This window comes from Impatiens glandulifera, chromosome 1 (assembly GCF_907164915.1).
Source record: "Impatiens glandulifera chromosome 1, dImpGla2.1, whole genome shotgun sequence".
NCBI classification, from domain to species: domain Eukaryota; kingdom Viridiplantae; phylum Streptophyta; class Magnoliopsida; order Ericales; family Balsaminaceae; genus Impatiens; species Impatiens glandulifera.
In genome coordinates this window covers 59,798,703-59,870,791 of record NC_061862.1, presented here as the reverse complement: position 1 = coordinate 59,870,791, position 72,089 = coordinate 59,798,703, and the positions used below count along the sequence as shown (strand labels likewise).

Genomic DNA, 72,089 nt, shown 5'->3' with positions numbered 1-72,089 from the left:
TAAATTCTGAGAGGTGTGTAAAACCTTCGGTGTTATGAGTTTTCACCGAAAGTTTTTCAGAAACCCTCGGGTTTGACTCTCCCAAAAAACATAAAATAATTATAAGTGTTGTTATGAGGGTAATTGCAAAGGTTATTCAATAAACTTTCGGTTTTGACTCTTCCCAAAAAAACAAAAAATAATTTTAAGTGTTGGGGAGAGAGTACTTGCGAAGGTTATTCAAAAACCCTCGGTTTTGACTCTCCCCAAAAAGTAATTGTGAAGGTTTTTCAATAAATCTTCGATTTTGACTCTTCTAAAAAAAACATAAAATAATTATAAGTGTTACGAAGGGTAATTGCGAAGGTTTTTCAATAAACCTTCGATTTCGACTCTTCCCCAAAAAAACATAAAATAATTCTAAGTGTTTTGAAGGGGTAATTGCGAAAGGTTTTCAATAAACTTTCGGTTTTGACTATTCCCCAAAAAACATAAAATAATTCTAAGTGTTGGGAAGGGGTAATGCGAAGATTTTCAATAAACATTTGGTTTTGACTCTTCCCATAAAAACATAAAATAATTTTAAGTGTTGAGAAGGGGTAATTGTGAAGTTTTTAAATAAACCTTCGGTTTTAACTCTTCCCCCAATACAGAAAATAATTCTAAGTATTGGGAAGGGTTAATTGCGAAGGTTTTTCAATAAACATTCGATTTTGACTCTTCCAAAAAAGTATAAAATAATTATAAGTGTTGGGAAGGGGTAATTGAGAAGGTTTTTCAATAAACCTTCAGTTTTGAATCTCCCAAAAAAATAGAAAATAATTATAAGTGTTGGGAAGGGTATAATTGCGAAGGTTATTCAAAAAACTGTCGGTTTTGACTCTTAAAAAAATAAAATAATTCTAAGTGTTGGGGAAAGGGTAATTGCGAAGATTTTTCGATAAACTTTCGGTTTTGACTCTTCTCAAAAAAACAAAAAATAATTCTAAGTGTTGGGAAAGGTAATTGCGAAAGTTTTTTTAATAAATTGGGAAGAGTAATTGCAAAGGATTTTCAATAAATCTTCGGTTTCGACCCTTGAAAAAACATAAAATAATTCAAAGTATTGGGAATGGGTAATTGCGAAGGTTTTTCAATAAAATTTCGATTTTGACTCTTCCCCAAAAAACATAAAATAATTCTAAGTGTTGTGAGGGGTAATTGCGAAGGTTTTTTAAATAAATCTTCGGTTTTGACTCTACCCAAAAAACATAAAATAATTTTAAGTGTTGCGAAGGGTAATTGCGAAGGTTTTTCATTAAACCTTCGGTTTTGACTCTTTCTAATAAACATAAAATAATTCTAAGTGTTAGAAAGGGGTAATTATGAAGGTTTTTCAATAAACCTTCAGTTTTGACTCTTCCCAAAAAAACAGAAAATAATTATAAGTGTTGGGAAGGATAATTATGAAGGTTTTCCAATAAATCTTCGGTTTTCCAATAAATCTTCGGTTTTGACTCTTCCCAAAAAAAATATAAAATAATTTTAAGTGTTGGAAGGGGTAATTACCCAAAAGTTTTTCAATAAACCTTCGGTTTTAACTCTTCCCCCAAAACAATCTATTAAAGGTTAGTACCGAAAAATATTTGAAAATCTCTCGGTTTTGAATGTAGGTACTAAAAGTTAATTGATTTGCTTTCGGTATTCACCCCCTCTTTTATTTGATTTTTCACTTTTTAGTTTGTCTAAACTCCTAAGCACATCAAGTGTGTGTTATTTTTTAATCATAAAGATTGTGTTTAATTTTATAAATGTATATGATTGTGTTTGATTCTATAAAGAAGTGTATATGTATGTTTGTGTTTGATGATAATAATGATGTGTTTAAAGTTTGATTATAAAGATGTGTTGGTTTGTATAATGTTTTAAGGGTATCAAATATGTTAAATTAATGTTGTTCAAGGTTATTAGAAAATGAAACACCAATTAAATTAACAAATTTTGAAGTGGTAATACCTAGAGATATACCATTAACTTTTTGTATTTTTGTATTATGCTTTTATACTGAAAGATGTTTATAAATCTTTCGGTATTACCACTTCATAATTTGCTAATTTAATTGGTGTTTCACTTTCTAATCTAAACTCTTAATTAAGCTAATCAAGTGTGTGTTATTTTTTAAATAGAGGGATTATGTTTAATTTTATAAGTGTATATGATTGTGTTTTATTATATAAAGAAGTGTATGTGTATGTTTGTGTTTGATGATAATAAGGATGTGTGTAAAGTTTGATTATAAGGATGTTTTGGGATTTTGTAATGTTTTAAGGATATCAAATGTGTTAAATTAATGATGTTCAAGGTTATTAGAAGGTGAAACACCAATTAAATTAAAAATTATGAAGTGATAATACCAAGAGATTTAAGTATATCATTCAGTAATAGTCTTTAAAACCGAGAGGTATACAAAAATCTCTTGGTTTTCTCTTTTTAAAATTAATTATGTCATTTGCCAAAACCGAGAGATTTAGACATATCTCTCGGAATTTAGAAAATGTTCAAAATCGAGAGATATGTCTAAATCTCTTGGAATTAAGGAATTGATCAAAACCGAGAGTTTTTATATAATTCTCGATAATTACATGTTTAAAGAAAAAAAGTCCTTTCTTTCTTCCTCATTACTTCCGCCTCCGCTTTCACTCTTCTCTCTCCCCGATAGATCCGCCTGCGCCGCCCGCCACCGATTGAAGACGACGCCACCACCGGATTGAAGACTGAAGTCGTTCCTCTCACCGTCGGATTAAGGACTGAAGTCGCCGCTTGAACCTCTTGTCGTCGCCATGCCTCCGCCTGCATTTCAAGGTTAATTACATGAATATAATTAGTTTAAGTTATTATTATGTTAATATATATGTTAGATTTATGGTTAATATGTTAGATATTGGGTTTGATTTAGGTTATATTAGGTTTGATTTAGGTTATAATTATGTAATCAATATGTTAGATATATGTTAACATGTTAGATATTTGGTTTGATTTATGTTTGATTACGTTTGATTTATGTTTGATTTATATTAGATTTAGTTTGATTTATGTTAGATTTGGTTTGATTTATGTTAGATTTGGTTTAATTAATGTTAGATTTGGTTTGATTTAGGTTATAAGGATGTAATTAATATGTTAGATATATGTTAATATGTTTGATATTTGGTTTGATTTATGTTAGATTTGGTTTTATTTATGTTATATTAGGTTTGATTAATGTTAGATTTAGGTTATAAGGATGTAATTAATATGTTAGATATTTGGTTTGATTTATGTTAGATTAGGTTTGAATTAGGTTTGATTTAGGTTAGAATTATGTAAGAGAAATGTAAGCCTAATTTAGATCATGTTAAGTAAATAATAATGCGGGTTGTTTTCCATCTTATTATAAAGATGGAAGTATCTGATAAAACATGGATGACCTTACGTCAAGATCATCCAGATTACAAGGAAGGGGTTGATAAATTCCTCGAGTTTGTAGTGAGTAGTACAAGAAGACAAACATTTAAATGTCCTTGCGTGAAATGCTTGAACACGACGTCTATGGAAATAGTCAACGTGAAGACTCACCTCATCATTTATGGAATTAATCTTCATTATAAATTTTGATATTTTCATGGAGAACGGAGACTTACTACTAACGTGGTTAATGATGATGATGATATTGCCGATGACTTGGATGATGATGATGTTCAATCGGAGGATGGTGTGCCGGAATTCAACGATCCTAGAACGGAGATGAATAATACAATCAATGAAGAGGTTAATGAATAACGTTATAAGTTAGATTTTATAAACGATATGTTCTCCAACGTTAATGATGGCCTGCACAACCATGAACTAGTCGAAGATGGGCAAAGATTCTATAAATTACTTGATGATTCTAAACGGTCATTGTATGAAGCTGCTCGAATAATGAAATCATCAGCACTACTAAAATTTCTTCACATAAAGAATGTTGGTCAATGGACAAACGCTTCGTTCGATATGTTGTTGCGTCTACTTAAAGATGACATATTACCGATGGACGCTCAATTACCAAACTCATACTACGAATGTAAAAAATTCATTACAGATATCTCTCTTAGGTATGAGAAGATAGATGCATGTAAGAACAATTGTATGTTATTTTGGAAGGACGACAAAAATTTAGAGTTTTGTAGAGTTTGCGGCCTTTCTAAATGGAAAGTTGACCAAACAAGTGGGGCAGTTTTAAAGAAGAAAAACGGGAAATTCATGCCACTAAGGTGTTAGGATATTTCCCTCTAATACCAAGACTACAGAGACTATACATGTCCTCAAAAACTACTCCAATGATGAGATGACATAAGGAAGGAAGAGTTGAAAGTGATACGTTGAGACATCCGGCTGATTCATTAACTTAGAATTTTTTTGATGATAATTATAAAGATTTTGCGTCAGACTCTTGAAGCGTGAGATTGGATTTATCAAGCGATGGGTTTCAACCCTTTGCAAATGGGAAAAAGTCATACAGTGTATGCCCGGTTATTCTCGTTCCTTATAATGTGTCACCCAGTACTTGCATAGATTTTAGCAATTTCATGCTATCTATGTTAATTTCAGGCTCAAAGAGTCTGAAATATGCAATTGATATATTTCTTCAGTCATTGATCGACGAGTTGACTAGACTGTGGCAAAGTGGTGTGAGAACGTTTGATGCACACACCTCGCAATACTTTAACATGCGAGCAGCGTTGCTATGGACCATTAACGACTTTCCAACGTACGCGAATTTTTCAGGGTGTAGTACAAAAGGGATTTTTTCTTGTCCTTGTTGTAACAACAACACTATATCTCTTCAATTAATTAATGGTTACAAACAATGTTACATAGGTCACAGACGCTTCCTTCCACCAAAGCAAAAATACAGAAGGGATAAAGAATCATTTGATGGTCGAACAGATTATAAAGAGCCCTCTAAATTGTTAATGGGTCAAGAAATTTACAAGCAAGCACAAGACCTAAAAGGCACAATTCTTAATACCTATCAAAATAAGAAAACCAAGATATATCATGAAACACGGGGAGACAATTAGAAGAAACTTAGTATTTTCATCCGTTTGCCTTATTGGAGATCACTATTATTGAGACATAATTTGGATGTGATGCATATTGAGAAAAATATTTGTGATAGCGTGTTGGGAACAATAATGAATGTGAAAGAGAAGACTAAGGATGGTTCTAAAGCCCGTAAAGATTTACAACTCTTAGGCATAAAACAATGGTTACATCCTGTAAATGATGGAGGACAAAGTAAGAAAATCAAGATATATCATGAAACACGGGGAGACAATTAGAACAAACTTAGTATTTTCTTCCGTTTGCCTTATTGGAGATCACTATTATTGAGACATAATTTGGATGTGATGCATATTGAGAAAAATATTTGTGATAGCGTGTTGGGAACAATAATGAATGTGAAAGAGAAGACTAAGGATGGTCCTAAAGCCCGTAAAGATTTACAGCTCTTAGGCATAAAATAATGGTTACATCCTGTAAATGATAGAGGAGTGGTTCATTATCCAGAAGCGCCTTTCACTTTATCCTCTAATCATAAAAAATGTGTTTGTAATTTCTTGAAAGATCTTAAGTTGCTTGATGATTTTTTCTCAAATATTAGAGGTGTGTAAATTTGGAAAAGAAAAAGATTACGGGATTAAAGACTCATGATTGTCACATTTTATTATAATATGTTATTCCTTTAGCAACCCGTAGATTACTTCTAGATGATGTGTATGATGCTATAGTAAATTTGTCTTGGTTCTTTCATTTGTTGTGCTCTAAAGAGTTGATTGAAGCGGACATCGAACAATTGTACTTGGATATTATAACGACACTTTGCAAATTTGAAATGATTTTCCCACCATCAATCTTCGACATCATGATGCATCTCCCGGTTTAGTTGTCATTTGAGGCTTTTCTTGGGGGCTATCCAGTATTGATTGATGTATCCAATAGAACATTATATGGGTACAATGAAAAGATATTTGCAGAATAAAAACTACCACGAAGCCTCAATAAACGAGAGTTATCTTGTAAATGATAGTATTGGCTTATGTGTCAAGTATATGGAGGAGGAAGACCAAGAACATTCACAAACTGCAATCTCGGGCCTTTCAATATTTTCATCGTTGAAAGATCTATCCAACGTAAAAATATACAACTTAGATTATAGCGATCGAGTGACAGCTCATTCATACATTTTGAAAATTTGTCCCGAAGAAGAACCTTTTTACATGTAAGATTCAATATTTTTTTATAGTACATCTTATTAATTAGCATTAAAGTGCTATTTAATATTCGATCTATTTACAACGAGTATATGCAGTATTGCAATAACAATGAGTCTCGTGGAAAAACGTATGCCACATATTTTAAGCATAGAGTGCATAGTTTCAGAACTATATCTTATAACTTTATTTTGATTTTACAATTAAAGAATGAATTTCGGGAATGTATATATAGGTCGCTCAATTAGCAGAAGATAACGACATATCAAGAGACCTTAAGATCTTAGGCGAAGGTCCAACTATGTACTCATGTATGTATGTTTAGTGTAAAATAAACGGATACAAATTCTGTATAGAAAAACACGACAAAGGTTTGACCACTCAAAATAGAGGAGTGGTTGTTGAAGGGTACAACGGGTCAGATACTATGTTATACTACGGAGTTTTAACGGATATAATCCAATTACAATATTTTTCTCAAAAACGAGTTGTATTATTCAAGTGTAAGTAGTTTGATACACATTCTGGGGAACGAGGAGTGAAAGTGGATAAATATGGCTTTGTAAGTATCAATGCAAACCGGATTTTGAAAACTCAAAGTCAGGACCCGTATATATTGGCGAGTCAAACAAAACAAGTATTCTACACCCCTAATATGTCATCAAGACCCGGTTGGAAGATTGTGACAAAAATAAATCCACGGTTTACAAATATATAGTTAAGATTAATTATCTAAATTTATGGTTTTACTTTAATATTCTTATTACTTTAATTATTCTTCAATTTATTAATGATATGCATGCATGAAGGATGGTTGATGGTCATAAGAAAACTATTGGGGGGTATGCAGAAAACACTAAAGAAACTAGACATGACATTCCAGAACCTACTTGCACAAGCAGGTCACCTTAGGATCCAAGGAGAGTGTTCTAGAGACACAGTGTATGTCGTGATCCCGTTAGCTATTGATGACCTAGTAGGTGGTACACATGAGAAGGATGAGACTGAAGAGTTTTATTAAGAGTACGTTTGCTGATATAGAGGATCAGGTGGAGGATCAAGTAGAGGATTGGGAGAAGGATCATGAGCACCATTCCACTCTTGACCCATCATCGACAGGTAACATGTTTATACTTATTTATTGTTTGTATTGATTTACACCTAATATTGAATTTTCTATTTTTGAAGAATCTTCCGCCCGGAAGAGACAGTGGACGAACATTGCTCTGACTTTTAGAGAGGTAGATGGGAGGCCCAGCGGCGACGATGGTAGACGTATGTGGTCTAAACATTTGGGGTCGGTGGTGCGGGCCCCCTTAGTCATCTAACATCGTCTATTGAAGTGGAAGGCATTAAGTGTTGACGAATTGGATTCACTTTGACTTTCTATGACTGTGATAAAATACTTATATGTTAATCATTCAAATTTTTTATAATAGTTGAATGTTTTATTTTTTAGGATCCGTTCGAGAGTACAAATGGTTCCATTGAACAATATCGAGCGACCGGATTGGCAAACGCCAGACAGATATGAGATAGGTGGCGCTCTGATTTGAACAGGAATTATATCCGGATTAATCATGGAGACGAGGCGGCGGTACTTGCCAATCCTCCACCAGACTACGATCCAACTAATTAAGAGCTAGTGTGTCGGAACCATTATTTCACAGATAAGTTTAAGGTACGGTTTCATAATTCAAATAAAATATGATATCACTTGTTCTAACTTCATTTTTATTTCAAATGCAAAGAAACAGTAGTATCAATGTTGTTAATAGGAATAAACTAAAATTCCCGCATCATACTAGAAGTAGGTCATTTTCACAAGTGGAGGAAGAGTTGGTATGTACATTATTTCAAATAACTTAATATAAAGAATTTTAATAATTTCATAAATCATTTATTTGAACAGGCGGGTAAAATAGGACGGATCCCCTCTATCGTTGAAGTTTTCAAAAGAATCCGTACCCCGAAAGCTACGAAAGAAAACTCAACCCGATCCCAGATGAACGAGTGCAAGAGAAGATTGTAAGTTAATTGAGTTTAATAAAATTATATATAGCTTATTATATAAATGAAAATTAATTTCAAATGTGCAAGCGAAGATAGAGGAAGTCAGAAGCAACGAATCAGATATCTCTAACTTCAACTTGACAGAGAAAGTATTCGGACGCCAAATGCATGGGACAGTAATCGGTATGGGATCCGGTGTCCGGCCCACACACTATCGAGAGGATCGTCAGAGTGGCAACAATTCTCAACCACTAATCGGTTGTTGGAGGAGAATGAAGAGGTAAATGTAGATGTAAGAAACATGGCGTTGACAATGGAGGAAATTCAAAGGAGGGATATGGAAAGAGTAGAAATGATTAGTGAAATGCAGAGGGATAGAGAAAGAGCGGAAAGGGAGAGTCAAATGGAAGCAGATAGAATAAATGAAATGGAAAGGAGGGATAGGAAAAGATTACAAAGGAAGAGTGAAATCACAGCGGAAATGATGCAAAGAATGGAGAAATATGAACAACAAATTGAATTTTTAATGAGGCAGTATCAACCCCCTCCTCCTCCCAGCTAGTTAGTACATTATAGTTTTGGAACAATTGTAAACGTTTTGATTCGACTGATAACAGGTTGTTTGGATGATTGGGTTTGGTTTAGAATTTTGGAATTATAATGATCTTTTGGTTTATGAATGTTATTGTATATGTCTTAGTTTGGCTGAATAGGTTTTGGTTGCGAAAAATAATCGGCCTATTGGAGACATTTATAGGGACAATACCGAGAGTTATTTGGAAAACTCTCGGTTTTCCCTTTCAAGTAAACCCGAGAGTTATTTGAAAAACTCTCGGATTTTCCTTGTAAGAAAAACTGAGAGTTATTTGTAAATCTCTCAGTTTTTCTCTTTCAAAAAAACCCGAGAGTTATTTGAAAAACTCTCGAATTTCCCTTGTAAGAAAAACCGAGAGTTATTTGAAAAACTCTCGGGTTTACTTGAAAGGGAAAAATTGAGAGTTTTCCAAATAACTCTCGGGTTTATTTGAAAGGAAAAACCCAAGAGTTTTCTAAATAACTCTCGGTTTTTATTGAAAGGGAAAAGCCGAGAGTTTTTCAAATAACTCTCGATTTTTCTCTTTGGTATCTAAACCAAGAAATTTACAAAATCTCTCGGTAAACACCCAATTAGATTCACTAAAAATGACAATACCAACGAATGCTGATAGTTACCCAAACTCTCGGTATTATGTCTATACCAATAGATATATGGCCATTACCGAGAGACTTTACTCTCGGTAATGACCCATTTTTCACTAGTGTAACTTTTTTTAAAACTTAATCAAATTGTGTTTTAAACTGAAATTTAAATTCTTATATACTGAAATATAATTTTTTTTACACTGAAATGTAATGTCTGATATACTAAAGTGTAATGTCTGATATAATGAAGTGTAATATCTAATATACTAAAGTATAATGTCTAATACACTAATCTTTAATGTCATTTAAACTGAAGTGTAACATTTTATATAATTAAGTGTAATTTCTTTTACACTAAACATTAATGTTTTTAAAACTCAATTAAATTTTGTTTTAAACTGAAATTTAAATTCTTATATATTGAAATGCAATTTATTTTATACTGAAATATAATGTCTGATATACTGAAATATCTGATATACTAAAGTGTAATGTCTAATACACTGAAGTGTAATGTTTGATACATTGAACTATAATGTTTAATACATTGAACTGTAATGTCATTTAAATTAAAGTGTAACGTTTTATATACTGAAGTATAATTTCTTTTACACTAAACATTAACGTTTTTTAAAAACTCAACTAAATTGTGTCTTAAACTGAAATTTAAATTCTTATATACTGAAATATAATTTTTTATAAACGGAAATGTAATTTTTTATAAAATGAAATGTAATTTCTAATATTACAGTTTTGTTTGTAAGACAATACATTTTAGTTTATAAAAATTACATTTAAGTTTATAAAAAATTACAGTTCAGAAAATAGCAACAACAAAAATCAATGTTTGAAACATTTAAGATGAAAAATCAAAATAGAAGAAAATGAATCAATATTATATACTTATAAACCAATATGGTTAGGCAATGCTTCGATATTTTTAACTAGTGTCGTTATAAACTTCCTTCTAGTTTCAATCGATGGAATGACATCAGAGATCTGCTATGACAGAAGAAAATTTTAACTATTAGAAGCTAGCAGATAGACTTTGATTAGAGTGATCTCAAATCTCAATACGAAAAAATGAAAGTTGGATGATGCATCTGAACTTTCATCACAACCTCCAAATCGCGAACATTGGCACTAAATGGAAGCTCGTGCCCCTTCTATGGCGGTTCGTTTGGCCAGCTCGAGGACAATGTCGTTAGATCCTCTTGTGATGAAGACATGGTGAATCTTGATTGGGAATTTCAATGGCTGGGAACGGACATAAAGAAGATGAGGGAGAGGGGAAGAAGAAGGATGAGAGAAGGAGATTGAGAAAGGAAGTAGAGAAGGCGGAAGGGTGCTAGGGTTTGTGGGAAGGGGAAGGGAGAAAGAGAAAGGCGTGTTGTTTTTGTAAGAAAAAATGATTTTTTTTTCACCGTGATTTATTCTTCCACGTGGCTTCAAGGTGAGGGACTCGCTGCCCCACCGTTGCTCTCCTATTATCACTCAAAATATAATTTGGAGGAATTTTGATATTGCCGAGTTCATCCGTTGAACCATTAACAAGATAAACTATTCTTTCAGTAAGTTTGAGGTCTTTCAAAAATTAAATTACAATAAAATACCTTTAGAGTAAGAAAGAAAGTGGCATATTTTTTTTAAAAAAACGACTTAGCGTTATTTCATTAAAAATTTCCAAAAACGGGAAAAAAAAAAACCCACAAGTTTAAGAGATCATTCTAGACAGGCCTAGAATGATTTTGAAGTCGTAACATTCTGAATAAAAGCTAAAAAGTTAAAAACGTAAATGAATTATCTGTTTACAATGTTTTCAATTCTAGTGAGTTTAAAAAACGGTAAACTCCAGTTCCTGCAGATATTCCAGTTCTGCCCCGTGCTTGGAATTCCTCTCCACGTTCTCGCGAGGGCGCTGCAATCCGATACAATATCTTTCTATAACTCGTCAACGCTCCTGCGGATTCTGCCATATACCCTTGCATTCCGTTCTTTCCAAATGTTATACACCACTGCTCCAAAGTTGCACTTGAACACGCTTATTGCAAATCTATTTTCCTTGGCTTTGAGTAGTGCTGCTTCTTTGATTTCATTCTATTCGCTCGGGAAACTAATCAGCTCCAGGCTTTTATAGAATCTGTCCCAAAGCTCTGAAGCAATACAATAGCTCCCGAATATGTGATCTATGGTTTCTTCATTTCCTATGCATAGAAGACAGCTCGCATCCGGGATACTCATATACTTGCTGATACGATCACGAGTGCTGAGTCTTTCCTAGAAGGCGAGCCATAGGATGAATTGGTGTCGAGGGATAATCTTCGTTGACCATACAAGAGGAGCTCATTCTACTTTCTGTGTTTTTTTTCCGGATTACCTCTCATATTTTCTTCAATACCAGCTTCCCATTATCCTCAGCTTTCCATTCATGAATATCTGGTCTGTCGTGTAGTTGTATGTTACTTATATGATCAAGTATCCTCTTTCCTTCTAGAATTCTTCTCAAGAGCAAGTTCCAATTCTCATCTTTGATGTCTCTGATTTTTGCTTTTGCGCAGTCCCTTCTGATACGGGTATTTTGAAACTCCTCCTTGTCGATGATAGACTGGTTTTCAATCTAGAGGTCGTGCCAGAATAGAGTGTCTTTCCCGTCCCCTAATCGGATGTCATAAAGATCTACAATATCGCTTCTTAGTTTAAGAATCTTTTTCAAAGACCAGCCCATACCTTCGTGAATTTTCCAAGTCCAGATGTTGGTTTCGTGTTTCATAAACCTCGTATGCACTCATTTGATCCATAGTGACTCCTGATTGCGCTCCAAAGCCCACAAATGCTTGAAGGTTAGAGCCTTGTTCCACTCGATACAGTTCTTCAAGTTGATGCCTCCCTCGTCCTTTGGTTTACAGAGAGCGGTCCATTTGACTTTCTTTCCTCCTCTTCCACTACTACCCCAGATAAGGTTTCTCATCAGCGTGTCGAGTTCCTTCATTACCTTCTTCGGAATGACCATTTGATGCGCCCAGTAGCCAACTATGCCCATAACCACGGTTTTGATAAGTTCGATCATCCCTGCATAAGAAAGTTTTTTCGCTGCCCAGCCAGATATCGTGTTTCTTACCTTTTCAATCAGCGACTTGCAGTGTGTGATCTCGATCTGCTTCGCAGTTAACGGAATTCCTAAGTACCTTATAAGAAAGTTGTCTTCCTTGATGCTCATGATGTTGAATATGTCCTGCTTTGTTTCGTCCTTCACGCCTCCATAAAATGCCACATTTTTGCTTTCATTAATAGTTAAACCTGTTACCTCAGAAAAGAACGTTAGTGCAGCCCTAATAGTTTTAATGGAATCAACGTCTGCGTGCGCTAGAATGAACAAATCGTCAGCAAAGCATAAATGTGTTACCTCCTCTACCTCACAGAATGGGTGAAAGATGTATGGACGATTCTTTCGGAACATCGCGAAGATGCTCTCAAAGATCGCCATGATAGCTACGAAAAAGTAAGAAAAGAGGGGGTCTCCTTGCCTTACTCCGTTTTCACCCTTGAAATAGCCTCCGTGGACTCTATTGACGCTAACAACAAAGCAGGATGATGAAACGCATTGCATAATCCAATCGATAAAAATCATAGGAAAATCAGAGACAACCAGAAAGTCTCGAATGGTTTCCCATCTAACAGAGTCGAAAGCTTTATTGATATCTATTTTGAAAGCCAGAAAGTGGCATATTTTAAAGAATTGTGAAAGATGATTTTAGGATTATAGTGGAGTTAGAATGATTTTGGCGGTTACCAATGTATAATCATCGATAAGATCAAAGGAATCGCCTAATGAACGAAAGTAAAGTGGTCGGAATGGAACAGTGCATGAACTACTATTGCGGGATGCACTTGTTTTTGTTCATATTTTTGTATAGTTAAAGAGAAAAATGGATTGTTCCTATCATGAAGGATTGAGCTTAAATAAATAAAAGGGGAATTATTGATGAAACAAGTGGATGAGTTTGATTTTTTTAAAGTTAGATAAATAAATTATAAATCATCTTAGTTAAAACTTAGATCCGCTCCCATAATCACCCAAACAAAGGATCTACCCCATAATCACCCAAACAAATCTATCTTTTTCTTGTATATGCTCCGTTCAGGTATAGATGCTATGACGTGAAATTCAAGAGATTTTATGTATCCTTTTATCATTTCTTTAACTGTCGCCTCATATTTTCATTAACCTAATTTGAAAACCCCAATATTTTCCTTAACCTAATTTGAAAGCATGGGAGAGAATGATTGAATGAGATGTATTATGGGTTTTCTGTTCATCCACTCAAACTCTCGAGAGAAAAAAATGAAATTTTATATATATATATATATGTGTCGCTTATTTCCCGACATTTATGAAGTCTTGCCGACACTCTTCTTCAGTAATTATTTTGGGTAGTTTTATGCCTGAGTTTTTTGGTTCTGGTTGGTTTCACTCCAATGTTATTTCTTGTTGATATCTTGAATGGATTTTGGAGAGGAAGAAAAATAAATAATATATCTTTGGTTTATATCAAATGTCTTTTTAACCCCTCTCTCTAATATAAACAAATTTATACAACTAAAAATAAGATTTCTAAAAAAGATTAATCTATTAATAAACTGTGGAAAAATCTGACAAATCATCTCGTTGATATAAAAATGTGTTCAAAACAAACAAGATCTCACCTCTTTATTTATATAATAAACCATAATAAACCATAATAAAATTTGCAAGTGTCTTTTGCTCAATTTCTCACTTGTAAGTGGTAAATGACCAATTTACCATTAAAGTCATTCCCACGTGATCTAATATTTAATTTTATAATGTATATAAATAATCTCATTTAAACAATTTATTATTTATTAATGAATTCAACCTTTCTCATTCAATTTGTTTTATCCAATTAATTATAACTAATCTAACTCTATGTCAAAGTATCGAATTATCCGTCAATGTGTAATTATGATTTGAATACTATTTATCTCACCCATTATACTCAATTTGAATATTATTATTTTTTAATTAGAAATTAATAACTATGTTTAAATATTATTATACTAAAATATATAAATATAATAAACATTTAAAAAACATTATACTATTAATTTTCAATTATATATAAAAACTTAAATATATCTATTTTGTATTTGTATTTTGAAAAGTACTGTAGGTCTTCAATAAAAATAAATTTATGATTTATAATTTTGTAGGAGCAAGTTATATATAAGTTAATTTTTAACATTTAAAATAATTTTTTTCAAATAATTAATACTTATAAATGTTATTCAAATTTTAAAGTTAGTTCAATCTTTAATAATAGATATATGTATTAACAATAATATATTTGATTAAACTCATTAAGATAGCTTAAGCGAGAAAAATAAAGACTAAATATTACAGGTTCGATTACAACGGAATGAAATTATGGTAATTATTATTATTATTATTCAACTTTCTTTCGACATATACATCCAATCTAAACCAAGTTATGTGGGCTTATCATTTGAAAATTGATTACTATGTTACTTTATTCTCGTTAACAAGATACTCGTGAATATACATAATTCTTGTCGGTCTGGTTGCTTACTCATATATACTTGTTCTATTTTTTTGTATTACATATGACTAATTAGTTGAAGTGTAATTGTGAAGTAATTAATTAGATTAATGATGAAACTAGCTAGCTAGTTAATTTTATTGGTAGATGTCACATAACAACATCCTGATTCATAAGATATACATCTTTTGGATGTTCTATAATTGATTTAAAAGAAATAATAATAATAAAATATGAGGTTTTGTTTTATGTGAGTAGATGATTACATTGGCATGTGCAAGGAAATGAGGATATCGAAAAGGTCGTTTTCTAACGTAGCTATTGAAGAAGAAAGGGTCCATCCCATATATATAACAAACACACAAGCACATATATAGTTGATGATGATCTGTATAGCATTAATTAAAGGCTGCTTTTCTATAAATGTCAAGATAATTAATAATTCATATAATTCAGAGTCATTAAGGCCGTGTACGAGTAAATTACTACTAATCTCTCATCTCTAGCTAATCCTTTCTTTCTTTTATTTCCTTCCTTCCTTATTGTAGGACAGCTTTCTCATCATAAATTTGACAGCTACTTGCTTTTTCTATGTCTTCCCTCGGCTCGGCTCTCATTTTTTTCTTTTGAAATTTTACGAAGAAATTGTTCAGTTGATTTTTTAATGTAAGAAAGTAACCTAACCCTAACCTTACACGGTAATACTTAATTTAAGACATTTTAAATGAGAATCCGACTCGTAACTAAACATTACTCTAACCTTACACAGACCTTACATAGTCATACTTAATTTAAGACGTTTTAAATGTGAATCAAACTCGTAACCAAACATTTTTGTCACTTTAGTTCGTTAACGAGTTTGGGTTAATTTTATTTTTTAAATCTAAACATTATTACATCACTTCTCTCCTCAATTGTATTATTGAAATCATTAATCAAAATACTAAAATACATTTTATTTAAATAAAATAATATTTATTTTATGTATTCTTGTAAGTCCATTTACTTTAAAAAAAAAATAAAAAAATTCTCCTCAAATCAACATCGCCCTACATTTTTTAAATAAATCAGGTTCTTACAATAAATTCAAACAGAACAAGTTCCTAATTTTATAGAAATTTTCTCTCTATCATATCACTACTAAAATATTTTATAAATCAATTAACAATCTAAATATATGTTATTTTTTATATATATAAAAGAATGTCTTTTGGACAAAACCCAAAAAAACCCTTGAATAATCAAGATCAAACAAGGTCTTATAGTATTCAATGGCGGTTCATGTAATCCAGGTGCTTATATTCAAAAGGAAATAAAATAATAATAAATAATTAATTGTATGTAGCTTTCATTTAGATGTAGACACTGACTATATATATTTGTTCTCTCCCTTTCTTTCCAACTCACTCTTTTTTCTCTTAGCTTTTGAGTCTCTTCTTTCTTCGTCCATTTCAATGGATTATTCCCAAAACACTGGAGAAGAAGAATGTTACAGTTGTGAGTCTGGCTGGACCATGTACATCGGCTCCCCCATTTCAGACGACGACGACGATGACGACGACGACAACGAAGAACAAGATGAGAAACATGACGACGATGAAGAAGATGGGCATCGAAGGGGGGCTAAACGAGAAGATGAGAGCGATGATTCGATGGCTTCAGATGCATCTTCGGGCCAGAGCCGAGTAAAGGAGCAATATTTGAAAAAGAAAGCAGAAATGAAGAAGATGCCATCAAAGGATCAGAAAGGAAAGATTAATTCAACAAAGGGAAGAGTTCTTGACAATAATAATAATAATAAGGTAAGAAAGAGATGATTTGGGGATGTTGGTTGGCATATGATTTTATTTATTAATTAATTAAATCGTTATTTATTCATTTCTTTGAGTACTACTGTCATGGAGTTAAAAATGATTTTTTTAAATTTATTTATAAAGATGACGGTTTCTAAATTTTTAATTTGGATGCACATGATTGTTTGTTTGAATACATGATGAAGAACACCTTGAAGGTGAGAGAAAAGAATTTAGAGTATAGTTTTGTGGGAAAATAAACTAATTATGAATTAAATTGTGATATGAATTATCAATAATTCAATTAAATGCAACAATAGAACATCAACAAAGCATCAAAAACATTCAAGCCATCAATATACTTTTCATTTTCAAGATTCTAAATCTAAATGTTTTTCTCATGATTTGGTTTTCAACATTTTGCCCTGCTGTTATAGTTGCGATTTGATTTTTTTCGACTCCTTTCTCACCCACTCTGCTCTTGTGAAAATTAAGAATGTAAATTTTCTTTCAACACTATTATGAAGCAAAGATCATCTAAAATAGAAACCTATGTAATTCATCCAGATTTTTCTAATACAAGTTACCTTTAAAAGAAGAAAAGTGGTTGACAATGATATCATCTAAGTTCATATATCTATAATGATTCCTTTGTTTGTTATAATGATAACTATTCTCTTTAATTTAACTATAAATCTTCTTTTAAAAGAAATGATTACTTCATCCCTTCAAAAGTGATTCAAATGTTGTTTTTAGACTTCTCTTGGGCAGCCTCAAGATTGTCCAAAGATGCCTACATCCAGCCTGCAATCGAATTTCTCATATGGATAATGTCTTGGTCGTGGTTAATCCTTGCAACTACTTAGTATACCAAACAATATTGGATTACAAATTTTCCAAAAAAAAAAAAATTGGACATAGATTTGAACTAGCTTGATCTACATTCAACACGAAATGTCTTCACGTCTTCGAATTGGCCGTGTGACTAGCTAGCTTATTTTAACTTTTTTAGTTTCACTTTCGTTGCCAATGGGAATTAAGCTGGTGGTATGAATCTACAATTAACTCAAAATGTTGACTAGTATTGTTGAGTTGAATGCTGATTCTTTTACTTCCTTTGTTTTGTATGTTTGTCATTTGGAATCTCATTTGTGTTTTAGGGGCATTTAATAATCTCTTAGTTATTTTGATAAAAATAAAAATAAAGAAGTATACTTAAGAAGTTGAATAATTATTCATAATATAATTACAAGAGTGACACATTCTTTGAAATGGTTGTTTGAATTTAAAAAGTCTTATTAGATGCTTACATTTATGAGCAGGCATATAGTCTTCTGGATTTGGATTTTTAGTTGTTAGGAATCATTAAATAAGTTATGTCTCTACCTAATGTATTGCTATTTTTCATTTGATTAATTATTGATAATTCATATGATTAGTTGTATTAGTTTTTTTTTTTATTTGAATGTTTCACCCCTAGAGAATAACGAGTACCCTATCTGTTTGGTAGTAAAATACCCATCTCCAAACCCAATTTTTAATTTACTATCCGACTCCGACCCCGACTCTTAGATCTTTATTTGTATTACATCCCCAATTCGTAGGGTACCCGATCCCCGACAGGTACCCTATTACCCGATTAAAATATAAATTTAGATTTATTATATACTAAATATTAAAATAAAAATAAAAATAAAAATATTACTACATTGCATAGTTATATTGTAGAAGTTGAGGAGAGAAAACATTCTATTATTAAAAAAATAAAAATTAAGAGTTATGTGGAATAAATTAAAATAATGTTTGGGGTGGAGTGTGGATATAGATAACATAAAAAATATATTTATTGTAAATTTGTAATGATGGTAATAATGTGGAATTTGAAAATTCATTTTCTAACTTTAATAAATAAATATATATATTAATATTTCGGGTATCGGGTTGGGGTTTTGCACACTCTCCATCCTCAACCCCGAACCTGATCTGTTAATCTTTTTCACTCCTCATTCCCGACTTTGACCCCGAACTCGATTTAAAATACCCGAATTCGATCGTCGGGTACCCATGGATATCAGATACAAGGGTACTGATCTTGTCGTCCCTAGTTTCACCATAGTAAACCTGATTTTTTATAATTAGTTTATTTTTTTAACTTTTTTTAATGAAAAAAAAAAGAGAGAAGAAAGTGATACATTCATGTGAATAATAAAATTAAATTATGGATATCTCTATTCTTGGGGTATAAAATACTAGTATGATAGTTAACCAATTCTCTAATTTAAAATTCAATAAACAATTGTAACAACATTACAAGAAATCAAAATAATAAGGAGGTGCATAATATTTTAATGTGCTTCTCTACCTTAAATCAGCTAGTAAAAATTAGGCGACATTCTTTTGAATATCAAGCTACACTAGAATCAATTGTGAGCAAGAAAGGGTGGTTTCAACAACCATTAATGGCCCAAAACGTGAGTTACATAGGAAATAAAATACAAAAAAAAAAATAAACCAAAAGAGAAGAAAAGTTAAAAATAAATAACAATATTAAACATCATTTTTAGTCAAAATCGAAATAAATATATATAATAAAGCGAGACCAAAGTGATAACGATAAATCAAAATTTATAGAAGATAAAACTTTAATCATACCCATGATTCCATGAATATGTAGAGGGATGTCTTATCAACTTTTGGACAAAATTTAAGGCCAACATCAGACTTTGTTTGGCTCTTAGTTGATGAAAAATGTTAGGTAACCTCCTAAAACCATATTCTCATATTTAGACCCACTAGAAAACATTTAATAAATATCACAAACCTCTTTAAAAACAACCATGTTTAATTAATAAAACATTTACCCATATAACTCTTTAAACGACTTAGTTATTTATATATATAATAATTATTAATTCTTAAAGTGTCCGGATTGCCGGGTCGAGAATTGTGGTTAATTTAGATATATATATGTGAGTGTAAATGAATACTTGGGTCGGATTGTGAGTTGACCCGCCCATAAACTTAAAACAGTTAAAAATAAAATTAAAAATGTTATAGGTATGGTTCACACTTACAACCTAACAAAACAAGTATTGTCCTTTAATCAACTAAGCTAATTAAAGTGTCCGGATTATCGGGTCGAAAATTATGGTTAATTTGGATATATATGTGAGAGTAAATGGACACTTGGATCGGATTGTGGTTTGACCCACCCATAAACTTAAAACGGTTAAAAATAAAATAAAAAAATGTTATAGGTATGGTTCGAACTTGCAACCTAACAAAACATGTATAACCCTTTAACCAACTAAGCTAATAACACTTTATATTTTAAATTCAATTCCAAATTTGATGAACGCGGGTCATTTTAACCATATAAGTTTAACTTTCTAATATATATATATATATATATATATATATATATATATATAATGATGCTTAATTTTTAAACTGTTCAGATTGCTGGGTCGAGAGTTGTGGTGATTTTTTATATATATATGAGAGTAAATGGATATTTGGGTCGAATTGTGGGTTGACCCGCCCATAAACTTAAAACGGTTAAAAATAAAATTAAAAATGTTATTGGTATGGTTTGAACTTGCAACCTAACAAAACAAGTACAACCTTTTAACCAATTAAACTAATAACTTTTTATATTTTAAATTCAACACCAAATTTGATGAAAGCGGGACATTTTAACAATATAAGTTCAACTTTTTAAGTAACTAATCTATATATATATATATATATATATATATATATATATATATATATATATATATATATATATATATATATATATATATATATATATATATATATATATATATATATATATATATATATATATATATATATATATATATATATATATATATATATATATATATATATATATATATATATATATAATGATGCTTAATTTTTAAAGTGTCCAGATTGTTGGGTCGAGAGTTGTGGTTAATTTGGATTAGGGGTATAAATGAGCCGATCCATTCACGAGCCGCTCGGTCAAAGCTCGATTCAAGTTCGGTCAAAATCGAATTCGAGCTGAGCTCGAGCTAGCTCGTTTAAGATTCGAGCCGAATTCGAGCTTAGGTAAGACTCGCTTGATGGCTCGTCGAACTTTTTCGAGCCTAATCATATAATTTTTTTATTTATTATGTTTTACTTTTTAATCAAAATTTGAAACACCCATAAGACTATTTATAGACTTATTATTTATGATACCGATACCAAAATTATTGGTACGTAAAAGGTATGATATTTTCAATATTTTGGTATATCAAGATATACTAGAATAATATTTATAAATTAAAAAATATACATTATATAATACTTATAAGGAAATATATAGATTTGATATTAATTTAATTGCATAAACATCATTTTTGAAAATCAAATAAAAAAATATAATTATATTAGAATATTATTTAATATATGCAATCTCAATATATTATATTTTATAAGATATAAAATTATTTTTATTTCACTATAAAGTATTTTATTTTTCAAAATAAATTTAATAGAGTCTAATATGTTTTATACTTTATCTCAATTATAATATACGATTTCTACCACCATTTTGCAAAAAGACTCAAGAGACTTTCCTTTGATACTTCTTCAACAAACTTATATCTCGTTTCGAAGCCCTAAATCTCGCTCCGGTAAAATCTTAAATCTTGTTCAGTTATTTTTTTTAATATAATATATTAATATATAAATATATTTAAATTCGAGTCTTTCAATCCTTTCTAGCCGAACTCGAGCCTATGATTATATGATCGAGCCGAGTTTGAGCTTAATATTAAAAGTTCGATCGAGCTGAGTCAGCCAATAAAAAATGAGTCGAGCCGAACTCGAGCCAGTGCTAGTTCGAGCTCGGCTCGGCTCGTTTACACCACTAATTTGGATATATATGTGAGAGTAAATGGATACTTGGGTCGGATTGTGGGTTGACCCGCCCATAAACTTAAAACAGTTAAGAATAAAATTAAAAATGCTATAGGTATAGTTTGAACTTGCAACCTAACAAGCTAAGTATAACCCTTTAACCAACTAAGCTAATAACAATTTATATTTTAAATTCAACACCAAATTTGATAAACGCGGTGGTTCATCAATAGTTTTTAATCATTCTCTTTTGACTATGCGCTATAGATTTCACTATTACTAGTGAGCAATCATGGAAGAATTCTATCATATTTATAGAGATATGTGACATAATTCATATGGATATAATAAGTCTCGTCTGGGCTACTTTGATGGTAGTATTTACATTTTCTTTTCATTCGTAGTATGTGAAAGAAGTGGACTCTAAAGGTCAAACTAATTGAGTTGAGGAATCAAAATGTATCAATTATTTTAGAGATCGTTCTGCAATGTGAGAGTAAATGGATACTTGAGTCGAATTGTTGTTGACCCGCCCATAAACTTAAAACGGTTAAAAATAAAATTAAAAATGCTATCACATTTTTACCGTAATATTTTTTTTCGCGGTTTTTTATATTATTCTTCGTGCAAATGCACGAATCGATTTAATGTCATTGAATCGATTCGCCTGGTTTCTTTCCTCGTCAGATTTCTCTCTGGTTTCTTTTCTGAAATCAAGATGGATGATGTTTCCGGTACTATCCTCTTATGCTTGTCCGACCTCTATTTCATCTTCTAGAGAATTGACTTCCTTCTATAAGACTATTTCCGTGATGATTCTCGGATATGGATGGATGAAATTTCATTACATCGCTAATCAGTTCCGGCACCTTATGAGGACAGTTTCTACCACACTTGATGTGCTCCCCATGTGTTTGTTACAAGTCCCCACTAAACTCTAAGAAACGATTCCGCTTCTAAATAAGACAAGCTCGGACTTTACCACATGCTGTCAAACTCGACGAAAGTATCATATTGTGAAGCTTCGATCCCATCAGAACCATCCGCACAGATCTAAAGAAGTAGAAGAAACGATAAAACGAATTACACCTGCAGATCTGAATCTTGGTATACATTTCTCATTCTATTCATTATTTTCTATCGGAAAATCTCAATCGTTCTTCTTCTTCATCATCCTTTACTAATTTGTTGATGTAGTAGATATATACATTAATTGTACTCGAGATTCAACCGGTAATTTGTTTGAGTTTTCGATTGTACTCCAGATTCAACCGTTCTTCTTCTTATTCATCCTTTTGATTTGTTGATGTAATTTGTTGGACTATTTTCTATTTGAATACATTTCTAGAATATAACCCTACTCAGATTCTAAAAATGGTGATTAAGTTTGGACAACCGGATGGAGATTTCAGATTATATTTTTTTTAGAAATGCTGATTATCACTAAGAACATTGACTCTACTCTCGGTAAAAGAATTTAATTATCTCTGAAGGCAACAAATTCTCTCGATGATATTAATTTTTTCTTCACCGACAACCATATTATCGACACCTTCTGAGAGCGTTTGTCACCCTCGATCACGGAGGGCATATTGGCTTCATTGAGAATTCTTGTTCTCTTAAAAGTTATTTTTTACTAGTAGAGAAAGGAATATGCTCACATTTCCAACATGGATTTTATTGGGTTTACAAAACAATCATATTTATGTGAATATACTATTGTGTTTGGATGTTTTACACATTCATACATCTTTCAAGTTTTTAAAACTTATCCTTACAACCTCCCTAAGATACAAATTAATGAGTTATTAAAGATGAAGATGACACTTCATTTATTTATTCTTACTTCTTTAGCTCTTCAAGAGATTCTTTCTTTCTAACATTTGGGTAACAAATTATTTATGTTCAATCTTTTAATAGTCTCGACGCTTAGACGATTCATTCTAACATCAATTGCCCAACTTTTTTCTTTCTAAATTTTAAATTTCACATGTCAATTTCCTTTTTCATTTCCATTTGCAACCACGTGTGTTCGTGATCAAGACCAACACATTAAGGAGTATTAAATCTCAAGGACATGGATGATGTCAAACGTTATTCTTCTGTTGGTTTTTTCCTCCTAATTGGAGAGATCGAACTTGGTATATGCTTTATATTTATGTCCACATAATATTATGTGATAGGACATTATATTTCATCAAGGGTTTTTTTGGGTTTTGTGGACAACAACAAGAGAGTACAGATTAAAACAAGTTCAGGGTTAGGGGTAGCACCCAGAAAAGAAAATTGTTTGTCGGAGTTTGCAATATTTGATCGACTTAAACTTTGACATCTTGTTAGTTATTTTGGGGCTACATTCCAAACGGTGAAGATATATTTTTTGAGGCTTTTAAGTTAGTCCAACGAACAACTAAAATTGAAAATTTTGTATGCTTGATTAATCTTGCTCTTTATTGTTTTTTGTTGTTATTTATCAAGATTATTGTGTGATCTTGATGCAATTGATTAATGACTCTAGTTTGGTTATATCTAGAGTGAACTCTTATAACCTTGTTGATAATAGTAGATTGTTAAGTAAAATATTCAGGTCTTGTGGTTTTACTCTCGATTTGAAGAGAGGTTTTTCCATGTTAAAATTTGTCTTATATTATCTGTTAGAACGGAACACGTGAGAATGACGTAAACAATAAAAAGGACAGAGATTTAACGTGGTTCACCAAGATAGAACTTGGCTACGTCCACCCAGAAGAGAGAAATTATTATTAAGAAGATTGTTTACATAGATGATATGACAAACTAGGGTTATAACACGAGTTTATATAACACTCGGTCCCCTGAAACCTTAATACAGAAACCCTAACAAATAGAGAATTGGGTCGGTCCATTAAGAAGGCCCAACTATTCAACTCTATTCAATAAATCTCCACCTTGACTTGAATTCTCTCAGATGTCCCATGTACATTAGTCAATGCCCAGCTCTCCCAAATACATTCGTCAATGTCAGATGGCCCAAATGCACTCGCCGGTGCCGGATGGCCCAGATGCACTTGCTGGTGCCGAATGGCCCAGATGCACTCATCGGTGCCAGATGTCCTAGATGCACTCTCCGGTGCTAGATGGCCCATATGTATTAGTCAATACTAGATGGCCCAGATGCATTCGTCAATGCCATATGGCCCAGATGTATTAGTCAATACCCAGATGCATTAGTCAATGCCTAGATGGCCTAGATGCATTAGTCAATGCCCATATGTTCAATCTTCTCTATCTCCCTCTTCTAAAGTTGCCCCTAGTGAAACTAACAGTTTCTAACGTTAAGCAAGTCCAAACAATGTTAGAACTTGCTATGAGGAACTAGTTTGGTGAACATATCAGTAGGATTGTCAGCAGTTCCTACCTTTTTCACCTTTTTCATCTTTATCCTTTTCTCAGTCCTTAGGAAATGATATTGCACGTCAATATGCTTAGTCCGTTCATGATGAACTTGATCTGTGGCTAAGCATATAGCACTCAGACTGTCACAGAAGACAGTTGCTTGATTCTAATGTAGGCCCAGATCACTAATTAGTCCTTTCAATCGTATTCCCTCTTTAGTAGCTTCTGTTAATGCCATGTACTATGCTTCTGTTGTAGACAGAGTCACAGTAGGTTGCAGAGTCGCTTTCCAACTAACAACTGAGCCCCCAAGAGTAAATACATAACCAGTCATAGATCTCCTACTATCAACGTCTCCAGCATAATCAGAATCTGAATACCTAGTGATCAGACATTGTGTATCACCTCCATATATGAGACCAACATCAAAAGTTCCCCATAGATACATGAATATCCTCTTTACAGCTTGCCAATGATCCTTCCCTGGTTGTACCATAAATCTGCTCACAACACTCGTTGCTTATGCCAGATCTGGAGTTGTACAAACCATAGCATACATTAAACTCCCTACTGCACTAGAATAAGGAACTCGAATCATATATTTTTTCTCGAAAACCCATTTACAGGTAATAACCTTTCTCCCTGTAGGCAAAGAGACTAACTCCTAAGTATGATTTTTGTGAAGTGATTCCATCTCATTTCCCATTGTTGTGAACCACTCCACAGCTTCAAACCCGGATATAACTTCTTTGTAAGTGGATGGTACAGACGTATTTACTTCCTCCACAACAACCTGTAGTGCATAACCAACCATATATTCATAACCGTATCTCTGAGGCGGTCTAACTCCAATCCTACTTAACCGACCTTCAACTACACTCTCATGAATAACTTTAGATGGTTGAGAATCTAATTGTTCAGACTCTGGCTAGTGACCCTCAACGTGGGGTTCTTTTTCCTTTTGTAAAGTAGTTTCTAACTCCATCTGTTTGTTAGCACTACTGCTTTCTGCTACAGATTTCTCAATAGAGTTAAGTATAGAGTTCTTATCAAAGATGACGTTTCTACTCAGAATAACTCTTTTTTTATATGGAGACCATATTTTGTATCCTTTTATACCATCTTCATAGCCCACAAATACTTCTTTCTTCGCTTTTGGCTCTAGTTTACCGTCACTAACATGATAATAAACTGTGCAACCAAAGACTTTTAGACCCGAGTAATCAACAGATTTTCCAAACCATACCTCGTATGGTGTTTTGCAGTTAATCCCAGTTTGAGGCCCACGATTTATCAAATAACATGATGTAGTCACCGCCGCTGCCCAAAAACTTTTATCAAGCTTTGCATTAGAGAGCATGCACCTTGCTCTTTCCAGTAATGTCTTATTCATTCTTTCGGCTATATCGTTCTACTATGGCGTATGTCTTACCGTATGATGTCGAGCAATCCATGCATCCTTGCAGAACTGATTGAAATCAAATGAACAAAACTCCAGACCATTGTCAGTTCGCAACCTTTTAATTTTCTTTTCAGTTTGATTTTCCACCAACGTTTTCCATTCTTTGAAGTATCTAAAGGCTTCTCCTTTATTTCTCATGACAAACAACCAAGTCATCCTTGAGAAATCATCAATAATTGTTAAGAAGTATCTCTGACCTCCAATAGATTCAACGCTAGCTAAACCCCAACAATCTGAATGGATATAATCAAGTATGTCTTTTGTCGTGTGAATATCCTTTGGAAACTTGTTGCGATGTAGTTTCCCAAAAACACAATGCTCATAGAAGTCAAGACTCTTGATCTTGTGACCTCCAAGAAGATCCTCCTTTACTAGAATTTGCATCCCCCTATCACTCATATGGTCGAGCCTCATATGCCAAAGTTTAGTCATATCATCCTTGTGAATCTCTAAGGATGCAACAGAAACAGAACCTGAGACAGTAGAACCTTGCAAAAATATAATGTGTCATTCTTGACACCTTTCAGAATAACATCAGAACCCTTGCACATATTTAGAACTCCACTTTCACCGTTGAACCAAAATCCTTTACTATCTAACATACTTAGAGATATTAAGTTCTTAGTGATAAGTGGAACATGTCTAACTTCATTTAGTGTACATAATCTACCATCGTGTGTCCTGATCTTGATTGAGCCAATCCCAACTGCCTTACAAACAGAACTATTAGTCATAGAAACACTGCCACCATCTACCTGTTTGTAGGATTTAAACCACTCTCTTCGAGGGCAAATATGATACGAAGCTCCAGAATCAAGAACCCATGCATCAGTTTGATGGGTATGACCATCTACCACTAGAGCAATGTCATTGTCAGAAAATATATTATCTTCTGCAACAGCTGTAGAACCAGAATCAAATTTCTATGGATTTTTCTTCAAAGGGCATTCATTCTTCCATTGTCCTTTCTCTTTGTAGTAATTGCAGATATCAGTCGACTTAGGACCCTTCGAAGTAAACGACTTATCGCGTTTCTTCTCTTTCCCTCGCCCATTACTTCCGCTGGTAAACAACCCTGAAGCTTGACTATCTGTAATTGTACCAGACGCCATATGACGTAGATCCCTTGAATGAAGGGCATACCTGACATCTTCTAGACTTATTGTATCTTTCCCAACAATGAAAGACTAGACAAAATTTTCATATGATGGAGACAAAGATACTAACAAGATTAATGCAGCATCTTCATCATCAACCTTAACATCAATATTTCTTAATTCTAACATAATAGAATTTAATTGATCTAGGTGTTCTCAGATTTGCATACCTTCCTACATTCGTAGAGTGAACAAACGTTGCTTCAGAAGCAACTTATTGGTGAGTGACTTTGTCATATAGAGACTCTCCAACTTCAACCATAACCTAGTGGCCTTCTCCTCCTCTAAGACCTCGATGATAACATCGTCTACAAGACACAACATTATTGTTGAATGCGCCTTCTCCTCCAGAATGGCCATCTCAACGGTTATATTTTCTCCTGATGACACTTTCAGTGCCCCCCATAGGCCCTGTTGTTTCAGCAAAGTCCGTATCTTGATCTGCCATATGCTAAAATTGTTTTCCCCGTGAACTTGTCGATTTTAATGTTCACTACTGTCATCTCAGTTGAAAAACAAACAATCGAATAGTCTGAAGCTCTGATACCAGTTTCTTAGAACAAAACGCGTGAGAATAACGTAAACAATAAAAATGACAGAGATTTAACGTGGTTCACTAAGATAGAACTTGGCTATGTCCACCCAGAAGAGAGAGATTATTATTGAGAAGATTATTTATAGAGATGATGTGACAAACTAGGGTTATAACACAAGTTTATATATCACTAGATCCCCTGAAACCCTAATACAGAAACTTTAACAAATAGAGAATTGGACCGACCCATTAAGAAGGCCCAACTATTCAAGTCTATTCAACATTATCGATTTGATTTCATACTGAATTGTTCATTTCTTATACTCAATTAATTAGGAGAATATTATGTTTTGATAAATCATTTATCCCCTCCTTTTGACTATCTCTTTTTCTAGCTTCATGCAATAGAAGTTCTATTGTTTTTTATTGTTACAAGAAATTCAACCATTTCTATGACCATTCTGTCTTAGAATTGGTTTGTTTCAATTATCATTTTAGTTTTATACTATCATTTTATAATTAACTTGTTTAATACTTTGATATTAATTTAAGGTTTTATTTCGTTATTTCTCAGTTGGTATTTATTTTAACATTATATTATATTATATTATATTATATTATATTATATATTTGACTGGTACGACTTATATTCCATACTTATATTTCAGGGGATGAATATATATATATATATATATATATATATATATATATATATATATATATGTTTGGCTGGTACGACTTATATTCCAAGGGATGAAAATATTAGGCTGTATTCGCGAGTTGATTCATGGACTCGGTCAATTGGCTCCCAAATATTTTCGTTAACTTTGTTAGGCTTTATGTGAAGGCTTGCTCAGTTTGAGTTATTTAAATAACTCAATCCAATTCATTTTCATCTATTACAATACTTAATTAATTAGTAAAAATTTTAAATTATTATTTTTTAATTTATTATTATATATTAATATATTTAAGTCTTTTATAAATGAATAAAAATTATTTTTCAAAATTATCATCAATAATTATTTTTTAAATAATCAAATTGTTTGGAAACCCGTCCCTAAATAACCCACATCTATTTTATATTTAAAAAGGAAAAAAGAATTGTTCAAACTAAGCCAAAGCCCAATCCTTGGGCAAGTTTGTTTTGAAAGGTTTTAAATTGGGTCTAAGCTCATATGTCAACCATTTCATTTTCTTAGTTAGAACAAAATGAATGTTTTGGGTGAAGCCCATTCTCTCATTTTATTTCTTATTAAAGCTAAACTCAATAATAAATAATAACAATAATAATAATAATAATAATAAATGTGAAAAAAATCAATTAGGAATATGTAACTCCTATATTTTTTATTAAGTTTTAAATTCGAGTCTTATATGCTTATTTATCACTCGATTTCGTAAAATGGATGTGAAAAATGATTCCCTTCTTAAGTTGACTCGTAATAAAAATAAGGTAAATCGAAAATATGAATTAATTTTAAACTTAGGCAGATTTAACCTCTTTATTTTAAATTGTCGCTCTATTTTTTCTATGAAAAACCGAAAAAATTGAAGTCATATTTTAAAAATGCAAATAAAAGAAATTTTGTTTTTTTCTTGTGCTTGGGATGACATTATCATTTTGTCCATCCATTCGTGAGCCCCAGGTGAACCTAAATTCGGGCGAACCTGAACTAGGGCTCATATCCCCAAATATATATATTAATAAAATAAGGTTAAATAATTCAATAATTTTTTAATTTTTTTAATTTAATTTATTATTGAGTATTGATGAAATATTTACTTAATTTTCTCCATTATTTCTTAAAGTTCATTTCATTTCTTTTAAACACATCGTAACTTCAAATCTTGGATACGTGCACGTAGAACACCGTCTTTACTATACATTTATAAAAATTCAATATTCACATTTTATTAGAAGTTATCCCAAAATCAATCAGGCGACTAAATTATATCCCATTTTTAACATGTGTATAGTTATAGAACTTTATGTTTCTAATCATTCGTTTAGATATAGTCTTGGTATATCGAAATAACAAAAAAGATATTTTAACCAATATAATAGCAAAGCAAATTATGAGAATGTATCTAAAATTTCAAAATCAAAAGTCAAAAAAATCTTCTTGTTTGATATTTAATTATTGAGATAAAATCAAATTTTTATCATAAAACTCACCAATTATATCACCTACTTAATCAATTATTTTTATCAATTTAAATATTAAAATTAACCTCTATTTAAATATTTTATTTTATATTAATAAAAGACATATTTTATTAGGTATTTTGGTCTTAATCATTTAAAAACTGATTTTAAAATTCTAGAATTGGGAAACATGAACATATTCCAAAATTTGTACATAAAAGGTGTTATTTAAATTTCTGTTCAAGAATCAAATCATTTAGAAATAGGTTCAATTCACAATCAGGGGACCCCCAATCAAAAAAATATTTTGTGCCTCATAAAATTAAAATACTATACTATTTAAAATTAAAAAATATATATATTTATAAATAAATAAATATTGTTATAATATATATACTGTATAAAAATTCATAATATATATATTAAAAATATTATATAATTGATTTTTTTATTTAATACATAATATACATATTTATTAATTAATTAGTAATAAAAAATTGGACCATATAAGTGTTATGGAAAAGTGTATATTGCCTCATCCTAAAACTTAATAGATTAATCTCATATTTTCCTAGATTCTGAAACATACCGTCTCAATATTATAGATCCTACTTAGTTTGAATTAACCAAAATGATAGTCTAAGGATGAAAATAATTAATTGAATTTAAAGAGGGACCGAGGTTCTTGACTAGACAATGAAAGATCATAATAATGATGGAATCTTTGATTTCATATTGATAGCAAAAGAAAGAAATGGAGGGAATGGAATGGAAGAAAGTAAGAAGATCTCATGGGTCATACCCATTTGTTTTTAGTTTGTATAGATTTAAATAATTTAATTAATAAGTGTAAAAATAAAATAAAAATATATAAAACTGTTTTTAGAAGAAAAATTAAAAATATATTAAATAAGCTAATTTTTAATAATTTAAATAAACTAGTTCAACTTACTAAAATAGGTAAAATAAAATAAGATAAGTTATACAAATAAGTATACAAAAATTAATAAAAAATTTAAAATTCGATTTTCAATTAAAAACACTTTAAAATGATTTTTTAGAAAGTTGAGTTCTACGTCTCTTTTGATGTGAATATCCACGCGGGTTAAACCTATAACCCGCAAATACAGGTAACCAAACAAACAGAAGTTGTTGATTAATCCAGACCACAAAAATGTCATATATTCACCCCTCTATTATTAGGCGTGATCATCTGTGCCTTCTCATAGAGAATGTTAATAATGTTTTTTTTTAATCATTTCAATCTTTTTGAGAGGGACATATGGTCAAAAAAAAAAAAAAAAAACAAAACAAAAAACAAAAAAGAACAAAAAAGTGGGATCTTTTGTGCCCATTTTCTCTCTTGTGCCCTAAAGAAGAGAAGGTTGAAAATAAAATTTCTTTTAATCATTTCCAACATTTATGTGAGATGACATCATCCTAAATGCTAAGTGTTATGGGTAAGATAAAGAAATATTTGTTCCTAACAACAACTTATTACAATATTAAAAAACAATTTAACTATTTTTGAATACATTGAAGTTGGTTGACTGCAACAATCAACCAGAGTTTTGTAATCACTTTCAAATGATCCCTTTCTGTCTTTTACCCCACTTAGAAGTGGCCATCTGCAATAGATTAGATGCTGTAAAGATTATTGTTTGATTTTCATTCTTACTCTGGTTGACGGAGGAGAAAGTTGAAACAGTATTTTGGAACCCAAAATTGGGCCTCGAAGCACCGAAATTAGCCACTAGTGCTACCCTTTCCTTCTCTTCAGGTGTTGGGTTAGTGTATCTTCTTCTTCTTCTGATGTTTTTCTTCGTATTTAGGGGATTCTAGAAAATTACCGAATGCTCTCGGCTGAGACAGCCAATTTGACTTTGAATATCTTTGCTTTTCACTTCAATTGTATTTTGAAATGAGAGAAGATCGTTGTTGATGTGACTTTAGTTAACATATGTCACACCTATAGAATGCTAAATAATTTTCCATTAGACATTCTTAAACCTGGGTATAGGACAGTTATTGAATTGGATCAATTTATCTTTTTTGTTTATTAAATTTGAGTGTGGAAGAATACTGAATCTGCAGGTTTTAAATGGCTATAACCACCTCTTCTGAAGTGGAATCACCTAGGAGGAGGTCTGGTCTATTAAGAGACCAAGTTCAGTTGGTTAAAAGAAAGGATTCTGATCGTTTTGAGATTGTTCCAGTTCAAGATACTCTTTCGTTTGAGAAAGGATTCTTCATAGTCATACGGGCGTGCCAGTTGTTGGCTCAGAAGAATGAGGGGATTATTGTTGTTGGAGTTGCTGGTCCATCTGGAGCTGGTAAATCTGTCTTCACTGAGAAGATTTCGAACTTTCTTCCCAGCATTGCAGTCATATCAATGGACAATTATAATGATGCTAGCCGCATTGTTGATGGGAATTTTGATGGTAAGAAGCTTCAATTCTTTGTTTTCTTTCTTTAAAATTTCAGAAGGAAACCAGTAAAGAATGTTATTGTTTTAGGTGAGTTCATAGAGTTGCTTCGTTAGAGCTGGTAAGTTGAGCATTAATCAAAACAGTATTTGAATAAACCCACTTAATTATCACCAATGAAGCCAGTTGAAAAGTTATATAGCTATATTGAATTGCTGCTTTATTTCAAATGATTTTTTTTTGTCTTCTATGCATTCCAATATTCTATAACCATCTTGGGCCTGATTGTGGTCTCTAATCCATGTGAAGGACTTATCAGCTAATCATATTATGTTTTAGACCTAAAAGATGCATTTGTTTTATCTTGAAAGAGGAAAGACTAATTAGCATGTGAAACAGAAAAGGAGCTAACTGAAAGGCCATCTTCTAGTCATCCTTTTTCTTCGGTTTTCCAGAACAATAGACCTTTCCCGGGAGTTAGTTTGAGGTATCATAAGATTCGGTACACACCATTCATATGTTCTTGTATGAGTTGGTTCATGAATTGGCTTACCATACTCACAAAGAATCCTATATTTGGGTGTGTGAGAGAAAGATGGAGAAGTAGGCCTATGAGAATGTCCGTCCCTCTTTGATCATGTACCTTATTATCCAAGTCCTGAGCTTCAAGGGGAGAAATTCAACAAAGAATCCTATTCTCAGTCTTAGGATTCTTTCCTATGATTGATTATGATCCCTATTCTAACTTTAATGGATGTTACCTTCTTTGATCTTGAACCCTATTATAAGTTTAAACACTCCATGTTTTTAGGAGTAAGAGTTATCTTAAGAGAAACAATGGAATAAAATTATACAAATTATTATTCCAAAAATCCGCAATGGTCACAATTACTACTTTTAATTCTTTATAAAAAAACTAATATTTTTATATTTGTCAATAAAAGGTCAATGTATTAAAAATAGGACTCTAAGAAAGCAACAGTAACAAGATTGAGAGCACTCCAGAGTAGATACCAAAGCTCTCTAACATAACAACATTGAAGCAGCAGATGAGATGCCGATTCATAAACAATGTGACAAAGGCAACATCTATTCACATGTGTGATCCCTTTCTTCTTAAGAAGGCCGTGATCGAGGATACAGATTAAGCACTCCTTGAATCAAGCTAATTTTGCCAATTAAATAAATTTGAGGTTGGGATTACTTTATATAAAGAATTAAATACATTTTAATTTTGACACAGATCCACGTGTGCCGGATTATGATACATTGCTTGAGAATATTCGCGGTTTAAGGGAAGGAAAGCCTGTTCAAGTCCCTGTGTATGACTTTAAGTCTAGTTCTCGCATTGGTTACAGGTAAGAGTTCCTACACATTTTGCTAGCTTGACTCTTTTCCTTTATTATTCTTGGTTGAGATACCATGTTAGATGTCTATATGTTCACATAATTATAAGGAAATAATAGCATAGTCAAGTTTTTTAGTTGGGTTATTTATTAGTTTTTGGTGGCATTAAGACGAGCTTCCGTAGATTTCAAGTATTTATTTCTCTGAATTTCCAAAAGTCTCTCCATGTATTATATTTTAACCACATCAATTGTTTGGATAGGACAATTGAAGTTCCTAGCTCCCACATTGTGATCATTGAAGGTATTCATGCCTTGAGTGAAAAGCTTCGGTCTCTACTCGATCTCCGAGTCTCTATTACTGGTGGAGTACACTTTGACCTTGTCAAGCGAGTTTTAAGGGATATCCAACGTGCTGGCCAACAGCCTGAAGAAATTATTCATCAGATCTCTGAAACGGTTCTTCTCTACAGTTTTAATTTTCTTTGCAAGATGGCACTGCCTATTTTATTTTTATGAATAAATGTTGTGGCATACTAAAGTTACTTAACACAGGTTTATCCGATGTACAAAGCTTTTATTGAGCCGGACCTACAAACAGCACATATAAAAATTATTAACAAGTTCAACCCTTTCACTGGATTTCAGAATCCCACGTATATTTTGAAGGTTATTTTTCTTCTTTTGTTCTAGATTGAGTTAAACAATTGTGGTTATGATCTGCCCAATTGTTCTCTCGTTTTTCTGGTTCTGATGAAGTGCTTTCTCTTAATTCAGTCAACGAGTAACATTGCTGCTGAGCAGATAAAGGAAATCCTTTCTGAGCAGCACAAGGAAATTACAGAGGAAACCTATGATATTTATCTTCTACCACCAGGTGAAGATCCGGAAGCATGCCAATCATATCTAAGGATGAGAAACAAGAATGGGAAATACAATCTTATGTTTGAGGTAATGTTCATTTTTCTATTTCATAATTTTCCCGATTAAGAAACATGATCAAGAGAATTGGTCAAACTTTGTTGTTACATTGCTGGTAAATAGATAGCTTTAGAGGAGTGCCAGTTCTGTTTTTAACAAGTCAATGTAGATTCGGATGTTTGATTAAATAAATCATCTAATTTCTAATTCACACATGCATACATTATAAATAAAACAAATAGATAATGACAGCGGTGGAAATTCATGTATTGATTTGCTCAATGTTATATTAAGTTCATGTATAAGTTCCAATGTTATATTAAGTTAATGTACTGATTGATTTTTTCTCCTTAATTAGTTTGTGTTTGTATTTGCTCTTTTTTACAAAGTTCATGTATCTATTGGGACTTTAAAACAGTCTTACCTGGACTCTCACATAGAAGCGTTTTACAAACCTGTGTAAGGTGCTTTATATTGTATTGTCAAGAGCAAGATGCTGTTTTCTGATTTAAACACAAAGTAGAGAATGTTATAGCCACTTATAATTTTATTATCTCGTTGAAAACTATTTTATTTGTTTTTTTTTAACTTTTCCAAAAATATTTTATTTTTATTTTCTTGCTACACATATCTATCTATGTACAAATCTGCTTACCCTTTGAAGAGTTTGTCAACTTTTGACAGTAAGCATCATTAAGTTGCTTATTTTTCACATCTTTGTTGAAATCCAAATTCTTGGCCCGACAGTGGAAGAGATACGTCCTGAGATATGTTTTTGTATGGACTTTTCCAGATATGTTGTCATCCAGAAGAAGATTATCTTTAAAGAAAATTGTAATCCAGAAAAGTATGCCTTAAGAATTAAACCTTGTCTAATAACCAAATTTGCTTGTTGTTCTCAGGAATGGGTTACGGATAGTCCATTCATTATATCACCAAGGATAACTTTTGAAGTGACTGTTCGTCTTCTTGGAGGACTAATGGCTTTGGGTTATACCATTGCAACTATTTTGAAAAGAAGAAGTCATGTGTTTTCAGATGAGAAAGTATGTGTGAAAATTGATTGGCTGGAGCAACTTAACAGAAAGTATGTCCAGGTACTGTAAAAAGTTACTGTGTTTAGTGCTTAGAACCCTGTTTAGCCTTTAACTGACACCTGATTACCTTTAACTTTTTGGGTAGACAATTGGAATTCTTTTCTTCCATTATTAGCAACATTTGACTGTCACTACATCTTGATGCTAACTTTCACATGATGGATTGTTTAAAGCCATTTGCAAGAGTTGCTATGAGTACATAGTACTCATTTGTAGAATATTTCTTGTACACATTTAGAACCATTCAAGTCTGCATTATAGCATGTTTTGTTCTTTCAAGCATCCATAGAGTTTCAGATTTTGTGCCGTATGTTTTTTCATTTCTCATTCTCTAACTTTATGGAACAATTCCTGTCTGTTGTTTCTCTCAGCAATTTGTAATTTTGAGACTCAAAAATATATAATGGCGATGAAATATCATTCTGAAAATATGTTGTAATGCTATAAGAATACTTCTAGTTTAAGTATTTTTTTTCAAAATAAAAAAAAGAAGTAATTCTAGTTTAAGTAATCAAATTAAAATGCCAAGTTGTGGACATAATTGCATTTCCCTTCTATCAGAATATTTTTGGGTCTATTGGACTATCGTTTCTAGTCGATTGACTAATTTTTTCCTGTCATTGACTCCACAACCTCTAGTTGGAGTTGGAGTTGAGATTGAAAATGGATCTGGTGGTCGGGCATGAACTTGCCTAGGTACGAGGTTGTTGAGTTTGTGGGAAGTGTGGAGATGGGAGGTTCTTTGTGTTTTGAAATCCTAGGTTGCATCATTTTTACATGAAACTAGGTTTTTGGAGGTTCAAGCCTTCAAGGTGCCACTTCCCCTGGTTTGTTTCAGATCCATGTATAAAACACAGTTGCCTCTTACGTGTTTCTTCGAAGGCTCTGCCTTCTCTCTTAATTGTTCCTTCACAATTACCATGGTGTCTCCATTGGAAAAGTTAAATATTTTTTTAAGTGAAATCTTGTATTAAAAGCAGAAGTTCAAATGTTGATGTCAATTCTTTAATCATTTCTACCTTTATCTCATACTTCTAAAAAAAAGTAAGTTCAATTTCATTAAATATTCGTTGACAAGGCGACAAAGGGACCTTACAATCATAGCAAAGAAAGGTAACAAAAGACAAGAACAACAAAAACTCAAACCGAAAACCAAATCAATGTCTAGCATTCTCAATCAAGTCCATAATAATATCCCACACCAAGAAAGTTGGAGACACAATGTTGATGGAGTGAGAACACTAGGATTCTAATTCTAACAAGGACATTCTTAATTTGTTTGATATAAAGCGAGAAAGAAATGGAAAAGATTCAATGATAAAATTATCCCAAAATAAAGAAGGAAAATAGTTGATTATCCAGCTTTTAGTTTTTGCCATAATGGAATCTTTTGTCTTTTGAATCTGTTTAATCTACTTAAATTTGCAAACTGATCTCATCTTAATTTTTCCCACTTATTCTAGGTACAAGGAAAAGATCGGTTGTACGTCAAGTATATTGCCGATCAACTAGGTTTAGATGGCTCATATGTTTCTCGAACATATATTGAACAAATCCAGTTGGAGAAGCTTGTGAACGATGTTATGGTATAACTAACTCCTTTAGCTTATTATCTTGCAATATCCTCATTGTGCTTTGATTTGTAACTCACTCAAGCTTCCAGGCGTTACCTGAGGATCTGAAAACAAAGCTTAGCATAGATGATGACATGGTATTATCAAGCCCTAAAGAGGCTCTTTCACGTGCCTCTGCAGACAGGAGAATTAAGTATCTGAATAGGTAATTTCATGATATCGGCTTTCTTTTGTTTATGTTGTGGGCTAATTTCCATTTCATTTTATGTAACAATTTTAGTACTTTCTGAGATACACATAACACCCTCATCATTTATTATAATTGAATTGACATTTTTTTTCATCAAACTAATAGTAATTTGATATGAATTTCTACTGTTTCCCGGTAAAACAATCTAGTGCATTCTAGTCACATATATTTTTTTAACTAAGTTATCTTAAATGGTATTTGTCATGTAAAATGTAGTGAAAGAATATTAAATTTATCTATAATGATGTATTGGCTTAGCCCATGAAGTTCTACCAAAAGGGTAGATGTATTTTTATTTCTGAAGTTTAGTATCAAGTTAGAGGTTGAGAGTATGTAGGTAACAACTCTACGACAGCCATTCCTTAACCATTAGAACGTTACAATCCTCCATGCTTAGCTGCCCGACGTCCAAGCGGGCAAGGTCCCCGACAATCTCCCTGAGATCCCAGCCTAAATGGTTCCACGCAGTGGCCCGCTCTGATACCAATGTAACAACCCCTAGGAGAGTCACACCTTGAAAGCTAGTTGTTAAAGTGGGAGTGTTTGTATGCAACGCTTAAGATGATCGAGTGTGTTTGACAAATTGACAAGTCTCACACTGAAAGAAGTAGTGGCTTCATTGATAAATAGGTTCGGAAGTAGTTTAGCCAAATACAAAAAACTGGGATGTCCAAGTCTACGATGTCATGACATTATTTTGGCACTTTTGTTTGAAAGAGAAGTTGAATAACCTGAAACATTCTTTATTGGTGGGTTATGTTGCAAGATGTAGAGTCCCAAACACAACTTTGGAGGTGTTGTCCGTTTTGAGGGTAGGTCTCTTTTACAGTTAGGTAGAGCATGAAGTTAGAACCGGCTTCAAATGTCATGGAGTTTAACAACCACGACATTACGAGGCTGTCTTCAATACTCCAAGTCTTGAGATTGGAATCGGTGGCAACGAGACCATTTTCAATAAGATGCTATTCTTTTCCCTAGCCTCTAACAAAGATCTTCATGGAATTCATTGAAGGTAGTTTGTTCCGGTGAACTTGTAACCTGTTAGAAATGAGTTTTCAAGAGTAGTTTTTCCATACATGATGTGGAAAAAGAATTGAGCCTTTAGAAGAATTTTATGTGTGATGTAGACGAAAGCAATGTCAAGGAGGAATTGATTTCAGAGTAATATTGAAGAGAGTTATGATACCCTGAAGTTTAGTATAGAGGAAGGGAGTAAGTAGTAGACAAAAGTAAATAAGGAAAATGCAATATGCAATAAAAGAAATTAAAATATTTGATTGCTGCATATCTTCCAAAGTTTCATTAGTCCAATTAGTATGATTTCAGGGATAACTATTTATTCTCTAAAATCTTCAGTTTTATATTTTAGTTGACATTTCCATAATTTCATCATTAGTGATTAGGTCATTAAATATGTCATTTAAATTTTCTTCATCCCATCTTGGTCAGGCATGTATATACTGGCAGGTCTGTCACATTCAATTTCCATAATTTCATCATTAGCGATTAGGTCAGTTAATATGTCATATAAAGTTTCTTCATCCCATCTTGGTCATGCATTATTTATCTGGTGGCAGTGGTCTGTCACATTCATTTTCTACACGAAACAAGAACCTCTCTAAGCTTCCTAAGCTTGATGTAAATGATAGACGATTTGATGGAAGAGGTCATGATTCACAGGCATCACTTGCAAATCAGGTAATCTATCTTTGTCTTCAGATACTTATTTGGACTACTGTTGTTTTTGTGGGTCATTTTTTATAGGATATTTACCATTATAGACTGGATCTGCATCTCTATTATTGATTTTCATTTCAATTTCAAGTATGCTTTTTACTCCAGGCTTTATCGGTTTTTATAAATACAAATTACTAGTTGAGAAACCTAACCCTAATAATCCATCGTAACAAAGTGTTTTGGACCATATTATCCTTAAATGTGAATAAATAAAGCACATTTAGTTAATAAGTGCAATTATGGTTGAAAAGGGAAAGGGCAGCACTTGCTTATATTTTAAGGAGTAGATGGTACAAAGCATACAAAGGGCTATACTTTTGATATTTGGCATAAAAAGTATTGAACTCTTCTTTCATAACAGTGGTTCCATGAATACCTTTCAACCATTTCTCCAAACTTATACAAATTAAGGAGTAGACCAAATGATTTTGTGTCTTTCTTTCATTATTTTTGTATCTAATGCGTAAAGAAAATTGTAACGGCGTAGTAGGTAACTGGTAATAGTATAAGGATAGTATGGTAACAAATAGAGTACGTTAGTGGGTTAATGGGATATTAGCATATAAATAGTGGAGTATGTAATATTTGGACAAGAAAAAACTCATAATTCTTCATTTAAAATTCTCTTCTGGCTGCATTATGGGTCAGTGGTATAAATGTTTACCTATGAATATCATTAAAAAATTTCAGGGAATTATTAACCAACTTTCCGAGCAGATCTCTATGCTGAATGAGAGAATGGATGAATTTACATCTCGGATAGAAGAACTGAATTCCAAGTTTTGCAACAGGAAAGTCTCTTTAAGCCAGCAAAATCTAGCTTTGCAAGCTGAAGCCTGTAATGGCGTTGCCCCCACTGCTCTCTTCATGACTAGCTTAAGCAATGGTTCAATGCTACCCCATTCTTCATCATCTTCTCAATTAGTGAAGGAGTCTCCACTCATGGAAGAGGTAATGCTTTGAATCTTAAGTTTTTCTTTTTCTTTTTCTTTTTGAAAGAATGTCAACTTATAAGATTAAAAGTTTGTGAAACGAGAGGTGCGTTGACTTTGCACTCAAAGACAGGAAAAGAAACAAAAGGACAGAAATGAAAAGGAATAGTTAGATTCTTATCCATTCAAAGAATTCCATCCTATTCAGATTCCTCCTTTATGAAATGAATCTTCGTTGTATAATTTCAAAAAAATTCCAGGACTGAAAAATAAAAAAATATTCATGCAACAACTTATGTTAATGATTGTCTAGACTTTATTTGTTTTCGTCCACTTAAAACTTCAATCTGGTTATTGGTAGATTAACTTCTGTTCAGATATCATTTTGGGTTTTTGGTTTGATTTGCTGCTTCCAGGTCAAAAGTTTTTTTTTCTTGTACCACAGAGACAGGCTCATAACTGTGGAAAATAATTTGTTTTTAACTTTTCCATGATCAAGTCATACATAAAACATTGATCCTCATTCTAGAATGTTAGTTCAAATTTAGCATTTTTTTCTCTTAATTTGTTGGTGGTGGTTATAGAGTGATAATAGATTGCTCCAGAGTATTTTGTCCTTTATTCATTTGAAATATACGGTGAGACATCAATGAACCAAAGTCCATTGATATTGCTACTATCTCACTTAAGGAATAGATGTTGTTTACCTTAGTGAGTGTTTGGCTAAAGCAGAATCAAGACTCGTGTAGTGGTTGGTCTAAACCTTGTTACAAATTATGTTCCCTCTGGAAATTTAAATATAGAAGAGTTTCATTAATAGATTTCCTCTTTTTTTTTTGGTTCCATAATGTTCAATAGCAGACTAAAAAGGATCATCCTGTGATCAATCAAACATTCATTTTACCACTTCACCTGTCCCAAAATAATGATAGATTCTACATTAAAATAAGAAGAAACAATGTTACTTGTATGGAGTAGGGGAGATTCAAAATTATTTTTTGGGAAGGCTATGTTAAAATATGAATAATTCCCTACAACAAAAGATTGTGCATCAGAATAAATCATAAAGGGAAAGTATGGACCTATATAAGAATCAAAAGAACGATGTTCCAAACCAAATAAACCGAAAGAAAGAACCCAAAATTACTTTCGGGTGATTACCAATTTAGCAAAACAATGAAAGAATTCTAATTCGACAATAGGAACTTGCTCATTGTCTCCTTTTGGATGTTGTTTGTGTGCAGGTAGTCCTTATAGCAAGGTCACAGAATCAAATAATGCACCAAATTGACAATCTAACCAAGCTTCTACACGAGTCCTTGGGGGGGAAGTTGTCTCGACAAGAAAGAACGGAGAGGAGGAAAATTGAGGATATCAACGCCATTAGCCTCTCCTCCCTTTTCTTGTCCTTGGCAGTTGGTGGCCTTGCCATCTTCTATTTCAGGTCTCAATCAACCCAAAAATGATAATGTGATTAATACATACATAATATATAAATAAACACAAGTATATACATATCTTTGTTGTCTATTTAAAATCGGGTTCTATCTCGTACCCCCAAATACTTACTGTTAAAAGTCTAGACTCTAAATGTTCGACCTTTAATGTGGTGTGATGTTCTTTAATGTGGTGATTGTTATCATGTTATGCTAGCTGTTGATTCTCCCCAAAGATGTCATTTTTTTGACAGACCCACTCAACAAGATAACTATAAGTACTTTTGTTAAGAGATGAAGAATGGATGGTGTTACTTGATCATGATGGTTTCTATTTAGATTTTGGTGAGGATTGTCAAGAATCCAAAGGCTTGATTGAGCTCAATTATTTGCTTCTTAGATTTGTCTTTATATCTTTTCCTTTTTTTGAAAAAATTTCTTTCGTTGAGGCCCATGCATATTAATTTATTTTGAGGTTATCTTAAATTATTTCAGTAATGTTGTACTTCAAACTTCAAAGGTATTCTTTAACAAATTTTGCCGACTATTTTCTTTCTTGAATTTGGTCCATTGAGATTTTGTTAGTGATTGCTGGTGTAAACATAATTTTATAGTATTAACATATGAACAAATCTAATACTAAAATCTTATTTTTCAAAACAAATTCTTAATATGGGGATGGGAAAGTATGTATAAATAAATTTATGTAAAACAAAAAGATTAATTTATTGGAGAAAAATAGAGCATGATATCAATCTTCCTAAATTAAAAGACTTGCATTTCTTCAATCTATGTAGGTTCCAATTTTCTTATATTGAACTAGGATGAAAAAGACTGTAATTTTTACTTTTTTTTTAACATCAAAAAGTTTATCTAAACTAGACATATGAACTATTAAAAGTTTATTTAAACTTAAATATTATTCAAAATTGGATTATCTAACCAATGTTATTTTTCTTAAATCTAATGTTATTATTTAATTAATAAATTTATCTCCTTATAATTTATTTAGTCTGTTCTTATATTTTATATTAATATTTAATCTTTAATTATTTTAATTTGATTTTTTTCTACTATTTTATTTTGAATATTTACTTCTATATAAAATTATAAATTCTCAATAAAAGATTAAATAAAAAAACTATTAATTTTATTTTTGTTTATATTAAAAAAAATCACTCCATAAAAATATTATAGTAAAACAAAATTCAAAAATAAATTGTTAAATTTTTTTCACAAAATTAAAAAAACTATTATAATAAAACAAACTCATCACAAAACACCAATAAAATAAAAAGAAGATGAAAAAAGGGAAGAGAAATATAATGGATTAAGGAAAAGAAAAAATAAATATTTAATTAATATATATTATTTTTTTTTTAAAAAATTAACTTTGTTTACTAATGCCAGCATTAATTTTTAATAGTATATAAGTCTAGCTTTTTTTTCTTTCTTTCTATTATATATATATATATATATTAATATATTAATTAAGAAAAGTAGCACATACTGATATTTGAGAGTGCTGATATTTAAAAGAACTTCCTCTATTTTGAGAGTGCTGATATTTGAATCTATAGATAACTCTGAAATCTCTTGACCATGACAAAAGCAATTCAGATGCAATGAATCAGTAAAGATTGTAGGCAGAAACTAGAATTCTATTAATACAAATTTTAATAAAATTTCACCAAATAAAAATGTTTTAAGATGTACTACAATCATATGAATGAAACTCACTTAGAGATTGAAAAAGTTTAATATCTTCCCAACTTCCTTTATAAATTACTACTTCATGGATCAGTTGTGAACATACTGTCTTACGCCAAGCACCCCAATTGCCTGAATCAACATTATTAATAGCAGTCAGAAGATTAGTTTTTTATGTGCATCCATTTTTTTACTTTAATCTACCAAAAAATAAAGAAGTTGTACATGAAAATAAATAATGCCCATATCATCGTCATTTAATCATCCATCACACGCAAAACTTTTGTACAATGATAGAGCATGTGAAGCATCTTATCCAATCTTCTCTTACCCTTGTAAAATGATTTTTCTATGGCTTGAAGAAACTCGGCCTTGGCGAGTTAAAGTAACAAAAATGGCTTGAATAAGTCCTATTTTTTTCTTGAATTCCAAAAATGTCAATCCAAACAATGAAATACTATGATGTCTGTCTGTCAGTCAACTAAGCCTTTAGAGGAGATCAAGCAGATTGAATACTATTTCATTCATTATTCCAAATAATAAATACTCTAAAACATATAAGCTACTAACTTACTTTACTAATTACCATACTATCTCGATACTACTAATATATCCTACTATTACCGTTACATTGATCATCTTCTATATCCTACTATTACCGTTATGTCAATCTGTGTTTTTGTTATAATTAAGACAAATCTGTATGCTTTATAAATAAAGGCGGCTGATGAGGGAATCTGATTTGATTATTAAATATGTTGAACATTCTATTTCTTTCATCTATATGTTGATTAGTCTCCTTCTCATCAATAAACATTTCTTCTAAAGTTTGTCATCTCTTTCCTTTCAATAAACCCTAGAAGTTCTACATTGGTACAAAAACAATAATTCTACCCTTACCGGTTTCTTATACAAACACATTTCCAAGACTTGACAGAAGAAATGTGGACTTCTGATTCTTCTAGGTTGGTTTATAGAAGTTTAACAACTTCTAGGGCTTGTAAAAATAAATAAATGAGAAACTAGAAGAACTGTTCATAGATGAGGTGATTAAGAAAGGGATGAGAAACCAGAGAAATATTATAAATGAGAAAATAGTTTGTTCTTCAACATATTCAATGATCAAATTCCCTCAGCCACTGCCTCTTTACTATTATGTACAACAGTGTATGACTAACCCTGACACATATCAGCAAATACATCATAAACATCACAAGCTATGTCAAAAGCATTGGACAAATGTAAATGTTGAAGAAGTCAAGAATCCGTCGTTTAGTACACTGATATGAAAGTTTTATTTTTTACTAGCTGCCGTCATTCAATTTAACCACCTTTCTTCCTATTATCCATTATATTAATCACTAAAGCACCACAACCATTCCAATATAATGTAACTATCCTTGAAAACTTGAACTTCGTGTAAGGCCTATGGAACATGCAACCCGAGATAGCTCTGACTACAATAAAGCCTAAGAGATCACTTGTCGACCTATATTGAACATCAGTCTAATTTCATATAGAGATTTTCTTGATGCAACACTCATAATATATTGCAAAGTATGATATCCACAATTCTTCAGGCAGATGTCCTCAAGATGATCTTTCCTAATCCAAGTGAGGCAAACAGCACCATTCCTCATAAACACATATTTTATTTTAAAACCACTTTTGTAAAGAACAAAAATTTCAGAGATAACAAGCCCTAAGCCATTACTGCACTAACTCATTGCAGCCCTAAAACCAGTGAGAGTACCACTTCCATGACTTAATGGCGAATGGAACCTTAGAACACTATCAAGTATTAGAGACACCTCGTTATACAAGCAAAATATTGATTTTTAGTTAAGTTGCAGAATTCTTTATTTTTGCACAGTATAATTTTTTCAATCTTAGTCTTCAACATCTAAAAAAATGGAAACTGTAGATTAATTTACTGTAAATCAGTCCTCTATCAAACCCTAGAAAATCCCAGCTTCGATCGATGATTATCTTGTTAAAAAACAATTAATTAAAGCTTGATCTTTGACATAATAAAGATAAATGCAATCTACTTCTTCTAGGGTAGTTTGAACTGATACTGGCTTTTCATAGATTACCTGAAAGGGGGTGAGATTTTTTCCGGAAAGGAAAACCCTAATTCCGATTTATTTACAGTAACGATCAGCTTTCTTCTTCACTCGATCATCCAGAGCTTCCTCAACAGATTTCAACTTAGCCTTTGCCTGATAACCGAACTTCTTGGCCTCAACAGGGAACAACTGGTCATACTTCATACGCTTCGCAGCATCAATTGTGTATATGTCTCCTCCTACCTCTCCTGCTGTTGAGGCGTCGACATTGACAGTGATATCAGTAACGGGAACATCCTCCTCTGGGACGAATTCTGGAACAAATGCTTCTTCTGCTGTTTCTTTTTTCTTCTTTTTGTGCTTCTTGTCGATGGATTTGCTCCGACTGGCGACACCGCTGCCTTTGAAGCTCAGCCTCCCTCCTTTCACTCTCTCGTATGGATCCGACATAGATAATCCCGTTTATCCTCCTCCTCCTCCACGGCTCGTCCTTAAGCTAAAGCTACTACTTTCCAAGACACCAGAATCGACCCCCTTTGTCTAAATTTGTTTATATTACAATTCGTTTCTGAAAATCTCAACATCTACAATCATTCATCCCATATATGTTATAGATGAATTAGGGTTTAAACTGGAAAAAGAAACAATATATAATATCTCAATTAGGTTAAAAAATCCTCATATAGCGTAGATTTGTTTTTTTCTCGTTTTCTTTTTAAATTGTGAATTTTGTTTTTTTATAAGGAATTAATTCGATTAAATTCAAATAATGAGAATTTTATTTAGAAAATTAATTAATAAATATAAAATAACATTAATAAAATTTAAAATAATTAATTGATGATATAAATATTAAATTGTATAAATAATTTAAAAATATATATAAAACTCTTAAAAAAAAAAAAATCAAACGATCATTCAATTTGTGAAAGATTGTTCGAAAAATAAATTCATTTGAGTTTATCAACGATGAGTGTGGTAATTGAAAGTGAAACCAAAAATAAATTGGTGTCAAAAATCTCTACCAAATATTCTGAGTAACAATTAAAATTATCCTTAGGCAGAAGGTTGATAAACAACGTCGAAAAATGTTCTGTCAAGTGAAAATGAATCTAGAAATTTATACAAATAATGGGAGAATACCTGTAAAAGGTCCTCCATATGAAAGATCAAATCTAGAAACTTTTTATTGAAAAAATGAAAAATAACTCCAAATAATATCGTACTTTTTGCTGCTAAGAAAGGGATTCACACAAACTCAAGAAATGATCACCAACACAACCGGATGGTATTAGTAGCAAACAACCCACCAATGATTGAGAGTATTATTCGCATAGTTTCAAAACATGACTCGGTCATCAACCTAGTGAAGGGACTGGGTCACTAGGTTACTAATTCAACTGGTGAGTCAACCGATTCAACTAGTGGGTTTCATATAATAATAAAATAATACAAAAATAACAAAAATTCATCAAATTGTTACACTAATAGCCAGAGTAAATATCAAAATTCAAAATATTGTTTCCAATTACAATCTTCCACCATTTATCAATTTTCCGTAATAAAGTCAGATGAGTCTCTTTTCATTCTCGTTAATTACTTAGTCTTCTCTACAATTAGCCTATGCATGATCAATTTTTTTTCTCTTACATAAGTTTTTTTTTTTGAAAATTGACTTAATGTCATTTCATTACAAAACTCAAAAGTAAGGAAGAATCCAAAATGAGTCAAGATCAAAGCTAAACAAACCCTAACTTTGATTAAACCAAATGAGTAAATGACATAAATCATACAAAACCTACAACATTAATAGTCTGATTCGAATGAGAAATTTCATTTTTGACTAAACTCAATTGCCTTCAAACATTGTTATTCTTTTTCTTCTATGTAATTTCATTTTTCTTTTGTGAATATATTGTTTCTCAGCATCAGCATCAACGTCAACTTTTTCTTTACTTTTTCTCTGTTTGCAAGCGATGAGACAATTTGAACACATTTTTTTTCTTTTTTTTAGCACTCTTTTCCACATTAGGGGATTGGATTATTTCATTTGATTAGGACTATTTGTGAGCAATGATTACTTCGTTTCCTGAGACTTTCTTAAGAAACTTTTCTTTAGTTGTACCAGAACTTAACTGGAAAAAATGATTATGTTTCAGTATGTCAGGGAAGCTTACTTGCTTGTTACAACTTCGCATTTACTTGTGCATTCTCTTACTTCATATTTACCTGAGTCTACTTTCCTCTTATCATCAACACTTCCATCCTCTTGGCAATTTGACTATTAGCTTCTTTGTTATTACACTCGTCTTTCTTTCCATTTATCTGAACTGTTTCTGTTTTCCATGTGATTTCACATTTCTCTCTTTTGTTGTATTCTTGGCTTCTTTTATAGATTGTCCTATTCCCGATTTTTCATCTTACAGAAGTTTGAGATTGTACACTTGAAGAATTTGGTGTTGCATATATTGGCGTTTCTCTAATAGAATCCATAATCAAACTATACATAAAAAGATAATCTAGAGACATAATAATCACTATATGAAATATAAACCTCAAAATAATATCAAACTAATATCATTAACTATATGAAATATGAATATCAAAATAAGCCAAATTTTGACAAGAAAATGATGACAATAATTTAAAAAAAAAGTTAAAATAAAAGAGACTTAACTGGATTATGCTAGGGATAAGGCATCAAATCAAACTATAACCTCTGCTTTTTGGATAACTATGATTTTATCCAAAAAAGAAACTATGTTTAATTATGACTTAAAATGCCACCTTAAATCGTTTTTTAAGTCTGGTAAAAACGGAATCAGCTGGTTCAGGTAAAAGGTAAAGCTTGAGGTGAATGAAAAGGTTTGTCATTTTCAATGTCTTGAACTAGAAATCGGTAATCTACTCACATAGAACTAGAAATAGGTAAACTCAATGGGAACTAAAAAACGAGAGAGATGAACTGAAAGTTGATAAGTGAGAAAAAAAAGAAGTAACTTTTTTAAAATAGGATAAACCCGATGGTTAACCCGGACTGCTGGATTTCTAGTCCAACCTGCGGGTTGGCTAAGTTTAACTGGGTTGATTGCATTTTTTATTTTTTCATCAACCTAGCCCTATTTGACGACCGATTCACCCGATTTACCGGTCCGACCGACGGGCCGGGTTTCAAAACTATGATTATTCGAATTATAAAAACCAAGACAAAAATACCGATCCAACTAAATAGGATGTTAGACCGAACAAAACGCAACACCAACTTAAATCTGAATGATGAAAAAGTTAGATCTCAAGGCACTGGCGAGTGACGAAGATCAACAAAGGGCCTAACGTTAGAATTAACACCAAGTAGACGGTTGGAGCGAGTAAGATGACGGGACGTAGGCCCGTGTCTCACCTGTGTCCGAGGTGATCTGCGATCGAAGAACTTTCTTCTCCGATACGCCTGCATACACACGAAGAACCCCCAATAGCATTCAAAATTTCGAATTTTCTAACTTTTGGTAGAAGCCAATGCTTCCCGAAAGGAGCTACTTGCTCAGTTGTTAACAAGGAGTGTCCCCAAATTTCCTAAAGAGATGATTAAAATTAGGGTGTTAATTGGTTTAATTTACGGGTTATTCAAGTTTCTCGGTTCGATTTCTTTGAAACTTTTTTGGCCAATTCGAAAATCGAACCGAATTCAAATAAATTTTAATAAAACAAACCGAATTTGATATTGAATTTGAATTTCGAATAATTCTAATTCGAATTCGAACCAAATTCAATTTTCATTTTTCTTTTATTGCCAAATCTTGAATTCAAATTATTTTAAGTCAAAACAAAATTTGAATTAAGATGATAGATCTTGAATTTGAAATATGTGTTAAACGGGAGAGATATATCAAGATTTGAGAGTCTTGACAAAGAAGAAGTTCCAGAGATAGCGAGATTGAATATATCGAAGCTCTAGAGGGCAAAGATGGAGAGATATATAAGATGGCGAGATCAATAGTCTCATTTCTGAGATGGGCGACTTGACGAGAGATGGGTAGATAGAGATAATAGAGAGAGGTAGTGACTGAAAGGATTATGTAAGATAATAGAGATGAGGGGGCTATAGAGATTATTTGATTATGTTAAAAAATAAAGAGGAATTAGTTTAGAGAATATAGATGAGGTGGTGAATGAGGAATTAAGTTTAATATATATATATATATATATATATATATATATATATATATATATATATATATATATATATATATATATATATATATATATATATATATATATAAATGATTAGAGATTTATATATAATAAAATAAATAATAAAAAATGAATTCGGTTTGATTTTCAAGTTGAAAGTTAAACTTGAAAATCAATTCAAAAATTGTATTTAAATTCGAATTTGTTTAAAATTCGATTCGAAAATCGAAAATAAAATTCAAATTCGATGAATTCGGTCGAATATTCTCTCTTCAGACCAAATATTGAACAACCCTAATTAAACCCCAAACACATCCAATTTTATGGGGAAAGAAAACGGGCAATTTTTGGGGATTTTAAAATTTGAACTCTAGAATATAAATCAGGGTTAGAGACTACCTAAAGAGATATTAGATAAAGATTTGAAACTCAAGAACACTTACAAAGAAATCCGCCATTGAAATTCAAGCAACAAGTTTTAAATTTTTCAAAATTTTGAGGCAAAGATTTTAAATAAGTTTCTGATCCATCATAAAGTTTCTAAAGATTGTAAGAGGTTTTTTCAAATCGTCTGTAAGCTCTCATTTAGTCTTGTAATACAATTTCCGAGTTCATTTTACTTTTCACATACTTCAGTTTATACTAGTTGTTTATTCCCTCAATTTGTTAATTGGATGGCGTAGTCATGTTATAAATGCAGTAAGACAACTAATCATCGGACCGTAGTTTGTAATTCAAATCAAGATTTCATAATTTTTGCCTAAAAATCAAATTTATTTGGATCATTTTTCTTGGATTCTTGCACAAAAAACGATGATTCAAATATGTTCCATATACGATTTTAGTCGATTAGGATTAGTATTAGGATTGCCAATTGTAATAATGTTAACAACATTTTACAATTTTTTATAAACCTAATTTAGAATTTCAGAAAAAGATTTCGATCAAGCATGGTTACCGCTGGTTCTAATTGATTGTAAAATATTGCTAATGACGTTTGGGGAAGTCAAGCACTCTTAGAATGTTGTTTAGTGCCTAGAATCAGCAATTCAAGAATTCTAGTGATTCTTTTGTTTTTGGTCGATCCTTCCGCGATAGTCTTTTACCCATGATTGACGGGTCGTAACTAAGGATATAAATTTGAAACCGAACCGCGGTAACCGAACCGAATTACCATGTTTGTGGTAGTTTTTTTTCGGTTTAACCTGTAGTTGACAGGGTATGGGACGAAATGATATTTGTGTTTTCTCCCCAAACAACCCCGATTTCCCCTTGATTATGCCCCGAATACTAAAAACACAATTAAATATATAAAATCACAATATATTTATTTATTCATTATATTTTATAAGAGTTTTAAATTTATTTCTTTATAATAAATATTACAATATATATTAAAATATATTGTATTAAAAAATATTTATTTTTGAGAATATGGTATAAACGGTGTCACGTGGGGATTTTTCGAAATCGAATGGGGCGAACATTGTAGTAAAAAAAATCCTCAAAATAAAAACGGGACGGGATGATAATTACCTTTCCCGTCCCGAACTGGAACAGTTTCCCAAACTAACCTTGTTTGGCGTTCACTTTCCCAAACTAACATAGTTTGTTCATTTATTCCCAAACTAACCTAGTTTACTATTCAAACCTTTTTTTTTTTTTTTTACATTTCAATTTTATTATATATATATAGAGATATATATTTAAATTATTATTTATATAAACTAAATTATTTATATTTTGATATATATTTTAAATTATTATTTTTATAAATTTGATTATTTATATTTTGATATATAATTTAAATTATTTTTTTATAAATTTAATTATTTATATTTTAATATATATATATATTTACATTTCAAATTTATTATATATATATATATGTGGCAGTCATCCCATAAATTTTTTTTTACTATTCAAATTATTATTTATATTTATTGGGTGGTTTTTTATTAAAATAATTTTGACAATTTTTCATTCAAATTATTATTTATATTTATTGGGTTGTCTTTTATTAAAATAATTTTGACAACTTTTCATTATAATATAATTTCACAATAAAAATTTTATCAATTTTTAATGTGTTGTTTACCTAATTTAATGGTGTAAAAAAATATGTCTTAAGTTAATGAACCATTAAATATGTCATTTGTGGCCAACGTTGTCCTGAACAAGATCGTCAATAATTTAGATAAATGATGATTGTAATAGTTTTTAAGAATATTTAATTATTATATTATTATAGTTAAAATATTTTAAATTTATTAGTATTTATCTATTATTTATTAGAATACTCAAGAAAATATTTATTACACTATATAAATTTAGATAAGAATTAAAATGTAAATATATATATTTATATTAAAATATAAATAATTAAATTTATAAAAAATAATTTAAATTATATATCAAAATATAAATAATTAAATTTATAAAAATAATAATTTAAAATAAAAATAATAATTTAAATATATATCTATATATATATATATATAATAAAATTGAAATGTAAAAAAAAAAAAGGTTTGAATAGTAAACTAGGTTAGTTTGAGAACAAATTAGGTTAGTTTGAGAAAGTGAACGCCAAACAAGGTTAGTTTGGAAAACTGTTTCCCGAACTGCCCATTATCATTCTTAGTCTTAACCACTAAGAATGAGTTCTCTAGGACTTTTAGAGTCGATTAATGATTTTATATGTCAAGTCAGAGTCGTGTCGCGAGAAATTGAGAAATTGAATTTTACTTGTCTTAGTGTTCTTGACTGCATGAGGAAGAAGAATGTCTTCTTGCTGCTCTTCACTGTCCGACTGATGAATGGTGAGGCCGACCAAGAAATAGAATAAACATTTGGGAAAATAATCTAAACAACTTTCTAAAATTCTTAAACATATAGAAAACAAATTTCTTGGGAAATTTTCTTGATTTTTAGAATTGTTTAGAATATTTTCTCTATTATTAAATACTTTGTAAATTTTCTTGATTTTTAGAATTGTTTAGAATATTTTCTCTATTATTAAATACTTTGTTAGCTTATAACTTGAGTTCAGAAAAAAGAAAAATGAGTGACTAGTTTTTGAAATAGTTTCAAAGTTTAGCTGTTTTTATATATGAGTGACTAGTTTTATAAAAATTAATTTTATTTAATTTGTCAGATAATTTTATAATTAATTTAATACTGACTTTGTATATTTATAGTCTTTATTTATATATAAAAAAAAATCAAAATCTTGATATTTTATTTATAAAATAAATTTTACATATCTAAACTAAAAAAGTCAACATAAATATATTGGTAGAGTATGTTAAAAATATTTGGTTAAATATTAAAATATATAATTAAATAAATAATAATTTTATAATATTATACGTGTTTGAGTTATATTTTGAGTAATTTTCTAATAAAATTTGAGATGTTAGAAACTTTGACAATCCATTAGCATCCTCTTCAATGCGAGGAATCTTTAATAATTTTGATTTTTTTTTAAGTTCTAAATAAATTAGAATATTTAGCTAAGTTGGTTTAAGAAAAAATGATTAATATGAAAGCAAGATCGCGAATTTGACATGTTCGTTTTTTTTGTTGCCGTTTTTTTCTTTTCTGAGTATCATGTTCAGCACCTCATAAGTTCGAAACTTTTTTTATGTTAAATTTTAATTTTTTTTTTTATGAATATCATGTTTAGCGCCTTATAAGGCCATGTTCAGTGTCTCATAAAGCCAAGTTTGAGACATTTTTATGTTCAAAGAATTCAAATTTTCAATTATGAAAGAGGACAATATGAGACCGTGTTGATTATTAAAAAAAAAAACTTACAAATATGATTATTTAACTCAAATCTTATTTTTTTTATAAATCATAGCTAAAAATAAAATTATTCAACTCAAACTTTCATTTTTATGAATTCATATGATAAGAATATAGTGAATTATTTAATACAACTTAATTTTAGTAAATAATAGCATTTTTTTTTTCAAACGAATATCATGTTCAGCGCATTTATAAGGTAATATTCAACGCCTCATAAGAACATGTTCAACTCTTCATAATGCTAGGTTCATGACTTTTTGTATGTTCAAATAAACTTCAATTTTTCAGTTATGAAGGTAATGTTTGAAATAATTTAAGACTGTATTAATTATTAAAAAAACTTACAAATATAATTATAGAACTCAAACTTTAATTTTTATAGATCATAATTATAAATAGGATTATTCAATTCAAACTTTCATTTTTTTATGAATCTTAGTGAATTATTTAAATAAAACTTAATTTTAGTAAATAATAGAATGTTCTTTACAGAGGAATATGAGTTATGTTTGAGACTTTTTTATATTCTTTTTTTATATGAATTTATTTATTTATTTTTATTTCTCTCTTCTGCAACAAGTGACGTCAGATTCGTGATCTTGCTTTCGTTCCAAACTTTATTACTTTTACGACGACTCTTGATTTAATATAAATGAGTTATGTTATGAGGTAAATGAGACATTTAGATGAATAATTATCTTATTCATGATATAATTGTTATAACAAATATTTTTTTATAAAGTCAATTTTTTATTAAAAAAAATAATATTATATAATTGTAACTTTTCTTTTACAAGTCTTAACATTCAATTAACATGCAAAAGAGATATTTTTTTTAAAAATAAATTGAAAATATACTTACACATATCTCTTCAATAATTAAATTAATTTATTAAAATATATTTTATTCTTTAAAAAAATTATTTCATATTAATACATTTTAAAATTTTCTTTCAATAATTTAAATTTTCATAATATGCATAAAATAAAATTACTTAAATAACACATGAGTTAATTAAATAATTTTATTGTGGGAGTGTTAATTCTGTAGTTTCTCAAAGCATGAGATAAGCTCCAAGTTGAAAATATTATGACCATAAACTTCTGGAATAATTACCCTCATTCATATAGGAATAGTGGAATCATTCTCAAATACTTTCATATAATCAATATACCTAATAACCATCTAATAAGATGTTGCCTTCAAGGTATAATTAATTCATATACAATATAACTAAAATAACTCAAATTTAAGGATATTGTACACTATAATTGCAATTAAGACAATCAAAGTAATGAAGTACATGTCATCTCAATATGAATCATTTAGATGCACTTCTTACTCTGAACAAACATCCACCATGTTTACTAAAAGCATCACCACAATTTTTCTTTATAAGATCTTCGACGGATCATAACATATGTTAAGTCTGTTAAGTCTACTCTCATCGCACAAGATTGGCGACAATATTATTCATCACATCATAATCTCTATTCATGTTTAAGAATTCTTTTCATTTAATAATAATATGAGTATGCCAAATGGACTAGATTTACAACACCTTATCCAACAACAAAAAAGACTACCAGTATGGGAGTCCATTAAACAGCTTGGTCTAATTGAAAATTGAGCAACATTTTCTTACACATTGGGATAATAATTTTATTTGTTAAATGAAACTATGATGTCTCATTCATATACTTATTTACTAAACAAAAAGATTAATGAAATAGAGACACAACACAAAATTTGAGATAAATCCCACTTTCTAAATGAGCTCCAAGTTCAAAGTAAGTATTATAAGTAAACATTCAATGCAATTGAGAATAATAATAAAATGAATAAGGCCAATGTGAGCAATGAGTCAATGACAAACAAGTTGTACTAAAAAAAGACATAGGATTTAATGTTCAAAATGCAGTCTAAACATAGCCTCTTCTAGTTCCAACTAGCTATAATATTTGAGATGGGCCATTAAGTTCTCTCGAAATCTTGATCCCGATAGTGATGCCACTTTTTGTATCTTTGGTTACCAGAAAGCAAAGGCCTAAGACGTGATGCATTTGTGCAATTCTTACTACAACATCCTTTCAAATCGGCCTGACAGTCTCTGCAGCATCTGAAACCAACGCAACAATAAGATATTCTCATTCTCAAAATCACCTTTCTTCTCCCACGATTAAAACATTAAAATACAGGAAGTCAAAAACAAGCCTGTGAATAGCCTGATTTACAAGAATTAAGCAAAATTTCTTGGTATGATTTAGAGTAGTTAGAATAGGGTTTCATAATCTAACTGAGATAGACATAAAGATGAGACTTTGAATTGCCTAAGCCCTTATATTATGAGAAAACAATGGATAAAACTACATAGTTGAGAGACTTCAACTTTATTCCATTTTGTGATTGATTGATTATCTTTTAGCTAACCTGGAATTATAATGCGTAGAGAGGTTGCATCATATAACCACCTAACAACTTGTCTAACAGCTTGGGGCTTATTACATATTTCTTCTAATAACTAATCTTTTTAGAAGATGAATCATCTGGACCGTCCATGCCAATGTATCTCCACCGTCGGATTGAAAAGCCCTTGAGTAAAATTTGATGCACCGATCTTTGTTTATTTGGATAACAACCTTTGTCATTAGTCATCTTGGAGTATTTCAAGATCATGTAGATAGTGTCTTGTGTTCATACCATGGTATTATGGCTAATTTTCAAGAATGGACCCTTTAAGATTTCTATTGGAGCCTTATGTTACAAGAATAACTAGTAATCTAGGGTTGAAAAGAGAGAAGATGACATTAAAGATCCAGAAAAGAAGAAATACATTAAGAGAATCATAATCACATTCAAATTTCAATGCCTTACAAATGAAGCTTAAATTTTATACTATCACTAAACCAACTAACAATATTATAAAAAAAGACTTACTATCAGCCCAACACCTTTATACTAAACCCTAAAACGTATGATGTATCACCCATTCTAATTTTCCACTTGTAAAATTATCTCACATCTTTCTTGGAATGAGTGCAAGTTGCACTCAACATGTTCTTTTGCTTATACTCTATACATGACTTATTATCAATCCATACTTTTATTAAACTCAATGTTCTTTATATATCACACATCTCTAATGTAAACCATAAGTCATATCTAAATAATACTATCACTCTTCACTCTTATGAGCTCAATTCTCTACGTATTAGAGCGTTATTGAGCTCTCAAAAGTTTATTTTTTTCGATTAGCTATCTCCCATCATGTCTGGCCATAATTCTTCCTCATCAACCATCTCTTCTATGGATTATTCTCCTATCTCCGTCTTTAGAGTCAACGGTGACAACAACCTCAAATGGGAAAGCTCTCAAAATAAACATTCGAGTCGAGGTATAGGGAAACAAACTATCATTTCTTACTGGAACCACCATCGATCCCAAATCCGATGATCCCACCTATGAAGCATGGAATACAACAACAGCCTCGTCATGTCCTGACTGGTTAACTCCATGACTCCTGAAATGGCTAAAATCTATGTCAACAGTATGAAACCGCAAAAGATATTTGGGACACCGTAAGCAAACCTACTTTCAAAACAACAATACGCCTTTCCTCTTTAGGATTGAACTCAATATCCTCAATCTTAAACAATGGACTCTCACAGTAACTAAATATTATATCGCGCTATGCATCTATTGGCAATAAATCGACGCTGCCGAATCGCTTACTTGGACGAACCCATTCGATTCTGATATCTACTGCAAACACTCCGCTCAAAAGAGGTGTTTTAAATTTCTTTTGCGGTTTCATACCCGTTGACATAGATTTCAGCCATTTCAAGAGTCATAGAGTTAACAAGCCAAGACATGACGAGGCCGTTGTTGGTGTCCCATGCTTCATAGGTGTGATCATCGGATTTGGAAGCGACGGTGGTTCCGGTAAGAAATAATAGTTTCCTGGCTCGCCAGATAAGGGAATTTCCAAGTCGAATTTCGATGAACTATGTGGCAAGTTGGACACTCTCAATATCTATTACCCAATTTGAGGGGAGTGTAGAATTATCTCTCTATCTTTCTTGAAATTGGTGCAATTTACTTGCACTCAACATGTTGTTTTGCTTATACTCTACACATTGTTTGTTGTCAGTTTTTGCTTTTATTACCCGCAATGCCCTTTATATATCAGTATATCAACATCTCTCATGTAAACCATAAGTCATATCTGAATAATATTATCACTCAACGCACCCCAGTCTTTTGGCCAAAGTGAAAACAAAAGTGATAGCTAGTAGGCTCAGAAAAATCATGCCTACCTACACCCCACCCAACCGCCCTCTCAATCAATCTTTTGCACTTAAAGACCTTGGTGATCTCCATTATTTCCTCGGCATTGAAGCGGTGCGCACTCCTCATGGACTTTTTCTTTCCCAAAGCAAGTATATTGCCGATCTTCTCACTGGGTCCGCTCTCATAGAGAAAGATCAGATTCTAAGTTTCTAACTAAAGCTAGTAGAGTAGGACTGACGGCTTTCATGCTTCAATCAATCATTCTATTGGTCATTTTATATGGTATGTCTGCCTCATCTTTTTAGTAAAAAAAAGGAATGCTAATGGGCAGATCTTTACACTTCCTATTTCGTCGGCTCGGGTGGTGTGCCGGAGGGATCTTTCTAACAGTAATATTAGCTTTCCTTGTTCCGGAGAACGTGGATTACAATAACATGATGCCTACAAAGGGGGCTTCCGGCGCATCAAGCTCGGAGGCGGAGGCAAAGGCACTTTCTGGTTGGACGGATAAGCGTGTTACCTGATGAGCTGCTAAACTTGTCTAAAGTGAAATTAACTCCCTAGCCTAAGACGTCTTTTTTCACTCTCTCAATTCTCTACACCACTAAATATCATAATGGATGTAATATGGCTAATTCTCCAAGAATGTTACATTTATATATTGTAACCATTTAGAAATGATAAGTAGATTATGGGTCAAGTTTGCTACGATTGGGCCTACACTCTTCCCATATTGATGTTTGCTCAAAATGTAACCAAAGGATAGATAACAAACTTACTTAACTAAAATCGCCCTTCTACTATGATCAAATTTAACATTCAAGTTTTCTATGTTAACCTACCAGGAGCATACTAATATAATACATCTTTGAAGTGTTTGTAATGAGACATAAAGATCATTATAAAGACCATGTAGTACTTCCCCAGGGTATGAGTATAATCTTTCAATATATCTATTCCTATTCAGAGTTACCTTGTATTGCCTTGATACAGGGTTTTCTAGTATCTAAGATGGAACTACACAATTAGTGTGTGGGCATTTTGGTCCCTCAAAGCTTGTAGCGAATTTTTAAATGAACCTTTAAGTTTGTTCCGATTAAGCTAACACACTAACCTATTTCAACCATGTACTCAGTCCTATCAAATTATTTGAATGACCACAAACCCTCTAACTTGTTGTCTTGATAAACTAAAAGATGATAATGAATTGATTACCATTAAACAAGATCCCTACAACAAAACCCCATTAAAGGTGTCTTTTTTACGATTGATTGTTAATTTTCAATTCTTGAATCACCTCATCATCTATGACTTTGCCAACTTTTGTTTTTCTCTTTGAAGAGGACTAAGTATAGGAATATATGAGAATTTTCAAAATGGAGATAAAGAGATTCTTTTGATATATTATTCTTTTTTGAGAGAGAAATATATATAGTTTTGATATATTAATCTCATAAAAGTTTATACCAATTCATAAAAGTTTAGAGTTCATTTTCCACAATTAGTCGGATTTCCATGTTTCTTTTTTCTCCTAATTAACATGTTGAAATATCAAAAAACAAAATCCATAAATTATCTCAACTAATTTATTTTAATGTATATATAAATAAATTAGAGAATAAAATAAACCTAGTTTGACTATTTTCACAATATATATACATAAAGAGAGAGAGAGAGAGAGAATATGGCCCAATTTCTTAAGACTTTTTGAATGTACACGTCTCACAGTCTAACATATATATGGGTTATGAATAACTGTAAAATGTTAGGTTTATTAATCCAAACCAAGTACGTCAAGGGCCAAAAATATGCATGATCTCCCATGTACTATATGGATTGCCTTTAGTCATGTTCATTATCTTCACCCTAGTCCTTTGTGGTGTCTGAGATATCTGGACACATCATTCTAACTAATAAAAGATTAAAGGAAAAAGGAAAAGATGCACTTACAGAAAAAGCAAGTTGCAGTCAATATTTGCACAGTTGCGATGCCTCAGTTCAGAAAGCTGTGAGCTACAAACAGAACATCTAGAAAATGATGTACTGTCTGGAAGCTGTGGAACTTCATTTACCTCACTGATAATCTTTGATGTTTGGGCTGGAGGAGGCAAAGAAAGACGGGAATCAAACACAAAAAGATTCCCAAACCAGTGTGCAGGACCCTCCTCCTTGAGATAATGGGAAACACCGCCTTTCAATGTGTACAACTTTTTGAATCCCCTTTGTCTGACATGCAAGGAATTTACACCAATAAGAAAAGTGTCAAAAGACAAAAGCTTAGTCGCATAAGGGCGTTAATAAGATGTTAGCATAAACATTTGTATAGGATTAATATTTTCCATCTAGCCCTTGCGGCAAGCACAAGAATTGAAAGAGACCAATTATGTGAGAACCTTTTTGATGCAAACGAGCAAATCAAATGGCTGAAGCAGGAATGTTTAGTTGCAGAGACCATAATATTGTTGATGTATATAGAGATAATCCTCTCAATTATCCATTTTGGTCTTACAGAAACAAGAACAAATAACATATGAATTGAAAGAGAAAATACAGTTGCACGGACCTTAAGATTGTTGAGTATACATCACAACGGATGCCTCCAGTGCAATACATAAGTACTTCAGTTTCTTCTTTATCAGCATGGGCTAGAGGATCAGATGCACTATCCTGGATTCAGAAACTGGAAGTTATATTCTACTATAATACTCAGTTTGAACAAAGATAAATTTGAAGTTCTGTTTATAGTCGAGTAAACAGAATTCCAAAATGCGGACAACCATTAGGAATCTAATTCTAATTCCACCATGAAACAAACTGTAGCCTTTTGAAATTAAAACAAGTTACATGTTCTCATACAGTCTCAGAAATATCATAGATTTTGCTTCCTTTAGATGTTCACAAACTTATATGGATTTTTTAATCATATATACAAAAAAAAATCATAGAGAAGTTTTTAACTTTCTAAATCTAAATAACACAAAATAGAAGTTTCATCAATTTCAGTAAATTTTACTCCCTTGATATATTTTTATAAGAATGTTATGTTCTTAGCAGGGGTTTTAAGAAAGGGGCCAATGACATAAAAGTTATGAATTAGCTCATAAAAGTGATGATTGATTCATAATGATTGCATAATTGATAATTGGAACACTCCAATTACTGTTAGTTTTTTTTATGAGTGATAGTATCTAGTAATCTCACTGTATGTGTACCAATGATCATATCTTTCCAATTTGCCACAATATAGTTACCTTCCTGTAGAATCATACCTCCAACTGAGTTAGTCCAAAGGAAGTGCTCCTGAAGCAGTCTACATCAGGTCGTTTAGCCCCACAAAAGTGACCAATGTCCCATTCATAACCTGATAACTATAGGTTCCTTAGACTGAAATCCAAAAAGATGCTAAATATATTTATCATCATCTAGAGATAGTTCTAAAGGTGTTGCAAAAGAAAATTGCTTCAAGGATGAAATTGAAATGGATAAAATATAGAAATCTAAGCATTGGTACTTCAAAATAGGTAAAGTATACAGTATACACTGATAGTTTTGAGAAAAAAATCAGACACGCCAAACCATGCCAAGTATTTGAAACTTGCAAGTTCCTTATCCAATAGAAATTCTGAGCTGGTAAAAAGTATGACTAGCAATAGTTTATCAGAAAATGGAGAACTACCTAAAGGTGAGTATGGATTTGATGTATATGAGTAAAATCTAAGACATGTTTTCTTAGCAGAGTTTACAAATACGAGAGGCTTAATTCATAAAGACCTTATTTGGTTCCTATATAACCACAGTACCAAAGTGCACACTAGAAAAAATTAAACTATAACTAAAACAAGAATACGAGACATCCTTGAAGAAACAACCCCCAGGCTATTGTAAGCTACAAATCCTAGCGAAAGCCTGTTATGAATATAATCCTCTAAAGGCCAATCTTGTTTAGAAAATTGGAGCAGCATGCATAGGCTAATCTTGTGATTGCCATTTTCTTTCGATTTACATTGGGAAGTTTAAGGAAAATGTTAAATACTGATATAATATTCTTCCCATTTCTTGAACTGCACCTCATTTAATGAAATAGAGATACAACAGCACGCAAAATGCATGGATGTAAAATTATAAAAGAGGAAATTAGTATTTTGTCCCTTGAACTAATTTGATTTATCATCACAATGTCAACAATTTAGTTTTATCCCATGAACTAATAATACTAATGCAATCTGCCCCTGCAAAGGCAACCGCTGATGAAACAACCCACTATTAAATGTGGTAACCACATGACTTTTTTGTAATGCTTAATATTCCCATAGTAAGAAATCATTCAGATGCCAAGGTAGTGTAGCTCAATGGTTAGCGTGTTTGTTTTCTAGAACCCCTACTTGGTGCATTTCACCCTTTAAAAAAATGAAACCATAGAGATGATCCTCTTACATGCGAGCGACGGAGACATGGTATGAAGCACATAGTAATGGTGTTCCAAGGGTTATGAAACAAGAAGTACAAAATTGAAGGAATATTTGAAGGACAAAATATCAATTTTCTCCAAAAAGTTATGAAACAAGAAGTTCTTTGAAGTTTGGAAGATACCATTTCTCACATCCAAGAGAACAATGTTAGAATCGGACTTTCTCCTTGAGGCTGCATCAGATTTATCTACTTCTTCCAATCTTTGTCTCCATTCTGATGGTGTAAGAGGTGTAGCTCGCATTGAAGCGTCAATTATAGGAAGATGTGATGTCCCTCCTTCAAACTGGTGGAAAGGCATTTACCAAGATAAATTGTTTTCAGGTAAATGAAAAAAAAATGTTTGAACAGACCAAATGGGTTAAGAAAATTGTTAGTGAGTATTCCCTGAACGCATACAAATGACTGCAGAATTAGCCATAGATACATTGCTGAGTAACTCATGCAGATAATACACATAGAGAAGAAGAATACATGATTTATTATAGCTATAAGATCAATATACTTTGTTCCTTAAATTCAGAGGACCAATAGAAAATCTACATTTAACTTGATGATACACTATAACAAAACAATACATAGGCCTTACCCGAGTCTTACATTTTAGTTTAGTCTAAAACTATTATATGTGAAAAAAAGAAAATTATTCCACAATCATACCCCCTTTCACAAATTCTTCAGTTTGCAATGTGGTGATGGACACAATAGTTGACCTTATTTTGATTGTAATTTGGGTTGTTAGATTTACACCTTATTGTTCTAATTCAACGACTTTGGTGGTCTCAGCCTTCCATGTGTTAGATTCTCTTTATTTCCTCTCCTTTCTATTCTTGTCACTTGATCACTCATGTGATCATCTAATTGATGATCTATGTTGGTTGTCACTTTTTCGTTTACGGCCTCGTAACATTCATGTTTTGCAATTTCATTTATACAAGCATTGCTTGAAAAAAAAATATTTATTCACTTTCATTGGACACAAAGACCCTTCAAATCAGTTTTATCTTCTTGGAACCATAATGCCCCTAAGATTCAAGTCAATATTCACATACTTGTTATTTGTTTTCATATTCAATGTGGACATTAGTGGCATAGAAGTTCATTCTTGGGATATGCCCTAGTCCTTGCTTCATGAAGGGTTATTTGGATTTAATCCAAATATCCCCTTATCCCATCATTAATCAAATCATCAACTAAACTACCCTTACTATATTTTTATAATATTTAAAAATATTAAATATAAATAATATTTTAGTAATTTACAAATAATCCACTTCATCAAACAAGGTTTTTCTTCCCAAAAAAATGAGATTATTTAAAAATAAAATAAACTACATCAAACAAGCTATATGTGTCTCTTGAAGCACCCTTTAGACTGCACAATTTCTTCTATAGGGCTTATATAAGTACTTCAAGATAGTTATTAACTCAATTGTCATCTTGCTATTGCATAAACAGATTTTATTGTGTTTGGCTTTCAACAGAAATCCTTTGGATTCCCAGGATCAATAACATTTCAAGGAATCATGAATATATATCTGGAATTTATTGATCAGGTTGGTCATATCGCACACATTTGTTGACATACCATTGACAAGAAAACATGTTCTGGTCATCCTTAGTTTGAGGAGAATGATGCAGTTACTGTAAGACTCAAAATTATTCTAAAAATAAACATTATGGCATGTTTAAAGTTACTCTAGAGATTCATTTTTAGGGAGGTGTGATTTTAAACATTACAGTTACAACATAGCATTAATGTGATTTTCTATGGCTTCATACTTTACATACTCTTCTTTGTCCCATTCGTTTCATAAAAAAGATTGACCCAATCAATGTGAGCACTAGGAGTCAATTTATGACTTATTAACTCTACAAGAAAACCAGTTCATCCTTCATTTAGACAAATAATAGGCTACGAAAATAAGAAAAGAAAATCAAACTTGCCTGAACAAGTGAAGGCTTATAACGCAACTTCAGTTTGGGAAATGCATGGCCATTTGAGGTTCGTGAAATCTGAAATAGCGCATCAGAAAATCTATGGTCTTCTCTTAGCCATTTCATATAGGCAACAGCATCCTTTCTTGGTCCACTGTACTGAACAAGATAGTCATATGAGAAGAGACACGTACAGAAAAAATGATGAGCTCAACCTTATGCACACAAATAACTCTTTTATTACCCTCGACTATGTCACTTGAACAATTGAAATACTACTTTAAAAAGATGTTCAGAAATTCTTTTGTTGTATAATAGATCAAAACACTGCGATAAAAAAGACTCATGAATAACTCGTACAAGCAGTTAACACAACACAAATGATCACACAAGGATTCAATTCTTAAGTTTTGTTAAGTTTCATGCTTTTCTACACTGGCTAGAATTTAGCTCTTGCTTTCTTTCATTGATAGGTGATGGTGCATTGTCATTGTGCACCACTACTTTTGTAGGTGTTGTTTGGCTTTTCTTTTGGGAATTTAACAATTGTCTAGAACCATTCCCAAAAAAACATGGTGACACCATTTTTCTTTTGCTTTTCAAAGATCACTCATGTAAAAAAGAGTGGGCATCCCAAAAAGATAAAAGCTTTCCCTAACCATAACCTTGAATAGGACGTTTATGTAAAGATGTTGGACTTCCAAGATGATGATTTGGAGTTTTGAGTCGTTTTGGGGATTTTTGTCCCTTATGATGTTTTGTTTGTTGGAATGTTGTACTTTCTCCAATTAACTCATGAATCATGATTTGCACTTTGAATTTTTTGACTAGTTGTTTCACCACGATTCATGAAACACTCGCCTTAATTGTGGATTAATGAAAACAGATTCACCCTTTCAAAACAAAGTCTTATAAGCTCTCTTTCTATTTTTTATTGGTTTTTTCTTCTTAATAGCCAGCCATCAAGTTTGTAATCCTCCGGATTCAATGAAACCATAGTTGGTAGCCGACGGCGTGGGAGAAGAATACCTGCGCATTGATCCCTTGTTCATTCACGTATATCCGACCGCATATATCAAAACCCTGAGATAAAGTTTGACAAGAATACCGACATTAGAAAACCATCTTGTCAACATCTTTCATCATGAGGAAACATGTTAAGAGATGTGAATTCGGTAATTCTCTAAGAATATGTTATTGTCAATAATTGATAATCACACTGGTAAGAACATGTCAAAATTGAATAGTAATTCAAATAATTGGAAGCCTAGTAAATTCTAAATAGTGGCTAAGTAAATTATACAAACTCAAGTAATAGTACCTCCAAGAAAGATAAATGTCTGGAGACCTCCGCTACTGGATCTGTAATGAAAACAAACCGATAGAAATTGACGACCACAAAATTATCATCTTCAGCGTATGCCTCCTCGGCGGCGGAGTTGGGCGGGAGACAGAAAGATTGATAGGAGTGACCGAGAAGAAGGCTCCGTGAGAGCCACTGGCTCCATTGCCGAGCCGATTTGGAGGAGCTGCGCTTCTTATTTTCCTTTAAAATCTGAAGTGTTTGAATGGCAATGGAATAAGTTGTTTCCTTGATTAGTTTACCGCTAGTAATTGGAAACGAGAAGTAGGAAGAAGAAGAAGAAACAGTGGCGATAGGGTTGAGATTCCTCGCCGCCATTGGCGTTACTACTAGAGTGGAAACGGATGCCATTGGGATAAGAAAGCAGCACATCCTTCCTTTCTTAGAGACGATGTCGGTTCAGTGTAATGTTTGTTACTCTGTTAAGTTTAATTTTTATTTTTATCAACAAACCGATTTAACGTGAAATTTGATTAGATACCTAATAATGGGTCTAATTCAAAAAAAGATTGCTTTTCGCCTACGAAATTTCCGTCTTGGTTATCACTCTCGCGTTTTTCTCTAAAACACGTTTATAAACTCGCGTGTTTTAAATGAAACGCGATAGTGATAATTCGTGTTAATGAAAATATTTGCTCCTCTCTCTCGCGCCCACTTTATCACTCATTAACGCGAATTATCACTAACGCATTTTCATTTAAAACGCGTTTATGAACTCACACGTTTTAGATGAAATGCGATAATGGTAATTCGCGACAATGAAAATACTTGCCCCTCTCTTTCACGTCCACTTTACCGCTCATTAGCGCGAATTACCACTAACGCGTTTTCATCTAAAACGCATTTTAGATGAAACGCGATAGTGTTAATTCGCGACAAAAAATATTACAATATGTCTAATATTCGTGAGTGAGTTATGTTGAAATTTGTGTAGGATATTACAACATAACTCACGAATATTGTAATATTCGTGATTATTTGTAATATACTACACAAATTACAACATAACTCACGAATATTACAATATTCGTGATTTATGTTCTAATATCCTACACAAATTTCAACATAACTCACTTACGAATATTGTAATATTCGTGAGTTATGTTGTATTATCCTACACAAGTTATAACATAACTCACGAATATTACAATATTCGTGATGTATGTTGTAATATCCTACACAAATTTCAACATAACTCACTCATGAATATTTGTGTATCATCCAACTCATGCAGTAATATATATGTGAATATATTTTTCAACATGTCAATAATGTGAATTGTTTTAATATATTACAACAATAATGTGAACATATTACAACTATCATCACATAGCTCTAAAATATTACAAGAATAACACTTCATGACTCTAAAATTTGGTGGAACAACCTGACGCACTTTTCTCTAAAAAATTTCATGTTATTTGTTATGCAATTTTATAGACCAAGTTTAGCAGTCATGTACTCTATATACATTAATACAAAACGTCACAGTCCCTACTTATTTTTTCTTTTGGTACTTCTAGATGTGGAATTCTAAAAAATATTAAAGTGTCCATGGTCATCTTAGGATACCTGGAAATTTCAAATAGAGACATTACTTTATGAAGAAAGTGCGGCATCATTTCACACATGGGTATCATGAATTCTACAAATTTGTCGTCCTTGAAAATTGACTGATCGCAATCATAAACGTCAATTCTCCATTCTTTAAGTCGCACAACTCACAGTACATAGTACATAGTGCAGAACTTCAAGGTTGAGGGACACGTAAATGTCATCAACCGTGCTCCACATCGGCATATGTCTTTCCTCCTTACCCCAGTAATACTCAAAAATGGATTCATCAAAATAAAATTCTTTTGGATCAACCTTAGTAAATTCATCATAGTATGATGAAAACTTAGGGGAGATGACAATTTGTTATTGCGAAATCCTTCGTGTAAGTCTTAGGGTACGTGATTGCTCTTTTTCTTAGCAGAGCACATTGTAGTAAACAACTCCAGAACATTATAATTACCTAAACTATAGAACATTATAATTACCTAAACTATAGAACATAACAACTCAAGTAAGCAACATCAAAGAATACGAGGAAATTAGATAAAACATTAACAAACAATTCAAATAAAGTACAAACGTACAATACATATAGGTACAATGCTCGTGAAATAGCAATCCGTGGTTATTATAAACCCTAAACCATGCATGCAAGAAGAATAAGAACACTGATATAATACTCGTAAGTGAAGAACATTGAATAAACAACATCATATACACACATAAACCCTTAAAGCTAAGGATTATACATCAATATCCATCAATATAAACGACAGAAAAATAAGAACATTACAGATTAATCATAAATCCTAAACTCACTTGAATATATGAACGAAGAGACGGACGACGAACGATGATGAGAGTTGATGGATGATGATGTTGAACTGATTTGAACGAAGTTAAAAGTTGGAATGAAAAGTCGAGAGAGTCGAGAGTCGTGAAAGGTTTTTTTTAAAATGAGGGGCAAAATATGTATATATACAATGAAAGACGCGATTTACAACTATCGCGTTTTATTGTAAACGCGTGAGTTCATAAATGCATTTTACAATAAAATGCGATAGTTGTAAATCGCGTATTTCCATTAACGCGAATTACCACTATTGTGTTTCATATAAAACACGTTTTAGAGGAAAATGCAAGAGTGGTAATTCGCGTTAATGAGCGGTAAATGGGCACGAGAGGGGCAAAACGGACATTAGACCCATTATTAGGGTCATTTCATCAAATTTCCTGATTTAACACACAATATTTTTTTTAGAACCATAAAAGAATAGAATATTATATAAAATCAAAATATTCCTAAAATAGAATAAAATGTATATTTTGATTCAATGTTTGAGAATACATTTTTTTTCCTAATTGGAAATAGCTCTAATTCAATATTGGACTCTAAAGTACTAAACTTTTATTCTTTTTTCAAACAAAGTTATTATAGTTATTAGATGAGAAATGATAAGATAACGACAATGTAGGAATCACGAATTGACATTCTACATGTATAGAAGAGAAAAAAAAAGATATGAAATAATTTATGTGCGCCTCTTTGTTTTCTCTTCTCTTTCCATGAGATATTTTCAAAAGGAGATATTTTGTTCATTTCTCTATTCGGCGACTGACGACTTCCTTTCTCATTCGAAATGGTAAGTAGACGTTGAACATTAGAAACCCTATTTATGGTTTAAACTCGAAACTATATTTTTGTTTGTTTTTCTAATTTTGTCGCATTTATCTCGCCGATATGTTCTTTAACTTTTCAGTAACAAAACAAACTTACTAGAACCACTTCCAATTCAGCGTCCCTCTTCTAGCCTAGTGGCAACAAAAGGTGGATATCCCCCAGGCCTCCATGAGGTCTTGGGTTCGAGCCCGTCAGGCGGCAAGTTCTGCGCCTGGTTAATTGGTTAAGTATGTTTGCAGGCTATGTACTTAACCCGCGGGGATTAGTCGCACTCCATAGGAGTAGTGGAACCCAGCGTTCTCAAAAAAAAAAAAAAAAACTTACTAGAACCACTTCCAATTCAGCGTCAAACATAGAAAGATAAGTTATTTATAGGTTTTATGATTTATGTTGTAGATTTAGTTGTTGAATCGTATTGGATGATGGTAGATGTTGCTGATAGTTAGATTAATATGTATTTGAAGATCATATTATTGTAAAAATATAATCAAGAACATGACATTGTCAAAAGAGTTATTTCTAGGTTTTCACTATTTCTGTTGTAAATTTAGTTGTTAGAATCGTGTTGGATGATAGTACATGTTACTGATGTTAGTGATAATTAGATAAATATGTATTTGAAAGTCATGTATTGTAAAAATATGGCATTGTAAAAACCATGTTTTGTAAAAACACAAGACCTGTGTTTTTTTTCAAAACAATTTCATGTTCAGCGCTTATTAACTCCATGTTCAATGTCTATGAACTCCATTTTCAACGTCTTTTCAGTTAAAAAAACTAAGTTTATTTTCAAAACAATTTCACGTTCAGCGCCTACGAACGTCATGTTTAGCGATTATAAACTCCATGTTCAGCTCCTCTTTCAGTTAAAAAAACTAAGTTTTTTTTCAAATAATTTTCATGTTCATCGCATATGAATGACATGTTCAGCGCCTATGAACTCCATGTTCAACGACTTTTTCAATTGAAAAAACTAAGTTTTTTTCAAAATAATTTAATGTTCAATGCCTATGAACTCCATGTTCATCGCATTTTGTTGGTAACAAGAGGGAAAAATATATATTCTTCTAATTCATCTCAAATAGATTCTTACAACTTTTATAAGAAAACATAGACTGTTCATATGTTTGACTCTTCAAATGACAAAATAAATTATTGTGCATATTGAATATGTCTCCCACCTAAATCTCTTGGTTATCCCACTCACCCCTAAATTATTATTATTATTACTCTAAGAATATTAAACATCAAAAATAAAAAAAAAACTTATTAATTTAAGTTTATTAAAAAAAACTAGCATGAATACCGGGCAAATATATATATAAAATATTATTTATCTATAAATATTTTAGATAAAATTAATATGATTCAAATCTAATTAATTTAAAATTTATTTTAGTTTGTAAAAATTAAGTTTAATATTAAACTTAATATTAACATATATTTTATCCATCGGCACCCACTTAACCCCTCAATTAACCCTCGTATTGTGACTCACACTTTTTCATATGCATTTTTTTATCCCCTCGGCAAACCACCCACCAATTTAAGTCGACCTCAATTTATGACACACCTCTTATATCTCGTAAAACTAAACCACTAACCCTCCAATTGACCATGATCTTGTTACTCACACTTTTTCATATACCTCTTTATCCCCTCGACAAACCACCCATTGACCATAATCTTGTGACTCACACTTTTTCATATGCCTCTATCCATTGACAAACCACTCACCAATCTTAGTCAATCACTCTTTTACTCCCACTTCAACAAATCAACAACCAATCACAATTGATCACAGACCTCTTATTCAATGTCAAACCAACCACTAACCACCACCCGACATCCATCTCGTGACCTCACACTTTCAATTTCTCGTCAAACCAACCATTAATTCCAACCCCACACTCGACAAACCATCTATCACCCGACCTCCATCTTGTGACCTCACACTTTCAAATGCTCGCCAAACCAACCACTAATTATGACCTCACACTCGAAAAACCACCCACCACCGGATCTTCATCTCGTGACCTCACACTTTCAAATGCTCGTCATACCGACTACTAATTCTGACCTCACACTCGATAAACCACCCACCACCCGACCTCCATCTTGTGACCTGATACTTTCAAATGCTCGCAAAACCAACCACTAATTCCGACCTTACACTTTCATATGCCGATCATTTGTTTAAAAATTGCTCCACCATATATTATAGTCTAGAATGCATTCTTGAAAATATAAATTTACATGTTTTAGGATTCGAACCCTGGTCTTTAGCATGAAATGTGAGCACTTAACTGCTGCTAGACCACTTATGATTGTTGAAATAATTTTATTATTTTGTGTATGTATATATATTTTGTATTTAATATTTATTATCAATTAGTTAATTTTATATTAGCCAAAAAAATTATTTATACTCATAAAGAAATTATTATATATATATATATATATATATATATATATATATATATATATATATATATATATATATATATATGATGAGAGAAAAAATGTATGATAAAAGATAAAATGTATTTATATAAAATTAATGATGAAAATATATATTTAAGGTAACTACATTTAATATATACAATATATATATATATATATATTATATTAATTATTGATAAATATATATATATATATATATATATATATATATATATATATATATATATGTTAGGATCAGTGCTACCAATAGAGACTAGGGTCTGACTATTGATAAAAACTTATGACAAACGATTCGATTTTAACTCTATTAGAAGTTAAAATCTATTTCTATTCTTCACAAATCCTTCGAACTTTTGAAACGGTTTAAAGTGCGGAAATGTTCGTCGGATTTGAAGCTTTGAACCACTGAAAGATGAATGACAGAAAGTAAAAAACACA

The 72,089-nt window shown here is 31.6% G+C and overlaps 4 protein-coding genes across 6 annotated transcripts; 2 read left to right on the top strand and 2 right to left on the bottom strand.

Moving 5' to 3' along the window:
- Positions 1–16,479: 16,479 nt before the first annotated feature.
- On the top strand, positions 16,480–17,649 carry LOC124929265 (protein SOB FIVE-LIKE 1-like). Its single transcript, XM_047469590.1, has 2 exons — positions 16,480–16,827; positions 17,575–17,649. The coding sequence occupies exons 1-2, from the start codon at positions 16,480–16,482 to the stop codon at positions 17,647–17,649; spliced, it is 423 nt and encodes a 140-aa protein (XP_047325546.1).
- Positions 17,650–32,036: 14,387 nt separating this feature from the next.
- LOC124915247 (inorganic pyrophosphatase TTM1-like) lies at positions 32,037–42,365 on the top strand. Of its 2 annotated transcripts, none has more exons than XM_047455933.1 (12): positions 32,037–32,176; positions 32,485–32,830; positions 34,059–34,173; positions 34,425–34,620; positions 34,717–34,830; positions 34,939–35,112; positions 35,985–36,179; positions 37,643–37,765; positions 37,843–37,958; positions 39,581–39,701; positions 40,431–40,691; positions 41,917–42,365. In XM_047455933.1, the coding sequence occupies exons 2-12, from the start codon at positions 32,491–32,493 to the stop codon at positions 42,136–42,138; spliced, it is 1,977 nt and encodes a 658-aa protein (XP_047311889.1). In that variant the 5' UTR covers positions 32,037–32,176; positions 32,485–32,490; the 3' UTR covers positions 42,139–42,365. The 2 variants fall into 2 exon arrangements, with proteins under 2 accessions (XP_047311889.1, XP_047311897.1); XM_047455941.1 differs by having other exon boundaries at positions 32,049–32,169; positions 32,484–32,830.
- Positions 42,366–45,814: 3,449 nt separating this feature from the next.
- Positions 45,815–46,490, bottom strand: LOC124921288. Its single transcript, XM_047461923.1, has one exon. It carries the CDS (start codon positions 46,335–46,337, stop codon positions 45,963–45,965), a length of 375 nt encoding a protein of 124 aa, XP_047317879.1. The 5' UTR covers positions 46,338–46,490; the 3' UTR covers positions 45,815–45,962.
- A 9,222-nt stretch (positions 46,491–55,712) lies between these two features.
- LOC124915232 (rhodanese-like domain-containing protein 8, chloroplastic) lies at positions 55,713–66,348 on the bottom strand. 2 transcript variants are annotated; one of them, XM_047455913.1, is made up of 8 exons: positions 65,909–66,348; positions 65,617–65,670; positions 64,597–64,746; positions 62,773–62,935; positions 61,452–61,543; positions 60,746–60,849; positions 60,133–60,408; positions 55,713–56,011 (listed from the first exon to the last, which is right to left on the bottom strand). In XM_047455913.1, exons 1-8 carry the CDS (start codon positions 66,320–66,322, stop codon positions 55,867–55,869), a joined length of 1,398 nt encoding a protein of 465 aa, XP_047311869.1. In that variant the 5' UTR covers positions 66,323–66,348; the 3' UTR covers positions 55,713–55,866. The 2 variants fall into 2 exon arrangements, with proteins under 2 accessions (XP_047311869.1, XP_047311878.1); XM_047455922.1 differs by having other exon boundaries at positions 64,597–64,741; positions 65,909–66,049.
- Positions 66,349–72,089: the final 5,741 nt, after the last annotated feature.

What these genes read in the sequence shown, in the direction of transcription:
- LOC124929265 (XM_047469590.1), top strand. Translation starts at nt 16,480, where the DNA reads ATGGATTATTCCCAAAACACTGGAGAAGAAGAATGTTACAGTTGTGAG. An exon ending in ACAATAATAATAATAATAAG is followed by an intron (nt 16,828 to 17,574) that starts GTAAGAAAGAGA and finishes TGTTGTTTTTAG; the next exon opens with ACTTCTCTTGGGCAGCCTCA.
- LOC124915247 (XM_047455933.1), top strand. Translation starts at nt 32,491, where the DNA reads ATGGCTATAACCACCTCTTCTGAAGTGGAATCACCTAGGAGGAGGTCT. An exon ending in TGTTGATGGGAATTTTGATG is followed by an intron (nt 32,831 to 34,058) that starts GTAAGAAGCTTC and finishes ATTTTGACACAG; the next exon opens with ATCCACGTGTGCCGGATTAT. An exon ending in AATACAATCTTATGTTTGAG is followed by an intron (nt 35,113 to 35,984) that starts GTAATGTTCATT and finishes TGTTGTTCTCAG; the next exon opens with GAATGGGTTACGGATAGTCC.
- LOC124921288 (XM_047461923.1), bottom strand. Translation starts at nt 46,337, where the DNA reads ATGTCGGATCCATACGAGAGAGTGAAAGGAGGGAGGCTGAGCTTCAAA.
- LOC124915232 (XM_047455913.1), bottom strand. Translation starts at nt 66,322, where the DNA reads ATGTGCTGCTTTCTTATCCCAATGGCATCCGTTTCCACTCTAGTAGTA. An exon ending in ATAAGCCTTCACTTGTTCAG is followed by an intron (nt 62,936 to 64,596) that starts GCAAGTTTGATT and finishes CCTTTCCACCAG; the next exon opens with TTTGAAGGAGGGACATCACA. An exon ending in TCTCTTGGATGTGAGAAATG is followed by an intron (nt 61,544 to 62,772) that starts GTATCTTCCAAA and finishes TATAGTTATCAG; the next exon opens with GTTATGAATGGGACATTGGT.